The sequence below is a fragment of the Dipodomys spectabilis genome, unplaced genomic scaffold (genome assembly GCF_019054845.1).
Source record: "Dipodomys spectabilis isolate Male_0828 unplaced genomic scaffold, ASM1905484v1 ptg000053l, whole genome shotgun sequence".
Lineage (NCBI taxonomy): Eukaryota > Metazoa > Chordata > Mammalia > Rodentia > Heteromyidae > Dipodomys > Dipodomys spectabilis.
In genome coordinates, this window is record NW_024870730.1 from 13,123,187 (window position 1) to 13,194,585 (window position 71,399).

General features: G+C 43.3%; 3 protein-coding genes across 3 annotated transcripts; 2 read left to right on the top strand and 1 right to left on the bottom strand.

Moving 5' to 3' along the window:
* The first annotated feature begins 2,823 nt into the window (after positions 1-2,823).
* Srsf12 (serine and arginine rich splicing factor 12) lies at positions 2,824-24,560 on the top strand. The gene is made up of 5 exons (XM_042679566.1): positions 2,824-2,935; positions 9,860-9,981; positions 11,209-11,316; positions 11,465-11,606; positions 23,118-24,560. The coding sequence occupies exons 1-5, from the start codon at positions 2,871-2,873 to the stop codon at positions 23,485-23,487; spliced, it is 807 nt and encodes a 268-aa protein (XP_042535500.1). The 5' UTR covers positions 2,824-2,870; the 3' UTR covers positions 23,488-24,560.
* A 5,493-nt stretch (positions 24,561-30,053) lies between these two features.
* On the top strand, positions 30,054-30,611 carry LOC122107776 (peptidyl-tRNA hydrolase 2, mitochondrial-like). The gene is given in 2 exon segments (XM_042679599.1): positions 30,054-30,490; positions 30,493-30,611. Coding segments are annotated over 2 exon segments (537 nt in total). The 5' UTR covers positions 30,054-30,072.
* Positions 30,612-34,845: 4,234 nt separating this feature from the next.
* Positions 34,846-38,114, bottom strand: Pnrc1 (proline rich nuclear receptor coactivator 1). Its single transcript, XM_042679569.1, has 2 exons — positions 37,252-38,114; positions 34,846-35,944 (listed from the first exon to the last, which is right to left on the bottom strand). Exons 1-2 carry the CDS (start codon positions 37,780-37,782, stop codon positions 35,501-35,503), a joined length of 975 nt encoding a protein of 324 aa, XP_042535503.1. The 5' UTR covers positions 37,783-38,114; the 3' UTR covers positions 34,846-35,500.
* Positions 38,115-71,399: the final 33,285 nt, after the last annotated feature.

Sequence of the window (71,399 nt, forward strand, 5' to 3'; positions counted from 1 at the left end):
GGATTACAGGTGTGAGTCACCTGTGTCCCTGCTCTGAGAACACTTTTAACTAGGTAGGTTTATGGTTTCACATTAGTTCCCATGAAGGCCAGTCACTGAGAGTTCCTTTAGCTAACAATGCCTAGGCTGGGAATGTGGCTTAGTGGTAGAGTGCTTGCCTAGCATGCATGATGCCCAGGGTTTGATTCTTCAGTACCACATAAACAGAAAAAGCCAGGAATGGCTCAAGGGGTAGAGTGCTAACTCTGAGCAAAAGAAGCTCAGGGACAGTGTCCAGGCCTTGAGTTCAAACACTAGGACTGGAAAAAAGAAAAACAAAAGACAAACAAAAAATAATGTATAGGCTGACCGTCCAGCAAGTCAGTATCATTTCTTCATATAGTGAGTGTACTAGGTTGAATGGAGGCCTCCAAAAAAGATAAGTTGTAACACCTTGTCTGTATCCTTATCTAGAATAAGGATCTTGAATAAGGAAGGATCTTGTGGCTATAATATTTCAATATGAAGTCATATTAACCCAGTAACACCCAAATCCAATAACAAATGTATATAGAGATTAGAGTTGTGTCCAAGGAATTTTGGGGGCCACTGAGACAGAGAAGCAACAATTCTCCTCTGTTGTCTTCAGAGGGAATAAGGCCACACCTTGATTTCAGACATCTGATCTCTGAAACAGTAAGAATTTCTGTTGTTTAAAACCACTAACATTGTGACAAAGTGTTACAGTAACTTCAGTAAGTCAACACAAAGTGGTCCAAATGTTCCTATTATAAACCTAGGCTCTTCCGCAGTCTCATTTTCTAGTTCTTCTCCAGCTGCCTCTTTTTGTAGCCTTCGCACATACTGTTCCCCTACACCAACTGCTCTCTTCCATTCAGGTATTCACCACTGTTTGCCGTGGAAGAAGCAATCTCTTCAGAGAAGAGTTAAGTACCTTTCTGTCCCGGCTTATCCCCATGTTTCTCTCTCAACAATATAGTTTTCCCCCCTCTTTGGCAGGGTCTTGAACTCATAGCTTTGCTCTTGGTAGGCTAATGTTCTACCATCTAAGCCACTGCCCCAGCCTTTAGTCTCTTTTGCTTAGAGTCTCCCTCCAAGATCCTCCTACCAATTAACTCCTATCTTGTCCTAGTGCTATAGTTCTTCTCACAGTGTGTATCTTTAAAGGTATAATTATTAGATTCTATCTCTCTAAGGGCTAGAGTTATAGCTCAGTGGTAGAAAAATAGCAAAAATGAGGATCTGAGTTTAATTTCCCCAGAGTAGGGGTGAACATGGAGAAGATTCTATTTCCCTACCAAACAGTAAATTTGGGGTGGGGCACCAAAAAACAAAAACCCTGCCTCTCCTCACCATTGTATTTCTAGTCTCATACTGTACACCCCCAACCTCCCCCTGCTCTTCCCCCAGCAAATAGCAATCTCTTTTGAATGACGAGCCATTTTCCCCAGCATTACAGATCTAGGAAATTTCTCACATCACTTACACTCCAAAGCAGACCACTTCTCTCAGAGAATGACCTGACCACAGTGCTAATCATAAGTAAAAGGCTGGGCCCAATACAGGAGCAAACAGCAAGGCAAGAGGAAAAACTTGGGTTTCAGCATTTCAGAGGCAAGGGTTTAACTATTCAAGACTGCTTTTAACTCAGCACTGACTCCTAACTTGAGCCTATAATTTAAAGACTGGATAAAATCTTGGCATCCCAACCTCAGTTTTGTATCTATATATCCTTTGTCCCAGGCCATCCTCTCCTTCCTTTAATTTGTAGCTACACTGAAATCTAGAAAGGTCCAGAACACCTGGAAGTCAAAATGGCTCTTACTGTAACAGGCCCCATGTATCAATCCAGAGGGAATGAGTTACCAGACCACTTGTGGTAGCTACCTATAACCACAGAACACACCGATGACTGGAACTGATAAATAATTAGATACATCTTCCTTTGCCCCTAGTTCTTCTTTCTCCTGAAACCTAAAGCAAATGTCAGGGTAAGATGGGTTGACAGGCTACCTTTCTTCTTCCTAAGCCCCTCACTAAGTCTCTTCTTGGGATTTGTTTGGCCTGTTGAGACAGTGGCTAGACTTGAGCCATGCACAGAACTCAGGTTTGGGCCTAAAATCTTCCGTAACCTGCAGAGATGCTTTCAACTTGCTTTCTTGCACATCATGTTAATCCTTGGCTCATCCCTTTGCTGTCTGTCCTGTCCGAGGGACCTGCACTGCCTGTTCTTTGCCAAATCCCACACCTACAGCAGCGTCCTAGTGGGCGCTCCATCAACGCCCACCGTGCACCCACGATCAACGCCCACCGTGCACCCCCAGCTCACTACCACGATCAAGGCCCACCGTGCACCCCCAGCTCACTACCACGACAAGAAGAATCAGAGTGCGGGGGCCGGTGAGGGGTGGAGAGGAGCACGCCCCCCTCACCGGTAGAAAAGCTCAATTAGGCAAGAGGGGTCGGGATGGCGGGGTCACGGGCTTGAGGACCCAAAGCAGGCCCCAGGGGCCCGGGCCGAGACGCGCTTTCGGGCGGGCCCGCCTTCATCCTCGCCACGCTCGTTCGGGATCCTGTCTCCGGGCCTACCGCCGGCCGCATCGCTAGAGGCCCTCCGACTTGAGCCCCCCGCCCGCCGCCGCCGCCGCCGCCGCCGCGGAGATGCCCGCAGCCCCCCGCCCCGCGCGGTCGGTCGGTCCGAGCGCCCGGGCTCTGCGGCTGCGCGGGGCCGAGGCCGAGGGGAGGGGGTCGCGCCGGGGGCCGTCGGAGCTGCTGTGGCGGCGCGGCGGCGGCGGCGGCGGCGGCGGCGGCGGGAGAGCGAGCCAGCCCAGCGTCCGCGGGCAGACTCCAAGCGGGCGTAGGAAGCGGTCATGTCTCGCTACACGAGGCCTCCCAACACCTCCCTGTTCGTCCGAAACGTGGCCGACGCCACCAGGTGAGCGGCGGGCAAAGCAGGTAGGGGGGATGCGGGCGCGGGGCGGGGTAACGGCCGCCGCAGACCCGGATGAGGCCCAGGCAGCGTCGCCCGCGGAGCCGCGGAGCCCGGGCCTCCGGGGCCTGGTGGGACTCGCGACCCCGCGCTCTCGGGCCCGGCCCCGCGGCGGGCGGGACGCAAGGGGGTGGGGAACCCGACTCCCGCGGCCCGGCCCCTCCCCGCCTGTGGCCGGCGGTGCCCGCGTTGGGCTCCTTTGTGGCCGTGCGGCGACGACCCTCCTGGACGGCTGGGCTAGGGTGGCGAGGGCCGGCCCTAACGCCCCGCGCACCTGGGCCCGGCGCCCCGACCCCCGCGCTCCGGGGACGCTGCGCACCCCCCGCCGCGGGCCGCGGCCGATCCGTGGGTTCTAGGAGCGGGTGTTGCACGGGTTCCTTTGGAGTTCTGACGGCTGGGATGGGCTCGGCTGGCTAATCATCCCCATCCCCTCCTGCTGGCCTGGTGTCCAAACGTACGGCGGAAGCGATCACAAAGTGCCCGTGCCACGTAGCACTTTCTCTGTCAGGGCAATCCGGAGGGAAGGGGGGTGGGGACCGCGTTCAGTACGTGCCCCTCCCGGCCCCCCATTCCGGGTTTGCATGGTTATTGTGCCCCAGGGACTGCTGAGTTGTAATAACCTGATGAGGAGACGGACAGAGACAAATACATGGATGTCTTGACGTCTTCCCCATAATTTACCTTTGTGGGTTTGTTTTTCTGTAATTTGGCTTTTACACACTGGAGACTTGAGTTAATAGATCTTCGTGAACAAGTAAAAATATGCTCTGTTCTATCACCACATAGTAAAGCAAAATTTGTTATTTGGGTGAAGTTTAAAAAAAAAAAAGACCCAGTTAGAGAGCACTTGAAAACTTAGTAAGCATCAGGTATCTTTTTTTTTTTTTGTCTTGTCTTGTCGGTCCTAGGGCTTGAACTCAGGACCTAGATGCTGTCCTTGATCTGTTTTTGCTCAAGGCTACTTACCACTTTAAGCCACAGCTCCACTTTCGGCTTTTAAGTGGTTAATTGGAGATTAGAGTCTCTGGGACCCAATCCTCAGATCTCAGCTTCCTGAGTGAGCCTCTGGCCCTTGGCTGCATCAAGTATCTTTTTTTTTTTTTGTCAGTCAAGGGGCTTGAACTCTGGGCCTGGGCGCTGACCCTCAGCTCTTCAGCTCAAGGCTAGCGCTCAACGCTCAACCACTTGAACCACAGCGCCACTTCTGGCTTTCTAGTGGTTTATTGGAGATGAAGAGTCTCACTGACTTTCCTGTCCCGGCCGGCTTTGAGCCATGATGCTCAGATCTCAGCCTCCTGAGTAGCTAGGATTACAGGCATGAGCCACCGGTGCCCGGCTTACATCAAGTATCTTTAAACATGTTTATAGGAGAAACCCCAATTTTCTTTCTCTCTCTCTCTCTCTCATTCTTCCTCTCTCTCCCCTGTCTTCCCCTTCTTCTCTCCCCTCTCCCCCTCTTTCTTTCTCTCTCCTCCTCTTCTCCCTCTCCCCCTCTTCCTCTCCCTGTCCTCTATCTACCCTTCTCTCTTTCTCCCTCTCCTTCTCTCTCTCCTCCCCCTCTTTCCCCTCTCCCTCTCTTCCTCCTCTTTCCTGTCTGCCTGGCTCTCCCCTCTTTTGTGTAAACTCTCTCTCACTTGGCTTTCCTGCTCTAGACTTGTGCTCTACCACTTGAGCCACACCTCCATTTCTGGCTTTTTGCTAGAGGTGAGATTTGTCTGTTTGGGCTGGCTTTGAACCACAATCCTAAAATCTCAGCCTTAATAGGTAGGATTACAGGCTTGAGTCATTGGTGGTGCATGTTTTCCAATTCTAATTGCTGCAGGAGCCAGCATAAATGAGCTAAATTGTCAGATTGTAAGGGCTGTGGGCAATAACAAATAACAAAGGACAAGGGCCATCTTAAGGGAAGAGCAATGACTACTGAGCTCTCTTTTGACTAATTGCTGCCCTGCGGACCTTTGGATTCCTTGTTGCTATATCAAGAAATCTGTGTACTTTGTGGCAGGCTTACAATATTTTAGCACTTATTAAGTTGAATAGTATGAAATAACCATGTTTGTGGTTTAGGAGCTATAAATGTTGGCCATTTCTTATTTTTACACAGTTTAAAACACGTCTGGGTTGGGGATGTAGCTCAGTCGTCAAGTCCTTGCCTATCATGTATGTAGCTCAAGGGTTCAATCTTAGTGCCACACACAAAAAAAGACATCCTAAATAATAACATATCTGCATGTTACAACTAGCCTGAGATCTACGTAGTCCACTACTAAGTATTGAGGCTGATAATGGAGATTTTCTGTTTTCACCACTTTTTAGCACTGCCACTGCAGAGGGTATATTTTGGAGATCACATTGTATTAATGGAATAATCATTGTTAACATTTGTTAAATATCTACTAGGTGACAAGAGCTGTACTCAGAATTTTACATATATTATTAGTTTTCACATTAGCCTGTATGTTTTCATTGACTCTGTATACAGACAAAAATCTTGAGGCTTAAAAGAGAGAGATTCACATATTTTATCTACACATGTGTTAGCTGGTAAGTGGTTTTGACAGTGATTTTAAGAATGATGACTATTATCATATAAAACTAGCATTGTGACATCTTGACACATTTTAAGCTAGCTTGAAACTACTTGGTATACCTATAAAGAAAATAATTGGGATAAAAATATTAAACAAAAACCCTTAAGATTATATATGCAGTTTGATTTCAGTTATGTGAGAAAGAGGAAAAGATGAACCATATATAGAAAATGAAGCTGGAAAAAAATCCAGTGGATGGTAGAACTTAGCTGATTTTTTTTTCCTGTTTTCACCGTTTTGTTTTTTTTTCTTGGTTGGTCATAGGGCTTGAATTCAGAGACTGGGCACTGCCCTTGAACTCTTTCACTCAGGGCTAGTGCTCCACTACCTTGAACCACAGCTCTACTTCCCATTTTCCAGTGGTTAATTGAAGATAGGAGTCTCAGGGACTTTGTTGCCTGGGCTAGCTTTGAACAGCAGAACCATAAGCCTCAGATCTCAACCTTTTTGAGTAGCTAGGAGTAGAGGCATGAGCCACTAGTGCCCCACCAGCAGCATCCTTTGATTACAGTATACAAGCGACTGTATTTTAAGAAATAAAATTTAGCAACTTTTCCCAGCAAACTAGGACTAGAATGGAATTTTTTCAGCCTGATGAAAGGTGGTTATGAAAAATGTAAAGCTAACCTTATAACTTAAGATAAGGTTGCCTACTCTGACAAGCTCCATTCAGCATTTTGTTGTAGGTCCTGACCAGTGCAACAGATAATAAACGACATAAAAATTGGAAAAATAGATCTAAAACTAGTTGTCAACTCTTAGATGACATGATGTTTTGCTGTTATTGTTTTAACACAGAAAACATCACAGAATTAACAACAAAACTTATAAGAGCTTAATAAGTTATATGACTAAAAGATAAAATTATAAAACTTTTATTTCTAGGTATTAACAAAAATAAGTGAACATAGGGCTGGAATGTGGTAGAGTCCTTGCCTAGCATGCATGAAGCATGCTAGGCATTTACCACATAGACAGAAAAAGCCGGAAGCGGTGCTGTGGCTCAAGTGGTAGAGTGCTAGCCTTGAGCAAAAGAAGCTCAGGAACAGTGCCCAGGCCCTGAGTGCTCCAGGACTGGCAAATAAACAAATAACTTAAATAAAAGCTGAAAATCCTTTGCAATATCTAGGCTTATGCATGTAGTCTAGGCAGACAAATCTGTGGGACTCTTACCTCAAATTAACCAGAAAAAAACTGGAATAGGAGGTTTACCCAAGGGGTAGAGTGCCAGCCTTGAGCCAGACAAAAGCCTGAGTTCAAACCCTAACACTGACATGCTCAAAAAAATAATTTGCCTTGAAAATTATGACATACTGCAAAAAGAAATTTTAACGTCTCTTGATAAATTGGTAGGTATATTCATATATTGGAAAATTATTAGTTCTCTTCCAGTTGACTTATGATCAAGGAAATACTGATTAAAGTTTTTTTTAATGGAAATTGACAAATTGATAGTGATATGCCAAGAATTTGTAAGAGCCAAAATAATTTGGAAAAGAGGACACTGAAGCTGGAGGACTTAAATTACCTGACTTCTAGCCTTTAAAAGATTCAGTAACCATGACAATGTCATATTATTGGCCTACAGGTAGAAAAATAGGTCAGGAGAACAGAACAATAGTCTGTAAGTAACCTACACTTAGCAGAGCTAATTGATTTTTGGCAAGGGCAGCAAAACAATCCAGTGAAAAAGGACAAATAGCTCTGGAACTACTGAACGGGAAAAAACAAACTGCAACTGCATTGTTACCTTCGTTACAATTCATCCTGGATCACTGATCAAAATGTCCTTCGTTACAATTCATCCTGGATCACTGATCAAAATGTAAAACATAAAACTAGAAAGCATACAAAATTATCTTTATGATCTGGGCATAGGCAAATATTTCTTATAGGTCAAACATGTAACATAAATGAAAAAATATACTGATACATTAGACTTTACCAGAATTAGAATATCAAACCACAAATTGAGATAAAAGTCACAAAATATTTGTATCCTGACCAAGGATTTGCTTCCAGAACATATAAGCTTTAACAACTTAACAATAAAAAGACAAATGTTATTAAAAATGGACAAAGCTGGGTGTGGTGGTGCATACTTGTAAATTGTAGCCCTGGGGAGACTGAAGAAGGTAGATTGTGAACTCCAGGCCAGTAGGGCTATGTAGCCAGCATCTGTCTCAAAAAACAGTGCCTGTGCTGTAAGGGATGATTCAACTATTCAAGAATGCTTGAGAATCTTTACCCAACCTCTATAGGAACAAGAACTGTGCTTTTGTTTTTGTTGTTATTCTACTAGAGCCTGGCACCTATTTGTTGGATGACTTTAGTGAAAGAAAAAAAACATGGTTGCTGACCTCTAAAGCTAAGTATCTAGGAAGTAGACAAACATGTTATAGTAAGTCAATAAAGAATGTTGTAGTAATGTTGAGTACACTGACTATCATCTTGTGGATATTTGGAGTTAGTTGAATTTTTATGTAATAGCTGCTAAATCCTCATCTCTAGCTTTAAGGGGCAATTTGTCTCCTAGTCTTGAGAAAAAAGTTAGTATTTGCATTATCAGTTTCAGTTGTTTACAAGCTCCCCCTCCCTCCCCCCCGCCAGTCCTGGGGCTTAAACTCAGGGCCTGAGCACTGTCCCTGAGCTTCTTTTGCTAGTGTTCTACCACTTGAGCAACAGTGCCACTTCTGGCTTTCTCTGTTTATGTGGTACTGAGGAATGGAACCCAGAGCTTTGTGCATGCTAGGCAAGCTCTCTCTACCACTGAGCCATATTCCCAGCCCTGCTTACAGAACTTTTATGAATATTCTGCCATCACTTTACATTTGGCATTTCTAAATCTGAAAGCTGCTTTTTTGCCGTTTTTCTCTCTCTTCAACCTAGTTCTTCCTTCTCATCTACCTAATTTTTGTCACTGACATATTTTTTTCCATTTTCCCAAGCTAGAAGCTTTGCAGTCAAATCTGACTTTGAATCTTTTTTCTGTACAAATGTTTAAACTACTCATTTCTTCTGAGCTTTGTGCCCAAAGCTTGATGCTGAATCCCAGTGATCTCCTGAAGCAGTGTGTTTTAGTGACTAATTACATGGACTAGTGTGAGAATGTAGATGTTTTGTTTCAGATCTGTGACTTACTAGCTCAGAGAAAGATTAGAGATTAGAAAAGATTAATCTGTCACCTCACCAGTAAATAACTATAGGATTGTTTTGAGAATTAAAGTCTTAAGGTAAACAATGACTAGTACATAAATGTCTATAACTGTTAGCTATTATTGCTAAATATTTTGTCTCTTCAACTGCATTGTGGCCCCACAATACAAATAGCTCTATTTCCTTAGTGTATTCTCTTACATACTTGTAACAGTAGAAAGCTAATGGGAGGCTGGAAGTTCTTGTCAAATTTGAGAATATAGTAGTTACTTTGCCTTATAGTAAAAATAAAAATCTAAGATTATTAGAATCACAATTCTTTTTTCTTTTTCTCTTCTTATTTTTTATTATTATTATTTTTTTGTCGGTTATGGGGCTTGAGCTCTGGGCTTGGGCGCTATCCCTGCGCTCCTCAGCTCAAGGTGAGCACTCTTACCACTTGAGCCACAGTACCACTTCCGGTTTTCTAGTGGTTTATTGGAGATAAGAGTTTCACGGAATTTCCTGCCCGGGCTGGCTTTGAACCATGATCCTCCTGAGTAACTAGGATTACAGATGTGAGCCACCAGCACCTGACTCTAGAGTCTTAATTCTCGTTCTCTGTTTGGAGGATCAAAATTAATATAAACACAAAATTATAGGGAGGTAAATTAATGTGCCCTTAATAAACTTGTAATAAGTCTTGTAATGGGAGTAAGTTTCAAAGGTGGATGTCTTAGGTTTGTTTGGTTTGGTTTGGTGATACTAGTATTTGAACCCAGGACCTTGAACTTGCTTGGCAAATATTCTACAAGTTGAGCTATGCCCCAGCCCTGCCAGTGTTTATTGAAATTGACTAAGTTTAACAAGCACCTAGAATGTTTGTAAAAATACTAATTCCAAGTCCCTAATCCAGACTTTCTGAATTACGGGCTCTTCAGAGAGTGGATTGAAGATCTGTTGTTGGTGTTTCCTTCTTTTTATCTTCCTCTCAAAATATTGAGTAATTGTTACAAGAAACAGTTTCAAATAATTCTGGTCTAGACAATGCACTTTCTTTTGAAAGTTTCAACTGGATTTCTGTAGGCAAAATATTTTAATACAGCTATTCATATTTCTTTGCCTTATTTCTAAAACACTTCAGGCCTGAGGACTTGCGCCGTGAGTTTGGTCGCTATGGCCCTATAGTAGACGTTTACATTCCACTTGACTTCTACACTCGCCGCCCAAGAGGATTTGCTTATGTTCAATATCCTTTATTTTATTGTGTGAATGTGAATATACTATATATTATGTGTGTGTTTAAACATATGCATATTTAGGAGCATATGAGATTAACATTGCCTAATTAAATGTGTTTATTTCTTTATCTCAGAAAATCTAAAGCAGTCCACAGTAGCTGGCAAGCGCCCCCAGTTTGAACCAACCTGTTAGCTAGAATCCAAGCATAAACCAAGCAGGCAAGACAAAAGGCACCTAAAGTTCAAGCATCAAGGAGTAAAAAGGGAGGGTGGACACAGATATAAAGACCTGGAAGAGGGGAAGTCTTTATCAAGCAAAAGACAAAGCCAACTTTGAGACTTCGGCTTTCCTACATTTACTCAGAGTTCCAGAATCAAAGCCAAGTCTGATTTTTTTGGTTCTTCATCTCTAATAAAGTCCATCTTGCAAGTCTTAAAGAGTAAAGGTCAAGGTTCAAGATCAAGTGACATTGAGGTAATTGCCAGTCTCATTTTATATTGCATTTCTTGAGCTTTTCTTATTTGCTATTTAGAAAAAAAATCTAGTAAACAACCTCCTGAAATACATCTATTTAATAATTTTATATAGCTAATATCTAATTAGGTTTAATATTATATAATTTATATACTGAGGGAGTTCAGCTGTATATTTCCAACCAGTATATGTAATTCCAAATGTTTGAAAATTGTTTTATGTTTTTTCTATACTTCTGTCCCAAGTACTAAACACAAGGAGTTGTTTAAAATGGTAGGTGCAAAAGTAGATAAAGTATTTAAAGTACCAAATCAGTTTTTGTGTTAGCTAACTTATATTTGTACAATTTTGTTTCTAAGTGTTATAAATGCCATACTCAGAAAGTCCTTTAATGAAAGTAATTTTAATTTCAGAATAAAGGCTTGTTCTGCATGCTGATAATTTCAATGAAAACCCTAGTGGATCCTTTATCTGAAAGAAGTGAATGAGTCCTCAACAGTTTTTATAATGGTAGCCAATTTTGGATGATTTTTTTCTCGTATTTTATGTTATATATACATATTAGTTTTACCATGTATATATTAAAAATCCAATTTTGTGTTACATCTTTTATTTCATAATAGGACATTTCTTTTTGAAGTAAAAGTTAACAATTTTATTATGTTAGCTTAATAACAAGAACTTGTTTTATTCTATTAATTGCATTTTACATGTAACTAATACCTTAAAAATACTTTGTTATCTGATATTCATATTCAAAGTGTCCTTAACAGCTAGTCATATTTGAAGATGTTCGAGATGCTGAAGATGCTCTATATAATCTCAATAGGAAGTGGGTATGTGGCCGTCAAATTGAAATACAGTTTGCACAAGGTGATCGCAAAAGTAAGTGTGACTAAACATTAGATCTTCTTTATTCACCAGAATGATAGAGCAATGACAGTCTTTTTTTAACTGGGCATATTATAAAGTTAAATGGTTGTAATTATGGTTTTCAGATAATGAATTATGGTATGTTTTTTTCATATTCTAGCACCAGGCCAAATGAAATCAAAAGAACGTCATCCTTGTTCTCCAACCGATCATAGGAGATCAAGAAGCCCCAGCCAAAGGAGAACTAGAAGTAGAAGTTCTTCATGGGGAAGAAACAGGAGGCGGTCGGATAGCCTTAAAGAGTAAGTACCTAATACAGAAGATTGAAACTTCATTTCCTACTGTTCCTGGAAAACATTTCAGAGTTGCTAAACAGGTGAATCATTTTGTTGAGTAGACTTAAATAATAAATTTTTACAATATATGCTTCTTTATCATACATTGTTTTGTGCTGGTCCTTTCTGTTGGTCATGGGGCTTGAACTCTGGGCCTGGGCATTGTCCCTGAGCTCTTCAGCTCAAGGCTAGCACTTTACCACTTGAGCCACAGCATCACTTCAGTTTTCTGGTGGTTAATTGGAGATAAGAATCTCACAGACTTGCCTGCCCAGGCTGGCTTTGAACTGTGATCCTCAGATGTCAACCTCCTTAGTAGCTAGGATTATAGGCATGAGCCACTGGCGCCTGGCTTTATCATTTTTATTCTAGATGTCTTTCATTCCCCTTCTTCAGTGTTTTATTTTCATTCTAGAGGTCTTTCACTCCCCCCACACACCCCCACATACCCCCTCCCCCCAACTCCTGGCTTTGGTTTATGCATGGCTTTTTTGAGGCTGTTGTCAATGAGATCGTTTTCCTAGCTTTTTTTCCACCAAGTCCATTGTTGGTGTGCCAAAAGCTACTGATTTCTGGATGTTGGTTTTGTATCCTGATACTTTAATGAAACTGTTCATTAGAATTTCCTGATGGCGTCTGTGGTCATTTATGCACAAGACCATGTCTTCTGCAAATAGGGTTAATTTAACTTCTTCCTTTCCTATTTGTATCCCTTTTTCCTATTTGTATCATCTTTTTCTTACCTATTACTCTAACTAAGAATCCAAGCACTATATTAAGAGTGGGAAGAGTGAATAATCTATTTTAGAGGAAATGCTTTCACTTTTTTTTACTCAGTTGTATACAGACTCATTCCATATAGTCTTTCTTTTCTTCTTTTTTTTTGTTGGTTATGGAAGCTGAACTCTGGGCCTGGGTGCTGTCCCTCAGCTCTTCAGATCAAGGTAGCACCCTACCACTTGAGCCACAGTGCCACTTCCAGCTTTTTTCTGCTTATGTGGTGCTTAGGAATCGAACCCAAGGCCTCATGAATGCGAGGCAAGCACTGTACCACTGAGCCACCTTCCCAGCCCCCATATAGTCTTTCTATGCTGAGGTATGTTCCTTCTGTTCTTAGTTTCTTTAGGGCTTTTGTCATGAGGGATATTGAGTTTTGTCCAGTCTTTTGATTTTAGTTGATTTTGTTTTTAATTAAGTTATACCGGGTGACAGTGGTTCACACCTGTAATCCTAGCTACTCAGGAGGCTGAGATCACAGGATCATAGTTCAAAGCCAGCCCGGGCAGGAAAGTCTGTGAGAATCTTTTTTTTTTTGTCGGTAGTGGGGCTTGAACTCTGGGCCTGGGCGCTGTCCCTCAGCTCTTCAGCTCAAGGCGAGCGCTCTACCACTTGAGCTACAGCGCCACTTCCGGTTTTCTGGTGGTTTATTGGAGATAGGAGTCTCACGGTCTTTCTTGCCCGGGCTGGCTTTGAACCGCGATCCTCAGATCTCAGCCTCCTGAGTAGCTAGGATTACAGGCGTGAGCCACCAGCGCCCCGCTGTCTGTGAGAATCTTATCTCCAGTTAACCACCACAGAACCAGAAGTGGTGCTGTGGTTCAAGTGGCAGAGTGCTCAGCTTGAGCCTGAAGAGTTCAGGGACAGCTCCTAGGCTCAGAGTCTAAGCCTCATGACTGACCAAAAAAAAAAAAAAAGTTATTTAAGACTGAGAAGTGGCTAGATTGTGCTACATTTTCTTATTAGTAGATTGAATGGGTGTGGTTCAATAGCCAATATTCAATTTCAGTGCTTAATATGCTTTGTGAAGACCTATTCTACACTCATGGTAAGGAAGCTTGGCTATCAAAGCTATTGTAATCAATAAAACACAACCTTGTGGGGTTTTTGTTGTTCTTGTTTCTTTTTGTCAGTCTTGGAGTTTGAACTCAGGGTCTGAATGCTCCTTGAGCTTTTGCACTCAAAACTAGTGCTTTACCACTTTGAGCCGCATCGTCACTTCCAGTTTTCTGGTTGTTAATTGGAGATAAGAGTCTCATGGACATTCCTGCCTGGGTTGGCATTGAACAGTGATTGTCAGATCTCAGCCTCCTGAGTAGCTAGGATTACAAGCATTAGCCACTGGCGCCCAGCTACCCTTGTGTTTTGACATTCTCTAATGACTACTAGTCCTTATTCTTGCTCTACTATCTTTAGTTGAATGTGGAAGCAAAGATGTATCTTCATGATCTTTGTTAACCTTTGTTAACCATGCTTATATTAGCAAGGAGATGGAAGGATAGCACTAATGAATAATACAAAGGATGTGGTTATATAGGGAAGAAAAGGGTGGCAGCAGCTAAACTTAATAGAAGCAATTAATGTAACACGGAAGTGAGATAGGTAGAAAAGATCAAGTTAAAGTTGTTTTGAGAGAGAGATTGCTACACAGTTAGTTGAGATCTACAGACAGATTCAAAGCCAGCTTGGGCAGAAAAGTTCATGAGACTTATCTTCCATTAACCAGTAAAATCCTGGACTGGAAGCACTACTCAGTTGACTGAGTGAAAACATTAAGTTCAAGCCTCAGTACTAACACACACACACACACACACACACACACGCACGCACGCACGCACAAAAGTAAGCAAAGAAGACAAAGTGAACTTATATAAAGTAAGCCGGGCATGGTGGCTCACACCTGGAATCCTAGCTGCTCAAGAAGCTGAGATCTGAGGATCATTATTCAATCTCTAATTAATCACCAGAAAACTGGAAGTGGTGCTGTGGCTCAAGTGGTAGAGTGCTCACCTTGGGCTGAAGAGCTGAGGGACAGTGCCCAGGCCCAGAGTTTAAGCCTTATGACCAACAAAACAAAAAACACCAGTGTTAGTTTTCTGTTACTCGTGTGTGTGTGTGTGTGTGTGTGTGTGTGTGTGTGTGTGTGTGTGTGTGTGTGTGTGTGCTTCCTCTCTGTGGGTACAAGCAGCAGTTATGTGTATCAAATAATTTAGAGTGACTAGGTACAAGGCTCTGATCCACCCAACAGTCAACATATAGAGCTAGGGGACAGACTTTTGAAACTAATCTTATTTGTGTTCCTTGGAGATAATGTCTCTGGACTTGTCTGCCCAGGCTAACTTCAAACTTGATCCTCAGATTTCACCCTCCTAAGTAAGCAGCATTACTGGCGTGAGTCCCCAGAACTGAACAATCTAATCCTACTTGCCCCTCCTTTGGTCATACTACTGAAAGCAACCTAGAGATTTAATGCAGTGCCCACAAAATCTCAATGTTATTCTTTGTAGCAATAGAAAAGTCAACCCTAAAGTTCATATGAAAGCATGAAAAACTCAAAATAGCAGAAGTAATCCTAAGCAAAAATTGGAGGTATCATAATACCAGACTACAAATTATATACAGAACCATAGTGACAAAAACAGACATAAAGATCAATGGAACAGAAGATCCAGAAATAAAGCCACACAACTACGCCGTCTGATTTTTTGACAAAATAGCCAAAAAACATACTGGAAGAAGACAGCCTCTTCAACAAATGGGGCTAGGATAACTGGTATCCCTGTGAAAAAGACAAGGCTCCTATTCCTCACCCTGTATAAAAATCAATTCCAAGTGGTCAAAGAAAAAGTAAAACCTTAAATAAAATCTTAAAACTACTACAGGAAAACATAGGGAAAATTCTAAGAGACATAGACATAGGTAATTATTTTCTAAATAAGACTACAATAGGGCTAGGAAGGTGGCTCAGTGATAGAGCGCTTGCCTTGCATGCCTGAGGCCCTGGGTTCGATTCCTCAGCACCACATAAGCAAAAAGAAAAAAGCCAGAAGTGGTGCTGTGGCTCAAGTGGTAGAGCCTTGAGCTGAAGAGCTGAGGGACAGTGCCCAGGCCCAGAGTTCAGGCCCCACGACCGGACCCAAAAAAAAAAAGACTACAATAGCATAGCAGATAAGAGCAAAAATTGGCAAATGTGATGGCATCAAATTTAAAGTTTCTGAGCATCAAAGAAAACAATTACTAGAATCAAGACACAACCCATGGAATGAAAGAAGATCTTTAGCAACAAGCTATAAAGGTTTAATATCTAGAATATATAAAGAACAAATGGGCAAACAAGTTGAACACTTCTTAGAGGAAATACAAATGGCTAATAAACACATGAAAAATGTTCACATCCTTAGCCATCAAGGAAATGCAAATCAAAATGATACTAAGATTCTGTCTTACCCCAGTCATCGTGGCAGTATTCAAGAAAACAAAACAAATACTGACCAGGTACCCATGGCTCAAGCCTGAAATCCAAGCTAGTCAGGAGGCTGAGATCTGAGGATTGCAGTTTGCCCAGGCAGAAAAGTTCTCATGAAACTCTTACTCCAATTAATCACTCAAAAACTGGAAGTAGCACTGTGACTCAAGTGGCAGAACATTACCCTTGAGCACAAAAAGGCTCAAGGACAGTGCCCAGATGCTGAGTTCAGAAAAGCAGCAAGAACAAATACTGATGGGGGGAGTATGAAGGGGGTAGCTCATATACTGTTATTGGTAGGGATGTAAAGTATATAAACTAGTGCAACACTATGGAAATCAGTAAAATACTGCAACCACTATGGAAATCAGTATGGAAGTTCCTCAAAAGAGCAAAAACAGATCTGTGTTAAACATTCTATTCTTGGTCATATATCCTAAGGCAGTACAATTAATATACAAGAAAGACAGTTACATACCCAGGTATATTGCAGCTCTGTTCACAATGGCCAAACTCTAGGATCAGTCAAGGTGCCCAAAACAACCAACAAGTCAACAAAGAAAATGTGTATGTTGTGTATATATGTGCGTATTAGAACAGTCAAATGAAGGGTTTTTAGATATACACATACATGAATATTTGCCAGAGGAAAAAAAGGAAATGTCTGCTGGACACTGATGGTTCACCTCTTTAATCCTAGCTACTCTGGAGGCTGAGATCTGAGGATCAAGGTTCAAAGCCAGCTCAGGCAGGAAAGTCCTCTCCAGTTAACCACCAGAAAACCAGAAGTGGAACTGTTGCTCAGAGTGGTAGAGCACTAGCCTTTAGCAAAAGAGTTCAGGAACAGCACCCAGGCCCTGAGTTCAAGCCCCATGACCAACAACAACAACAAAAAAGGCATTTTCAGGAAAATGAATGGATCTGGAGATCAACATGTAGAGTGAGATTAGCTAAGCCCCCCCAAAACAATCATATATTTTCACTTATTTGTTGGAGTATAGACTTAAAGTGATAGTAGTAATAGTAATGAGACATAAATGTAAGGAATATTGTCTAGAATTGGGAACTGGTGGCTCATGCCTATCATCCTAGCTATTTAAGAAGCTGAGATCTGAGGATGACGGTTCAAAGCCAACCTCGGCAGGAAAGTCCAGGTAGCTTTTTTTTTTTTGGTCGGTTGTGGGGGCTGAACCCTGAGACTGAACCCTCAGCTCTCCAGCTCAAGGCTAGCGCCTTACCACTTGAGCCACAGTGCCACTTCCAGCTTTTTTTCTGCTTATTTGGTGCTGAGGCAAGCACTCTACCTCTGAGCCAATTTCCCAGCTCCATGCAACTCTTATCTCCAATTAACCACCAGAAAACTGGAAGTGGCTTAAAGTGGTAGAGCACTAGCCTTGAGTGAAAAAGCTCAGGAACAGCACCCAGGCCCTGAGTTCAAGCTTCATGATAAAAAAAAAAAAAAAAAAAGCTAGGCACTGGTGGCTCACGCCTGTAATCCAAGATACTCAGGAGGCTGAGATCTAAGGATCATGGTTCAAAGCCAGCCTGGGCAGGAAAGTCCATGAGACTCTTATTTCCAATGAACCACCAGAAAACCAGAAGTGGTGTTGTAGTTCAAGTGGTAGAGCACCAGCCTTGAACTAAAGAGCTGAGGGACAGCACCCAGGCCTGCAACTGACACACACAAAAAAAAATACCGTCTAGGAGGGCTCAGTGGGAGTGTGGAATGTGAAAGCGGGGGATGCTGAAGGACAAAGAGGAGTGAAAGAATATATATGCATATATGCCTATGTGCATAATTACGTATGTGTATATATATATACATACACACATATATGAATTCAGCATAATGAAACCTACCAAATCTGTTTGAAAAAGGGAAGAGGGAGAGTGGGAAAGGAAATACAGTAGAGATGGTGGTATGGGTGAATTTGTTCAGAGCACCCCATGTGCTTGTATAGAAGTATATGATGAAAGTTCCCATTACAAATATATGTTAACTCCAAAAAAAAAAAATTAGAAGAGGTGCTGGATGGTCTTTGGCTCATACCTGTAATCCTAGCTATTTAAGAAGATGCCAGGTACTGGTAGCTCATACCTGTAATCTTAGCTACTCAGGAGGCTGAGATCTGAGGATCAAGGTTCAAAGCCAGCCTGAGCAGGAAAGTCACCACTAGAAAACAAAGTAGTACTGTAGCTCAAAGTGATAGAGCACTAGCCTTGAGCAAATAGCTCAGGGACAGGCACAGGCCCAGAGTTCAAGCCCCATGACCAATAACAACAAAAAATAAACTGGAGGACTAGGGTTTGCAGCTATCCCCAGCAGAAAAGTCGTGCCATCTCCAATTAACCAGCAAAAAAGCCAGATTAGAGGCATGACTCAAGTAGTACGGCACCAATTGTGATCAAGAAAGCTAAGAGCTCACATCCCTGAGTTCAAACCTCAGTAGAGTCAAGAAAATAGAAAAGGGGATATTAAGTACTGAGAATGTAAGTAATAAGGAGGAGACATAGAAACGAAAAATAAAATTAGCTACATGTGGTGATACATACCTGTAATCCCAGCACTTTAGGAGGCTCAAGTAGGAGGATCATAACTTTTTGGCAACCTGGGCTACATGGTGAATTTGAAGTTGGCCTGGGATACATAAAAAGATCCTATTTAAAAAATATATAAAGAAGAAGAAAGGAGAGAGAAAAAGAGAACGGAAACAAAGTTCTCTCTTCTCTCCTTTAAGGGGCACTGGCAGAATCCATTATGCCAGTAGCTTCAGGGTCAAAAGTCCTGTATCATCAACCTCTGAGAATATCCAGGCAGTTATTTGTTTGCTGAGGGCTGTTCAGGAAAGGTTATTTAACTATAGAGAAAAGTTGAGTCAATGTAGAGAGGGCTGGAATGTGGCTTAGGGGTAGAATGCTTGCCTAACATGCATGAAGCCCTGGGTTCGATTCCTCAGTATCACATATACAGAAAAAATCCAAAGTAACATTGTGGCTCAAGTGGTAGAGTGCTAGCCTTGAGCAAAAGAACAGTGCCAGGACCTGAGTTCAAGCCCCAGGACTGGCTAAAACAAAACAAAAGAGATTTAGAGAGCTCCACTTGGTGGGAAACTAAATGGAGTCAAAAAGAAAGTAGGTGTCACTTCCTAGCTGGACGAAACTCTGAGGGTCAAAGAGCTGCAAGATGGTTCTGCTGCCATGGAGTATTCCCATTCCCATTCCCCTGGTTGCTAGATGAACATTGAGGAAAACACAAAAAGCTGAAAAAGCAGATAGACTTGTCTTCATCAGATAAAGAAAACACACTGATACTGATCCAGATCCAGAATATGCACTGCAGGCAAGAGATCTTGCTTACAATACTGCAGTCATCCCTGGAGTACTGTAACCTGTCCAATTTTTTTTTCTTATATTTCATATTTTCCTCTCCTTTTTCTTTGATCATTTTTCTTGAGACTTTTAAAATCAGTGATCAAGTTAAATATTCATATTTAAATGTTATTTTTATTTAAAAATAATTTCATTTTTCTCTTCGTTTTCATACTCGTCTTCTTCATTTACTATGTAGTTTCTCTAACTTACTTTGTGCTGCTTTGTTTTTTGTTTATTCATTGTGTTTTATTCTGTTGTTTTTGTTTTTTTGGGTTTTATTTCCAGTCATGGGGCTTGAACTCTGGGCCTGGGTGCTGTCCTAGAGCTCTTTTGCTCAAGACTAGTGCTCTACCACTTTGAGCTATAGCACCACTTCTGGTTTTCTGGTGGCTAAATGAAGCTAAGAATCTCATGAACGTTTCTGCTTGGGCTGACTTTGAACTGTGGTCCTCACATCCTGAGATGCTAGGATTACAGGGGCAAATCACCTGTATGTGGCTTTTGTTCTTTTTGATGGCCTGTCCCCATAGAGCCCAGGCTGTCCTAGGCCTTCTGCTTTCTCTACCTCACCTTCCTAAATGCTGAGATTACAGACACAAGTTGCTACCACACTCAACTTTCGATGTGTTTTGGTTTTGGTTTTGGGTCCGGTTGAGGGCCTGAACTCTGGGCCTGGACACTGTCCCTCAGCTCTTCAGCTCAAGGCAAACGCTCTACCACTTGAGCCACAGTGCCTCTTCTGGCTTTTTCTGTTTATGTGGTGCTGAGGAATCGAACCCAAGGCCTCATGCATGCAAGGCAAGTGCTCTACCACTGAGCCACCTTCCCAGCCTGCGATGTGTTATGTTTAAATATTTAATTTTTAGTATTCTTTCCTCCTTCCTTCTCTCCTCTCCTTTCTTCCTCCCTCTATTTTCTTTTTCTTTTTTTGTCAGTCATTGGCCTGAACTCTGGGCCTGAGCGCTATCCCTCAGCTCTTCAACTCAAGGCTAGTGCTCTACCACTTGAGCCACAGCGCCACTTCTGGCTTTTTCTGCTTATGTGGTGCTGAGGAATTGAACCCAGGGCCTCATGCATGCAAGGCAAGCGCTCTACCACTGAGCCAACTTCCCAGCCCCTCTATTTTCATTTTCTTTTTGTCTTCAGTTGGATTTTTTTCTCATACTTTTTTCTTTCTCTAGTCTACTTTCTGCTGGTATTTCCTGTAGTACAAATCTGCTGTTAATGATTCTCTCTGGGTTTATCTATATGAAAAATCTTTATTTTTCACAACAATTTGAAGGATATGTTTTGCTGAAGATAGAATTCTAGGCTGGCAAAATCATTATCTTTCTCCCCTGTCCCCTGCCATAATGTCATTCCATTGTTTTTCTTGTAACCATAATCAGCTGTCAGTCTTCTTGTTGCTCCTTTGAGCAGCAGGTAATCTGACTTATTATCTTACTTCTTATTTTCAATTTTGCAGTTTCACTCTGATGTGCCTAGTCTAGTTTTATTTATTCTACCTGGGGTTTATTGAAGGTTTTTGTTGTTTTTGATATAGGCTAGGCTGGCCTGAAACTTGTTATATGCTAGGCTAGTGCCAAACTCATGTTTCTATCTTGGCCTTCTGAGAGTTGTGATTAAAAGCATAAGCCAGAAGCCAGATACTGATGACTCATATCTGTAATCCTAGCAACTTATGAGGCTGAAATCTAAGGATCATGTTTTGAAACCAATTAATCACCAAAAAGCCAGAAGTAGAGCTATGGCTCAAAGTGGTAGAGTATTATCCTTGAGCAAAAAATTTCAGGGATAGTGAGCTGGGAAGGTGGCTCAGTGGTGACAGACTGTTTGCCTTGCATGCATGAGGCCCTGGGTTTGATTGTTCAGCACCACATAAACAGAAAAAGCCAGAAGAGGCACTGTGGTGCATACACACACACACACACACACACACACACACACACACACACACACACACACACACACACACACACACACACACACACACACACACACACACACACACACACACACACACACACACCATAAGAACCACACACAAACACATTCACAGAATATAAGCCAGGCAAGCCAGAAGAGGCACTGTGGTGCATATACACACACACACACACACACACACACACACACACACCATAAGAACCACACACAAACACATTCACAGAATATAAGCCAGGCATGGTGGCATGTGCCTATAATCCCACCACTGAGAAGGTTGAGACAGGAGGATCATGAATTTGAGGCCAGCCTCGGCTACATAGCAAGACATTGTCTTAAAAAAACAAGCTAGAGCCAGGTGTCAGAGGCTTATGCCTGTAATCCTAGCTGCTCAGAAGGCTGAGATCTGAGGATTGTCCTCAGAGCCAGCCTAAGCAGGAAAATCCATGGTATTCTTATCTCCAGTTAACTACCAAAAAAGCAAAAGTGGAGCTCTGGCTCAAGTGGCAGAGTACTAGCCTTAAGCATAACTGCCCAGGGACAACATGTAGGCCCTTAGTTCTAGCCCCACGACTGGCACAAAATAAAAATAAAGGGGAAAAAAATGGGAGAGTGCAAGGGAAGGGGTGACACTGTCCAAAAAGAATTGTACTCCTGGAGCCGGGCACCAGTGGCTCACACCTGTAATCCTAGCTACTTGGGAGGCTGAGATCTGAGGATAACAGTTCAAAGCCAGCCCAGGCAGGAAAGTCCATGAGCCTCTTACCTCCAATTAATCACCAGAAAACTGGAAGTGGCACTGTGGCTCAAGTGGTAGATCACTTGCCTTGAGCTGAAGAGTTCAGGGACAGCGCTCAAGCCCAGAGTTCAAGTCCCATGACCAAAAAAAAAAAAAAGAATTTACTCTTTACCTGATTTATATAACTGTAACCCCTCTGTATACCACCTTTATAATAACAACAAAACCAAAATAAAATAAAGAACAAATTGCGTGTGGTGGCACATGCCTGTAATCCAAGCACTTGGAAGGCTGAGGCAGAAGGAGCTCAAGCTCAATATTAGTCTGAACTACACAGTGAGACCTTTCTCACAAGAAAGAAGGCAGGCAGGGTGGATAAGAAAGAGTAACAAGGTGACTTTGATCAAAGTATATCATATGAATGCATGGAAATACCAGAAGGAAACCTCTTTGCACAATTAATATACACTAACAAAGAGAAAAAGGGAAGGAGTAACAACAACACAAAATGTTATAAATTTTACTTAGGTTGGAACCATGCATAATACCATTGTTTCTTTTAGAACTGGGATGTAACTTAGTGGTAGAGCACTTGTGTAGTAGTAAGCTATTAGTTTCATTCCATGTGCTGGAAATTAAACCAACAACTAAATACAATTGTTTCTTGTGGTTTAGTTGGTCAGATATTTCATTGCTGTGGCAAATAGGTGAAATAAACAGATTAGGGGAGGAAGGATTTATTTTGACACACAGTTTCAGAGGTCTTCATGTATGCCTGGCTGGGTGCATTGTTTTAGGTCTGAAGTAGGGCATGGGGGAGTGCAGTATGGGAAGCATGTGGCAGAGGCTGCTCACTTCATAGTAGACAGAAAGCAGAGAAGAGAAAGAATAGGGAAAAATGTATCTTTCCAGTACACACTCCTCTAAATCTCCACCTCCATTATGACTCCATCAAGGGATTCATCCATTGATTAGGTTAGAACACTCAGGATCCAGCAGGCAACCAGGTCCCTAATATCATGAGTCTATGAGAACAGTTCATATTTAGCATAAAATTTTATTGAGAGAATTTTGCCTGAAAGTCATTTCTTTTTTTTTTCCTGAAGTTTACATATTGAAAGTGCTGTTTCTTAACTTGCTGTTTCATATGAAATATGTGCTCTAACTTTGTCGGTATTTGCAGGTCTCGACACAGGAGATTTTCTTACAGCCATTCTAAATCTCGTTCCAAATCTCTACCAAGGCGGTCTACCTCAGCAAGGCAGTCAAGAACTCCAAGAAGGAATTCTGGTTTTAGAGGACGGTCAAGGTCCAAGTCCTTACTAAAAAGGTCCAAGTCAATAGGAAAATCACAATCAAGTTCACCTCAAAAGCAGACTAGCTCAGGAACAAAATCAAGATCGCATGGAAGACATTCTGACTCCATAGCAAGATCCCCATGTAAATCTCCCAAAGGGTATACCAATTCTGAAACTAAAGCACAAACAGCAAAACATTCACATTTTCGGTCACATTCCAGATCTCAGAGTTATCGTCATAAAAACAGTTGGTGAACAGCAACTGGAGTCTTTAAGTTATGAAACTTCTCATTATGTTAAATAAAAATTCTTCAAGGCTTATAAAAAAATGTGAGTTGATACTACTTGGGCATGTGAAAAAATATCTGTAGTTTTGGATTAATAAATATTTCGTATCAATTTAAGGGCTCACACCACAAATTATGATGTCTAATGTCACCATTCTATGGACTTCTTCAAGTTAGAGCAGGAGGGTATTTTCAAAATAAATGGGTAAAATGGAGTCAATTTAGAAAATTTCACTAAGACAGTAAATATTGATAATACCTTTTAACCAAAAATATTTTTGACTACAGCACTTTTCATTTAAAAAGTAATATGCATATATAGCAGACTTAAACTGTTTGACACATTGCTAGCTGTGTTGTTTAAGCTTAGGCCAATTCCTAGTTGGTAGTTGAAATTTATAACACTCCAAAATTCCAAAAAATAGAATTTATGTAAGGAATAAGTATTCAAAAGAAATTATCTTTGAGCTCAAAGATGATTTCATTTTTATTGGATAGAACAGTATAGATCAGTTGACATGAAGTGATATATCATGTTCACTTAAAAGATGAAAACACTTTAGAGATGCTGGATTTTGCATGGTTTGGGACTGCTTCTCTAAAAATTATGGTATTCAAAACTCACAAATCCAAAAATGTTCATATTAAGCCTTCTACATTCAAAGATTACATTTTATATAAAATAGTATTTTATACTATTATTTCTACATACCTGTTTTCATTTGCTTAATTTTTCTTTTTAGAGCTCTAGCTCAGTACTCTAAATTATATAGAATGTCTTTTTTTAGACTAGTACCTTGTATTAATAAACTCAAAACTGCATCTTCAAAAGACAGCTTTTCAGTATTTGAACTTTTTTGCAGTCTTTTAGTTTTTACACTGCTCATTTTTTAAACCAAACAACTTTGTTGGCATTCATTGCTTTTGTAGTGGTAACTGTGAATTTCTTTTAAAATGTGTTTGTAGTTTACATTTTTCAGAGTTTTGTTAGATTTGTGGTAAAATGGTTTTGCATATTATTAAAGGAGATATATTTATAGAGCTCTACTTGTATACTTGTTGAATTATATTATTGAAACTTAAAAGTTAGTCCATACAGTCAATATTTATAGCTAAAATGCTTAAAGAAAAAAACCTGTCTTATATTTTTAGTATATGGAGTCAATGTTGCTTCTATTTGTTTTGAATATGCATTTCCATTGTTCTTTGCATTTTAGATCTTTATATGTAAGAAATGTTACAAAATTTGTATGCTGGCAATATCTGGACAAATAACAAATTCATGTATATTGTGTTTTCTGAATACATTTTCTGTAGTCATAATGATTTTATTTCAAAACTACAGCTCTGAAGTGTTTAGCTGTAATGAAAGTTATAAAATTATGTGATACTTGAAAATTTGGAGGAGACCCTGAAGTATATATATTAATATATTAACATATCATAATTTTATTTCCTAAATAATGGGTGTACACATCTAGTCATTTAAAATAGTAATTAATGGAAATGTAGCTCAGTGATAGAGCACTTGACGAAATGACTGAGGCTTTGGGTTTGATTCCCAGCACCATAAAAATTTAAATAATTGTGTTTTTACTGTACATTTACAAATTAATGAACTCTTATTAAAAAGTCAGTAAGGTCATGTTCCAGCACATCATTTTTTCATTTGCCTTAGACTTCATTTTACATTATAATTGCTAGGTTGTTAAGCAAGATATAGTTTGGTTTGATTGGAAAAGGTGGAATAATAATGGCCCAGAGTGTTTTGAGCATTTACTGTGTGCTTGACACTGTCCCATAAGTTTTAATCATCATGACTATTATAAGGCAAGGTAAATACCATTCCAGATAGAGAACCTGGCATACAGAATCATTGAGTTGCAGAGCACGCATTGTAACTGAGGAGCTGGGGAATGGCTGGGGCTCAGTCTTCTCCCTGACAGCTATATCATGTCTTTTAGGAAGAGCGAGTCTCTTTGACAGACATTTTGCTATAACAATGTTTAGAGTGAAAAGAGAGAATGGAATTTAGAATTGTCTGTAGGCTTTAATGAAAATGGCCCTTGATACTGGGTGGAAACAGATTAGCTGAATATCTTGGAAAATTGTCTTCTAGAAGTATCTTTATTGTAAGGTTCACTTTGCCAGATATGTTGGTGTACTCTTGTAATCTTAACACTTGGAAGCCAAGGCAAGAAGATCTTGAGTTTGAAGCCAGCCTGGGCTATATAATGAGAGAACCTGTTTCAAAAGAAAAGGAGCCAGGCACTGGTAATTCTTTTCTGTAAATCCTAGCTACTTAGGAGGCTAAGATCTAAGGACCAAGGCTCAAAGACAGCCCAGGCAGCAAACTCTGTGAGTCTCTTATCTCCAATTAACCATTAAAAAGCCAGAAGTGCAGCTGTGGCTTAAGTGATAGAGTACCAGCTTTGAGCAAAAAAACCCAAAACAAACAAACAAAAAACCCTCAAGAACAATGTCCTAAGCACATTTCGTGCTTAGGAACACAAAAACTTAAATTTTTTTAAGGGAAAAGTTTCTTAGGCCATTGTATATAGCATAAGACCATCTATGAATAAGGCAGATATTTTTATCTTAGACATTGGTGATGGATTCCTTTTAACTAAATATAAGTAGTTCCCTCCTTCTTTAGAGATATTACCTACCAACATTTGTACTGGAAAACAAATTCAACTCAAGAATGTCCTGCTGGGTGCCAATGGCTCACCCCTATAATCCTAGCTACTCAGAAGGCTAGGATCTGAAGACTGTAGTTTGAAGCCAACCTGGACAGAAAAGTCTTTGAGACTCATCTCCAATGAAACTACTCAGAAAAAGCTGGAAGTAATGCTGTGGCTCAAATGGTAGAGCGCTAGCCTTGAACACAAAGAAGCTCAGAGAGGTGCCCAGGCCCTGAGTTCAAGCCCCAGGACTGGAAAAAAAGGATGGCCAGAGGAGCTTGTTTTTTGTTTTCCTGTGAACATGCCCAAATCTTATACAGCTGTTATCTTGTAGCTGCTAACAGATAATGGGTCAAATTGTTGAAATTTGTACCCAGGTTTTAGTTTTATACTATTGGTCTAATTTATATTTCATTGCAAAGTAGTTTTGGGACTTTGTTTATATGTAATGTTTACTTGAAGTGTAACTGTCCTAAGATAAACAAACGTTACGAGTAAAAATTTCTGGACATGGTATGCAGCTCAGTGGTAGAGCATTTGCTTAGCATGTGCAAGGCCCTGATGCTGAAGATTGAATTTGGAGACTATTGCTGAGTAAGTAGTCTACTGCTAAGCTACACCTCCAGCCTTTAATTTTTTTTTTTTATTCTGGTCATGGAGTTTGTACTCCTGGCCTGGACTCTGTCCCTGAGCTCTTTCGCTCAAGGCTAGTGCTCTACCACTTTGAGCCATAGAGCCACTTCCGGTTTTCTGGTGGTTAATTGGAGAAAAGAGGACTTTACTTCCTGGGCTGGCTTTGAACCTCGATCTGCAGATCTTAGCCTCCTGAGTAGCTAGGATTACAGGCATAAGCCACCAGTGCTGGCAAAGCCCTAAAATTTTTTTGGATCCCGTCGTGGGCATGAACTCTGGGCCTGGGCGCTGTCCCTCAGCTCTTTACCTCAAGGCTAGCGCTCTACCACTTGAGCCACAGAGCCACTTCGGCTTTTTTTTTTTCTGATTATGTGGTGCTGAGGAATCGAACCCAGGGCCTCATGCATGCAAGGCAAGCGCTCTACCACTGAGCTACCTTCCCAGCCCCAGAGCACCAAAGCCCTAAAATTTTAAAACATGAGTTTCATTTCCTTCCTCAAAAACTTGATAACTATCATTCTTACAAGAATAAAGTTGGATGAGGCTAGAAAGGTGGCTCAGTGGTAGAGTGCTTGCCTTGCATGCATGAGGCCCTGGGTTTGATTCCTCATCACCACATAAGCAGAAAAGGCTGGAAGTGGTGCTGTGGCTCAAGTGGTAGAGCACTAGCCTTGAGCTGAAGAGCTGAGGGACAGCTCCCAGGCCCAGAATTCAAGCCCTACACCGAGACACACACACACACAAAGTTGGAGGCTGGGAATGTGGCTTAATGGTAAAGTGCTTGCCTATCATGCATTAAGTCCTGGGTTCAATTCCTCAGTATCACATAAGCAGAAAAACCTAGAAGTGGCCCTGTGGCTCAAGTGGTAGAGTGCTAGCCTTGAGCAAAAGAAGTTCAGAGGGGGCTGGGAGGGTGGCTCAGTGGTAGAGCGCTTGCCTTGAGCTGAAGCGCTGAGGGACAGCGCCCAGGCCCAGAGTTCAGGCCCCATGACCGGACCCAAAAACAAAAACAAAAAAAAGAAGTTCAGAGACAGTGAACAGGCCCTGAGTTCAAGCCCCAGAATAAAGTTGGATGTTCATCAGCATCAAGTTCAAGGTTCAAATATACCTAGCAAATAAACCAACTTTCCTTACACTTCTCCTAAACTACTGGTGGTCATCTATATCTTCCTACAATAATGTTTGCTTCATCTCCTACTTGTGCTCTCCCCTTTTGTATCAAATACTATCTTTTTTTTTTTTTTTGTCGGTCATGTGGCCTGAACTCTGGGCTTCGGTGCTGTCCCTACGCTCTTCAGCTCAAGGCTAGAGCTCTTCCACCTGAGCCACAGCGCCACTTCCAATTTTCTAGTGGTTTATTGGAGATAAGAGTCTCACAGCCTAGGCTCACAGTGAACTATGATCCTCAGATCTCAGCCTCCTGAGTAGCTAGGATTACAGGCATGAGCCACTGGCACCTGGCATTCAAATACTATTTTTTGAGGCCCAACTCTAAACAATGTTTACTTTTTTATTGGTGGTGGTGCTGATAGTCTCTCTTGAACTTGGCCTGGGCTCTGTCCCTAAGCTCTTTCTCTCAAGGCTAGCACTCGTTTTCTGGTGGTTAATTAGGTATCTCCAATTAACTGGTCTGGCTTTGAACCACAATCCTCAGATCTCAGCCTCCTGAGTAGCTAGGATTACAAATGTGAACTACCAGCACCTTTTTTTCCTATTTACTAATTATATAATTAAATTAATATAATTAATTATTAACGAATAAACTATGGATTCCATTAGCTCAATGCAATTTCTTTTTTTGGGGGGGGGGTCTCGGTCGTGGGACCTAAACTCTGGGCCTGGGCACTGTCCCTCAGCTCTTCAGCTCAAGGCTAGCACTCTACCACTTGAGCCATAGCGCCACTTCTGGCTTTTTTCTTTTTGCTTATGTGGTGCTGGAGAATCGAACCCAGGGCCTTAGGCATGCAAGGCAAGAGCTCTATCACTAGGCCACCTTCCCAGCCCCCTCAATGCAATTTCTAAAGGGCCAACTTCCCAGAGGAAATTTCTAGTAATCAAAATTAACCACCTTTTTCTGGAAGAGGTGATTTTACCTTTTTTCAAAGCTCTTCAGGTATCTTAGAGAATGCAGCTTATATTGTAATCACATTTATCTTTTCTTGCCCATACCATCTACAGTTAATTTCCAGCTATGCTACTTATCCTTTAATTTCTGAACATATCTTACACATCATAGATAGACATGTTGCTCAAAAACCATATAGGAGGCCTTGCTCCAGTGATTCCACTGCTGTAATCCTAGCTACTCAGGCTGAGATCTGAGGATCATGGTTCAAAGCCAGCTCAGGCAGGAAAGTCTCTGAGACTTGATCTCCAATTAACCACCAGAAAACCAGAAGTGGCACTATGGCTCAAAGTGCTAAACTGCTAGCCTTGAGATGAAAAAGCTCAGGGACAGGGCCCAGGCCCTGAATTCAAGCCCCATAACTGACCAAAAACAACAACAAAAATGGAATAGGAATGTGGCTTAGTGCTTGCCTAGCATGCATGAAGCCCTGGGTTCAATTGCTCAGTACCACATAAACAGAAAAAAACAGAAGTAGTGCGGTGGCTCAAGTGGTATGAGTGCTACCCTTGAGCAAAAGAAGCTCAGGGCCAGGGCCAGGCCCTGGGTGCAAGTCCTAGGACTGGAAAAAAGAAAAAATACAGGAGTTGAGAAATATCAAGAAAGCAGGAAGGCACAATTCAGCCAGCTTATTGCTATAAATGCTGGGACAAATGTCAGAATTTTAGTAATCATATGTAATAATCTTAGGTGTTTGATTAAAACCATGAATAAGTCAAATTTTCTACGATCAAATATTTGGGAGATCGGCTTAAAGTCAGTACTAATTACTACAAAAAAATAAAATTGATGCCTGGAAAATTTGTGGAATTTTCTGACCTTAAAATGAGTTTCCATCTGTTCATAAGAAATATACCTGAGGGCTGGGAAGGTGGCTCAGTGGTAGAGCGCTTGCCTTGCAGGCATGAGGCCCTGGGTTCGATTCCTCAGCACCACATAAGCAAAAAGAAAAAAAGCCGGAAGTGGCACTGTGGCTCAAGTGGTAGAGTGCTAGCTTTGAGCTGAATTGCTGAGGGACAGTGCCCAGGCCCCAGAGTTCAGGGCCCATGACTGGACCAAAAAAAAGAAAAAGAAATATACCTGAACCGCGCGAGTGAAGGGACCTGTTTAGATGCTCTCCAAGTCCTTGGCTATGGAGTATTTGGCTCATCCTGGTGCACTCAGCTTGGCTGCTGGAGTTGCTTGTGGCATATGCCTGGGATGGGGCCTCAGGATGCACTTTGGGATGCCACCCACACGCCTGACAAGTGAGCCTGATGCAGAGACCAGAACTGAAGCAAGCATCATGGGAGAGAGTGGGGAGTACAAAATGATTCTTGTGGTTCGAAATGACTTAAAGATAGGGAAAGGAAAAGTTGCTGCCCAGTGCTCTCATGCTGCTGTTTCTGCCTACAAGCAAGTCCAAAGGAAAAACCCTCAAGTGCTCAAACAGTGGGAATACTGTGGCCAGGCCAAAGTGGTAGTCAAAGCCCCTGATGAAGAAACCCTGATCAAATTGCTGACCCATGCAAAAATGCTGGGGCTGACTGTAAGTTAATCCAAGATGCTGGACGTACTCAGATTGAACCAGGCTCTCATACTGTCCTAGGAATTGGGCCAGGACCAGCAGACGTAATTGACAAAGTTACTGGTCACCTAAAACTTTACTAGATGGGTTTTTGAGTGAGGGTAATCCTGTCACAGTGTTTGAAACCTGTCAAATTATAATAAAACTGGATTTCTTCCCCAACTTAAATATCCTCATGATGAAAAAAAAAAAAAAAAAGAAATATACCTGAATCTGCCAGAAGGAATGTCAGCCCTCACAACCCTTTGCAAGCTCATTTCCTTTCTTTTCAGGATTGATGCTTAAAATCTCTATTCAAAATCTGCCCTAAAATGAGTGTTGTGCTAGATGCCTGTAATTCCAGCACTCAAGAGATAATCAGTTTACCAACAGTAGATTGTTAGGAAATCTGAATGTCATATAGTCCTCGCTTCATCCTTATTTTCACTACTTGCTATGGGGCAATCACTACCATGAATTTAGTGAGTAATCTAGCATTCTTCATTTTTATGTGTTTTAGATGTTTTTAAAAATGAGTAGTACAGAGCTGGGAAGGTGGCTCAGTGGTAGAGCACTTGCCTTGCATGCATGAGGCCCTGGGTTCGATTCCTCAGTACCACATAAGCAAAAAGAAAAAAGTTGGAAGTGGCGCTGTGGCTCAAGTGGTAGTGCTGAAGAGCTGAGGGACAGTACCCAGGCCCAGAGTTCAGGCCCCACGACTGGACCAAAAAAAAAAAAAGATTAATACAATTTGTTTTTCTTCTCGTTATAGTTGGATTAGATACAAATCTAGTACATTATACTAGTCTCACTATTTTATACTATATAAATGTATTATCCATTTCCTTATAAATTGACATTATATCCATTTTTTCTCATGCAATAAATATCCTTTTTGTATCTCCACATGCACATCCTAGTTTCTCTAGGATACTGCTCTCTTCTAAGATGAATTATTTACTCAAAGGCCTATTTCACATTCCAGAACCTTTCTACTTTAAGACTGTCTGGCTATATATTTTATCCTTATGTTCATTCAGCAGGATTCCACAGGATTTCTGGTATTTCCTCAGCATTCACTATGATTTATAATAAAAACTCAAAAACTTGCTGTCAATTTTTTAACCAACACCTTCATTACTACAAGATATCTCAGTACAGGTAGGTCTGTAATGTGGTAACAGGAATCCTTGTCTACAGGAGGGAAGTGGTGCATTCTTGAATTAAAGCAAATGTACCTTTGTGCTAATTCACTTTTGCCTCAAGCTCCACTAATATGTGTAATACTGTTGGTGTATCATCCAGCAAGGTTAAATAATTAAAATTCACCTACCTGGGAAATGTAATGAAGTAGAAAAACTAATTTCTTGAGACAATGCCAGACACTTAAACACATTTAAAACACTATGCTTCAGGTTTCTGAGCCTGAGAAATTGGAAGGCAACAACCAGAATTCTTTTAAATATTGAAAAGATGCAAGGTGCAAGGAATTCAATTATTATTCTCCACTGATCCATTTGATTACTCCCATACGCAGTACCTCAAACCATGGAAATTTAGTTCTTAGCATTCTTAGTTACCACTAAGGTATAGTCTCTATGAAGAGACTAATTTGCATGTAGATGAGGCTTTTATAGATGTAGAAACTTCAAGGGAGAGTCTTATTTTGCTTTTTTAAAAAAAAATGTTACTGATTTTCCTATGAATATCCTTGTACTTGTTTCCTGATAAGCTTGGGTATCAGGAGGGTCAATACTTATAAATGAGGGATGAGCTTGTTAAAAAAAAAAGAGGGGAGATGGGAAGGTGGCTCAGTGGTAGAGTGCTTACATTGCATGCATGTGGCCCTGGGTTCGATTCCTCAGCACCACATAAGCAGAAAAGCTGGAAGTGGCACTGTGGCTCAAGTGGTAGAGTGCTAGCCTTGAGCTGAAGAGCTGAGGGACAGTGCCCAGGCCCAGAGTTCAGGCACCATGACTGGCAAAAAAAAAAAAAAAAGTTTAAATATCCAACCTGGGCAAGAACCTATCCAAAAACCACAACAAAAACTTGCTGTTTCTGCCCTTAGTCAAAACTGGGCTCCCTCTTTTCTGTAATCTCAAATCATTTAATTATGCTTTTTCCTTAGCACTACTTGTGGGACAATCAGCAATAGAAACAAGACAGCTTTGAGCTTAGGACAGCCCAAACCTTTCATCATGCTTTTGGTTTTTTTTTTTAAACTTAAAAACATGAAAAAAAAAAAAAACATGGCTGAGAATTAAGGGTCCAGATACTCAAAGAACCTAGTCAATCACCACAGCCAACATACTTCACTACAGTTCTCTACCTTCACCGGATGATTCTAGCTGTACCCTCCCTTCCTTTTCCAGGTTCATTCTGGGCCCTAGTGCTTAAGGGAATTAACATTGCCTGATCTTGCATTAGTTCTTTTTCATTATTACCACGCATTTCAACAAAATACTGATTAAAAAACTAAAACAAGTATTGTGGTGGGCTTGATAGTCTTTGCCTGTAATCCCATTACTATAATCCTAGGCATTAGTGAATCCAAGGTCAGACTGGGTTATGTAGCCACATCCTGTCTCAAAATGAGAAGGCACAGGCTAGGAAGGTGGCTCAGTGGTAGAGCGCTTGCCTTGCATGCCTGAGGCCTTGGGTTTGATTCCTCAGTACCACATAAGCAAAAAAGAAAAAAAGCCGGAAGTGGCGCTGTGGCTCAGGTGGTAGAGTGCTAGCCTTGAGCTGAAGAGCTGAGTGATAGTGCCCAGGCCCAGAGTTCAGGCCCCACGACCGGACCCCCCAAAAAAACGAGAAGGCACTATTGCTTTTAAGATTAATTTGAAGTCATTTGAATTCAGTAGGCAAAAGTATTACTAACTTTTCTCAAGCCTAACGTGAAGGGATTCTTCGGTTGAAGTTCCAAATAAATCCAGTATTCCAATTTTATTTGGGATGGAAAGAGAAAGGTAGAGGAAATGAAAAGGGAAGGTAAATTTAAGACTCAGGTATGGTTTTTCTCATCTAAATCACCTTACAGAATCATGTACTCAATTCTTTCTTTTCCTGTATGGAAATACTACCCAATTATTCAGAAAAGTTTATGAGCCAAACTTTAGCTTTGTATATGAAAACTGCCTGTTAAATTTTTTAGAATTTTCTTGGAAAGGGCTGGGAAGGTGGCTCAGTGGTAGAGTGCTTGCCTTGCATGCCTGAGGCCCTGGATTCCTCAGCAACATATAAGCAAAAAGAAAAAAGCTGGAAGTAGCACTGTGGCTCAATTGGTAGAGTGCTGCCTTGAGCTGAGGGACAGCGCCCAGGCCCAGAGTTCAGGCCCCACGACTGGACCCCAAAAAAAGAATTTTCTTGGAAATACAAATGTGCGCGCGCGCACACACACACACAACCACACACACACACTATTGAGAAGCCTTTTCTCCCCAAGTTCATTTACTCCCAAACAAGCTTTAGAGTCACGTCCCAACATCTGGGTATATAGCTACCGAGATCTGAGGATTAATGTTCAAAACCAGCTGGGAGACAGAAAAGTTTGTAATACCAGATCTTCAATTAACTAGTAAAATGCCAATTTGTAGTTACGGCTTAAGTGGTAGAGCAAGATAGCTAAGGCAGAGTGTTAAGTGCTGAGTGCAAGCCCTTGGTACTGCCCTCCTCAAAACTAAATCCTCAAATATTACCTTTTTCAATTATATGTTCCTTGGTTCAAGAGGTTAATGTCAATATAAGAAACCCAAGTATTTCAGTCACTGAAGGGTATGGCATGGTTGTCAAATGGTACTTAATAGGTCACATATAAAACTCCAGTTATACATTAACCAGGTTTACTTTTATCTATACCCAATTCCAGTTATAAGATGGGGAATTCTTGTTCTCAGAGGTAGAATTATTACTGAACTTCCTAATTTTTTTTTTGTCCTCATGGGGCCTGAACACTATCCCTCAGCTCTTCAGCTCAAGGCTAGTGCTCTACCACTTGAGCCACAGCACCACTTCCAGCTTTTTCTGCTTAGTGGTGCTGAGGAATTGAATCCAGGGCCTCATGCATGCAAGGCAAACACTCTATCACTGAGTCACTTTCCCAGCCCTCAATTTTCTAAATTTTGTAGGAAGAGAATACTAAAATCAGGTATAAAGTCAATGCAATGGAATGTTAAAAATCAGTCACACAAGAGCCAGTATAGTAATACAACCTTGTGATCTAAGCACCTGGGATGTTGAGACACATATGAGTTCTGAGGCCAGCCAGAACTACCCAATCACTCCAATCTCACAAAATCTCCAGATCAGACATTCACACATGAAAAACAGTCATACACAAAGAGTCAAGACGACTATTTTTTTTGGGGGGGAGGCCAAATTATTATTTTATAATTTGATTACAACCAATTTTGTTGGCATTAAAATTAGAGACATTTTAAGTTTGTGAAACAATGGCTATATACCCAAACCAGAAATTACGTTTGGTAAAAATGGGAATAGTTTTCCAATAATTACAGATTAGATGGCAGAAATCAATTTAAAGAAACACAAACCTCATGTTCACAATGATTGTGCCACAAATTTCAACTTCAGTAGTGCATTAGTAAACTTCACATTTAGATTTTCACTTTTGAGATTTGACAGTTGTTTCTTGAAAAAGAAAAACAGTACCATGTGCAAATAAATCGGTCTTCCATGTGCCTTAGCACATAAAATTTCTCCACTGTATATATACAAAACACCTACCAGGTTGGCAGGGCAAAATACACTTTCATAACAAAACTATAATGTACCTCTCAAGTATGAACAATATACACATAATACATGGTATACAGTATTTACAAAATATAAAATATAATACAAGCTGTTTGTATGTAACTTTTTTTAAGCTCATCTTTTGCACTTGTGTGTTGCAACAAGGCAAATTTCCATTTCTGTACCCATTTTCCTTTAGAGTCCAGAAATCTGGGGAATACTGTTTTACATTACAAATCTAAGTTTGAACTTTCAGGAGCGTTTTTAAGTGCACTGCCATCAGCTCCCTATTGGGGTTGGCATTTTCAGCAGTGGTTCCCATCCAGTGACTAGGAGGCTTTGGAAGAACACTAGGAGAAGGTGGATCACTGAACCTTGCCCCAGCGTAGTTTTCCTTTTGGCTTCCTTCCGTTAGAAATGATGATTTCTTCAAATTAGTACTTTTAATGTTCTCAGTATTTTTAAAAGGCTTTTTTTCCTGCTTCTGAATTCTATCAGGCATATCAGAATCCTGTCTGAAGTTATTTTCATTCCTTTTTGCAGAGGTCATCTTGGTTAGTGGCAAATTATGTCTGCTTTTCTGTCTGTTTATCTTTGGTTGTTCACACAAGTGTATACCATACACAAGCTGGCCGTGGGGAAGGGCAATTTTCTCCGATTTTCCCATCTTTGATTTAAAAACCTACAAAGATAAGGAACACAAACGTAAATACAGCTTCAAGATAAAAATCAGTTACAAACCTCACACATTTTGTTTCCTGTAGACTTATATTCACTGTTGTATTCATCACTGACTATCCTACTATGTAAGCCTCTTGTTTGGGGCTAAATCCGTTATCAGAAATAAACGTCGAACAATCTAAATCTTCCTCCAACTATAAATAGTAAAGGGTAAATACGTACTCGCTCCTGAATTTGTTTCACTTACCTTGATGACCTTTTTCAAAGGAGTGGATCTGAGATCATGGGAAAAATAAGATCTCATTTCTGTCTGGAGAAACGAACTTTATTGACTAGGACCCCAATCAGATTTCATCAAGTCATAAAACTTTAAAGCTTGAAGACTAAGACGGCTGTTTAGGGAAATAAATACAGCAAATCTGTTTTCCCCTAGGGTACAGCTCCACTAGGGGTCTCAACCCACTCTTCACAAATAGCTGTCCGTCAAGTTTCACCGCAGCATCCGTGAAAAATGATTGGAACCAAGTCACAAAGATATTTGGTAAGTCTCATTTTAAGCCTTTAATCCGGTCTGCATTTTGGTCCTTTGCCTCCCAATCCCTTCACTGCCGACGGCGGGCCAAACACCAGGAACTTCCGAAAAAGAACCTAGGCAGCGGTAGTAACAGCACACGCCTTCGGCCAAGCCCCGCCTGGCGGGGCCGGGCAGCGGGAGATCCCGGCGCCCGGAACCGGGCGGGCCGGGCAGCGCGGCGGGAAGGCGGAACTCGGCGTCCGAGGCGGCCAACTTTGGAACTTGGGAGTCGCCCAAATAGGTTAGGCTGTGGCAGGCTGAGCCGGACGCCCGACGCGGGGCACGCAGACGAAACCCGGGGGCCGCTGGCGGCTGCACCTTCATCCCCTCACCGGGGCCGTTAGAACCAATCCACAGGCTCTACGCCGAGGAAGCGAGGAGCGCCAGCGTCCGCGGCGAGCCAGCCGCGCCTCCTTCATGAGCGCCCGAGCTCTCGGCACGTAGCGCGCTGACGTCAGCCCTCCTGCGGGCCCCGCCCTCTGCCACCGCCGCGCGCGCCCCGAACGCCGAAACCCCCTGGAACGCCGCCAACCTTCTAAATCGGGGCTGTTGCTGGGGCCCAGGCGCCCACCCCATTGGCTGGCTCCCGGGAGCCAATCAACAGGGCCAGCGCAGGCCGCCCCCTTTCCCCACCCCCCCCACCCAGCGGGCGTCACGGAAACTTCCCTCCCGAGTAAACAGCCGCCCCCCGCCCCCACCCCCGCCCCGCGGCCCCGGGCCCTCGCGGCCCTCACCTCTCTCCGGAACGGGGGTTGACCGGGCTCCGCCGGCTGCAGTAGCCCGGGGACGGGGCTCGATCCCTCCGTTCGGGTGGCGGCCGCCGGGGCCGAGGCAGCGGCCCGGCCCGAGCCCTCCTGCGCTGCGCTTGGGCCGCTGGCCGGGCTCCGGCCGCCCTCCAGGCTCGGCCGGTGCTGCTGGTACTGGTGGAAGCGGCTGGGCAGCTGCCCCGCCGGGGCGGTCCGCACCTTCTTCTTCCGTCGCTTCTTCGGCGCTGCCCGCGGGGTGCCTCCCGCCGGGGTCAGGTTGCAGTTGGGCAGCGCTGCGGGAGCGCGAGGCTGCGGGGTGAGGCAGGGGCCGTCTCCCCCCAGGAAGTGCGGGAGGAAGAGGGTTGGGGGCAGCGCCCGGGGGTCCGGGATCCGGGGCACAGACGGAGCCGTGGTCACCATCGGGAGGGCCCCGAAGTAACCGCGGGCGGAGAAGCCGAGCGGCGCCAGACGACTGCCCAGGACGAGCGGCTCCCGCTGCGGGACGGAGACGACGGTCATGGCGCTAGGAGGCAGGTGGCTCTGCGGGACGGGGAGGAGGGCGAGGGTGTGAAGCCGGGGGTCCCAGGGTGGCGGCGGCGGCTGCTGCTGGGAGAGCTACAGGAGAGCGCGGACCGGAGCTCGGGCAAAGGCGGCGCAGCAACAAATAGCTCAACCCGGGTTCCGAGTGTTGTTATCAGAAGCGCCGCCCCGGGCCCGCCCGCCGCCCTGTGGGAGCCCAATCTGCACGCGGGCGGGCCCGGCCACGCCTCCGAAGCTCCGCCTCCAGCGCTCGGGGACCAGACTCCTCCACTAGCCACCCGCTGCAGCCCGGCACAAAGAGCGCGCACTGCGCAGGCGCCGCCAACGGGCCCTTTCGAGGAGAGTCAGCCCCGCGAACAATGAAGTTGGGCTTTGGTCGCAGCCTCCCGCCCCCGCGGCGCTCCCGCCCGCGCCCCTTCCCCCCCCCTCCCCCCAGCTCCGGGCTTGGGACCCGCAGCCGGGGCTGGCCGGGCGCCACGGGCGGCGGGGGGATTCGGAAGCCTGTAGGCCAGCTTGATGGTTCTCAACTACTGACCTTGGGGAAGTATCTTTTTTTTTTTTTTTTTAAACCCAGCAACAAAATTATGATTTTTTTTTTTTAAATAAAAAGATTTCAAAGATCACTAGAAGGATTTCTGTCCTAGGCATGGGGATCAGTCTACATTTAAGCCATATATTTAATGAACTGTGGTTCTTGGGTTTTGGTTTTGTTTTTTAATCATCGCTGCTTCTGAACCCTGGGGTTTAATAGAAACTAGCTTCCCAGGGTACAGAAAGTTCACGAATCTGTAATGTGGCTGTTAGAAAGGCCCCAGAAGGGTTAAAAGACTTTGGGATGGCCAAATTACCCGGTTCTGGAGGCAGCGGCAGCAGCAGCAGCAGCAGCAAAGGAACAGACACTCCAGGGAGAAGATGAAACAGCTTGCAACACGCAGTTGTATTTTGTTTTTTGTTTTTTTGTTTTGTTGTTGTTGTTTAATGGTGGGTTAATGAAAAGCCAGGCTCACAACCACACACAAACATTGTAGCTATCAGTTATACTCTAAGGAGTGTTTTGTTTTAACATAATATCATTTGAAAAAACAACCCTGATGAGTAAGTGTTGTATTTTATCCTCATATTACAGAAGAGCAAATCAAGCCTCACAGAGGCCACAAAGAACACTGGAATTTGAACTCCAGTCCAGAGCTTGCTAGACCAAAGTTTTATCCGCACTGATAATAGAGGCCTCTCTAAAAGCGAAGTTTTGTTGTTTTTGCCAGTCTTGAGGCTTCAGCTGTGATCCTGGATTCTGTCCTTGCGCTTCTTTTTGCTAAAGGCTATTCTACAACTTGAGTGACAACTAATACTTGGCTTTTTCTTTCTTTTTTGGGGGGAGGGGGGTTCAGTCGTGGGGCCTGAACTCTGGGCCTGGGCGCTGTCCCTCAGCTCTTCAGCTCAAGGCTAGCGCTCTACCTACCACTTGAGCCACAGCACCACTTCCTGCTTTTTTTTCTTTTTGCTTATGTGGTGCTGAGGAATCGAACCCAGGGCCTCATGCATGCAAGACAAGTGCTCTACTACTGAGCCACCTTTCCAGCCCCCTACTTGGCTTTTTCTAATTGGTTTATTGGAGATCAGAGTCTCAAGAATTTGTCTGGAATGAGGCTGGGTGGTAATGTGCTTGCCTAGCATGCATGAAATCCTGGGTTCAATTCCTTAGTACCACATATACAGAAAAGGCAGGAAGTGGCATTGTGGCTCAAGTGGTAGAGTGCTAGCCTTGACCAAAAGAAGCTCAGGGACAGTGCCCAGTCCCTGAGTTAAAATCCCAGAACAGTGCTCCAGCCCTCCCCCCCAAAAAAAGTCTCAACTTTCTGGCCAGGTATCTGTGGCTTGATCAAGCCTGTAATCCTAGTTACTTGGAGGCTGAGAGCTGAAGATCACAGTTCAAAACCCCTGGGCAGTAAAGTCCATTGAGACTCTTATCTCTAATAAACTACTCAGAAAAAGCCAGAAGTGTGGCATTGTGGCTCAAGTGGTAGAGTGCTAGGCTTGAGCACAAAGAGGCCTCTGTGACAGAGCTCAGGCCCTGGTTCAAGCCCCAGGACCAGAGGAAAAAAGAAACAACTTTTCTTCCTGTACTGGGTTCAAATGGTGATCCTCAGATCTCAGCCTTCTGAATAGCTAGGATTATGGGCATTAGTTGAAGGAGGATCCCACACACCATCCCAGGGGACCACGCAGAGGCAGGCAGGCACAGGAGAAAGATTATTAGAGGAGACAGGTTTATTAGAGGAGGCAGATTTCCCCCAAGAGGGAGAGCACATGGCCTCCATCCCCATCCAGGTAGCAGGAGGGTCTGAGGGATAGGAAGTGAGGTAGATGGGAGTTCAGGTGGGTCTGGGGAGAGAGAGGGAGGGGCCAGCTGTATGGAGGGGAACTCCTGGAATGGGAGGGGGCACCCGTCTGGGTGGAGCTGAGGACCAAAGGTGAGCTTAATAGAAACATTAGTCACCGGTGACTAGAAAGGCCACAATCTTACTCTCAGTAGCCTCACATCCCCCAACCCCAAGTTTTCAGCTGTGTAGTGGTAACCAGTAAATACTAAAACTTTTGTGCTTGATAGCAAAGTTGTACACATTGAATATTCACAATAACGCCTCTTAATGACTACATAAACTTTTTAATACATTGTATTACGATAATTATTGGATTTTATAGTTTTTGATAGATTTTACTCATTTTTAAGTTTGTGACTAAACATAGTACTCATGTTCATTGAATGAATGGGAATCATAGTTGCAGAGTGGAAAAAGAATCTTACAAAACCTTTCAAATAGGTAGGTCTGTAAATTGACATTAGACTTGGAACCTGTAAGGAGAATGTGGAATTTCTGAAGGAACAAAAGTTATTCTTCTGTTTTTGTAAGATTCTCTACTTCAAGCACTCTCCTATATGTGGGTTTCATTTTATTTTATTTTATGCTAGTCCTGGGGATTAAATTCAGGGCCTGGGCACCATCCCTGAGCTGCTTTTGCTCAAGGCTAGCACTCTACCACTTGAGCTACAGTGCCACTCCCAACTTTTTCTGTGTATGTGGTACTGAGGAATTGAACACAGGGCTTCATGCATACTAGACAAGCACTCTACCACTAAGCTATATTCCCAGCCCTATTTTTTTTTTTTTTAATTGTGGGTTCTAGAGCTTGAACAAAAGGCCTGGGCACTCTACCTGTGTTTTTTTTTTTTTTTGTCGGTCGTGGGGCTTGAACTCTGGGCTTGGGCGCTGTCCCTGAACTCTTCAGCTCAAGGCGAGTGCTCTACCGCTTGAGCCACAGCACCACTTCCAGTTTTTGAGGTTTATTGGAGATAAGAGTCTCCCGGATGTTCCTGCCTGGATTAGCATTGAACCGAGATCCTCAGATCTCAGATCTCAGTCTCCTGAGTAGCTAGGATTACAGGTGTGAGCCATCGGTGCCCGGCTAGTTCTATGTTTTTATCCAAGTTTTACTTGACCTATCTAATAGAAACTAGTTTCTTATCATTTTTTTGTTTGGATTGGTCGTGGGGCTTGAACTCTGGGCCTGGGCACTGTCCCTCAGCATTTCAGCTCAAGGTAAGTGCTCTGGGCTGGGAAGGTGGCTCAGTGGTAAAGCGCTTGCCTTGCATGCATGAGGCCCTGGGTTCGATTCCTCAGCACCACATAAGCAAAAAGAAAAAAGCCGGAAATGGCGCTGTGGCTCAAGTGGCAGAGTGCTAGACTTGAGCTGAAGAGCTGAGGGACAGACCCCCCCCCCCAAAAAAAAAAAAAAGAGTCTCATGGACTTCCTGCCTGGGTTGGCTTTGAACCACAATCCTCAGATCTTAGCCTCCTGAGTAGCTAGAATTACAGGCTTGAGCCACTAGCACCCGTCCTCATTGAAAGCTTTTCTATTATAGGGGTAAAGTATAAAAGGGATAAACTATAAGATAGGGATAGAGACTGGCAAGTTGGCTCAGTGGTAGAGTGCTTGCCTTGCATGCATGAGGCCCTGGGTTACATTCCTCAGCACCACAAAAGCAGAAAAAGCCAGAAGTGGCGCTGTGGCTCAAGTGGTAGAGCGCTAGCCTTGAGCTGAAGAAGGACAGCGCCCAGGCCCAGAGTTCAGGCCCCATGACCGACAAAAAAAAAAAGGAAAGAAAGAAAGAAAATAGGGATAGAGTTTACACAGTGAGCTATGTTTTTTGGTTGCATTTGGCAAATCATTATCTTAAACACACACCACTGAGTTCTGCTTCTACTTGGTCTCCAGTAGACACTCTACTTGAGTGTCTCCAGCTAATTAACCGTGAAATCTTCTTTCTACCTAGTGTTTATTAGTGACAAATGCTGTGGGACTTCCTCCCCCCCCCCCCCCCCGCCCCCTTGTCTCATAAGTATCCCAGGCTGGCCTAGAACTGAGATCCTCCTGCCTCAACCTCCAAAGTGCTACCATGTCTAGCTGTCTTTGTGTTCTTGATGGTTAATTTTTCCCTCAGCCTTTCCTGGCTAATTCTCAAGACTCTGTAGTAATCTCTCCTTACTTTTGTAATTACAGAAAAGGCATTTATGTGCTTTATAAACATATGCTTTAGATTTTAAAAGCCATACATATAACTGTTCAACTTAAAATTAATATCTATTTTGACACAATCCTATAATCAAACAACCTACTAATAGGGTTTTCTTTTGGAGAATCATTATGGACTTTAGGAAATTTGTAGTTTTAGGGGCTGGGAAGGTGGCTCAGTGGTAGAGTATTTGTCTAGCATGCATGAGGCTCTGTATTCCTCAGTACCACATACACAGAAAAAGCCAGAAGTGGAGCTTGGCTCAGGTGGTAAAGCGCTAGCCTTGAGCAAAAAGAAGCTCAGGACAGTCCCCAGGCCCTGAGTTCAAGCCCCAGGACTGGCAAATAAAAAGAAAAAAGAAAGAAATTCGTAGTTTTAATTATCTACACTCAATCTTTTTGTGCTCAAACCTCTAGAGCTGAGCCAGTGAAAATGCTTTTGGAGCCAGGCACAGGTGACTCACGCCTGTAATCCTAGCTACTCAGGAGGGTGAGATCTGAGGATCATGGTTTGAAGCCACTGGGCAGGAAAAACCCTAAGACTCTTAAGTCCAATTAAACACAGGAAAAGCTGAAAGTGGCACTGTGGCTCAAGTGGTACAATGCTAGCTTTGAGCTAAAGGAGCTCAGAGACAGCATCCAGGCCTACAGTTCAAGCCCCAGGACTGGCAACAAACAAACAAACAAAAAACCATTTAAAGATAGCTCCATTCTCTCTAGCACTCCTCTCAAATACTGTTGAAAACATTCTTGATTTCTATGATACCAAAAGACAAAATTGCAACATCATAAAGATCATAATTGGTTTTATTTTCAATGACAACATCAGTCTATTCTCTAAAATAGTTAAATATTCCCATGTACTGTGCAAAGGAGACTGGTTCTACAGGTAGAAAATAAAGAAGTTGGGCACCAGAGACTGTAATCCTAGTTACTCAGGAGGATGAGATCTGAGGATCTCTGATGCATGACATATCTGAGAGGTAAAAACAAAAACAAACCCCAGAAGTGGAAACGTGGCTCAAACGGTAGTATAACAGCCTTGAGCAAAATAGTTAAGGAGATAGTGAGCTAGTGGTAGAGTTCAAGCCCCTGTACACACACACACACACACACACACACACACACACAAACACACGTATTAAATCTCTAGCACCACAAAAAGAAGGGAGTTCAGAACCAGTCAGCCTAGGCTACATAAGAAAATTCAGGGCCTTCCAGGATTAGATAGGGAGACCTCGTTTCAAAGAATAAAAAGTCAAGAAAACAAAACAAAAAGTGAATCATTTCAAAGTTTCATTTTTTACAAGGTGATCACAGAGAGACCAATTGAGAACTAGTTAACTAGACTCCTTCCCCTATCTCCCATCTCTGCCCCAGCTTACCCCAAAGATAATAGCAGGAGGAACTTTGTCAGCATGTAGATTGAAACTGCCCCCATTTGGGTAATCGGCTATTATTTCTGCTGTTTTCCCAGATCAGATAACTCACTAAGTTATTAATGTGATTTTGATTTTTAAACTAGTTTGTTGGGGCCCAGAACAGGCACCCTAAGGGAAGGAAGGAATGAAGCAAGGAAAGCAGGAAGAAAAAAGGATAGAAGGATGTGGGCACTCATTACAATAATAAGGTGGTTTTATCTTAAATTTGAAGGGTTTTAAAATTGTCTGCAGAAGCAATGGGAGATAAAGACTATATTTCTTGTTATGCCACAGGTACAGATTAAAGGGTATTTTCACTGCTGGACCTTCTTTTCCTTTTTACAAAATTGGGAGACAGGGGCTGGGAAGGTGGCTCAGTGGTAGAGCACTTGCCTTGCATGCATGAGGCCCTGGGTTCCATTCCTCAGCACCACATAAGCAAAAAGAAAAAAGCCGGAAGTGGTGCGGTGGCTCAAGTGGTAGAGCGCTAGCCTTGAGCTGAAGAGCTGAGGGACAGCGCCCAGGCGGAGTTCAGGCCCCACAACCGGACCCCCCCAAAAAAATTGGGAGACATTTTTTAATACATTATTTACATTTCAATTGTACAATGAAGTCATTTAAAATATTTCTTCCTTTTTTTCCCTTTCTTTTGCCAATCCTGGGGCTTGAACTCTGGGCATAGGCACTATCCTTGAGCTTCTTTGGCTCAAGGCTAGCACTCCCTGAGCCACAGTGCCACTTCCTGCTTGTTCTGTGTTTGTGGTACTGAGGAATCAAACCCTAGGCTTCTTGCATTTGAGGCAAGCATTCTACCCTTAAGCCACATTTCCAGCCCTCCTTCCATTTTGAAAATGATTAGTTTTCAGTCAAATGTGATGTTACAAAGCTGTAATCCCAACACTGATGCTGAGGTAGGAGGACTGATATAGTTCAAGGCCAGCTTAGACTACACAGTGAAATCATGTCTCAATTAAAAAAAAAAAGGTATTTTTCCCAAAATAATTCAAAAAATATAAATCCCTTACCCATACTGTGCTTGTGCCTTTATATATGATCCTAAAGCATCTCATCAGTTATTTTAATCACTCCATGGAGCATGCATCTATTATCTATCAATCAATCTATCCATTTACCTACCTATCTACCTGAAGTCCTCGAGATCAAACCTAGTACCTAGCACATCTAGGTAAATGCTACATCCCACCCCAACTATGAGCTTTTCTTTGTCCTTCTACAGCTTTCTTTCTTTTTATTTTTTTATTTTTATTTTTTGCCAGTCCTGGGGCTTGAACTCAGGACCTGGGCACTGTCCCTGAGCTGCTTTTCCTCAAAGCTAGCACTCTACCACTTGAACCACAGTGCTACTTGTCTTTTTCTGCTTATATGATACTGAGGAATTGAACCCAGGGCTTCATGCATGCTAGGAAAGCACTCTACCACTAAATCACATTCCCAGCCCTTCCTTTTTATCTTTTCCTTCTGTCATTATTATCCTTAGTTCACTTCTCTTCCTTAAATATTCATAGTATGGAATGGAAGCGATTCTTGCTGTAGAGGGTTTTGTAATATAAGCTCCTTATAATGCTGAATGTGGCCAAGCCCATCGCTCTAGATCACGTCAGTAAACTAAGTGCTGTGCCTAGTTTTAAAGGGCTTCTGCAACATGTAGAAGCCTGTAGGTTCAATCCCTAGTACTGCAAAAACAAACAAATGCCAATTTGTGTGTGTGCTCTGTAAGATAATTGGCACATTTTTCTTAATAAGTGTTCAGTGTTTTCTTTTATACAGATTTTTCAAATAGAGAAGGTCAGAAGTCCAGAAGAGAATTACTTGGGATAAACAGTTTGTAATTTATAAAAAGTTGAGCAAAATTAGGTCAAGGAGAGAGGGAGAGAGAGAGAGAGAGAGAGAGAGAGAGAGAGAGAGAGCGCCAGCACCAGTTGTGTTAGTTCATGCCTCTGATCCCAACACTCCAAAGTGACTGAGGGAGGAGGATCACAATTTCAAGCCTAGTGTGGTCTGTGCCAGGCCATCTTGGGAATAATGAGATCATTAAAAAAAATCAACAGCAATACTAATAATGACAGAGAATATAATTGTTTACTTGGTTTAGGGTTTGTTTTGTTTTGCTTTTACCATCCCAGGGCTTGAACTCAGAGCCTGGGCACTGTCCCTGAGCTTATTTATTTATTTTTGTTTGTTTTTCTCAAGGCTTGAACTCTACCAATTGAGCCACAGCGCCACTTCTGGCTTTTTCTGTTTATGTGGTACTGGGGAATCAAACCCAGGGCTTCATGATTGCTAGGCAAGCACTCTACCACTAAGCCACATTCCAAGCTTTCTCTCTCTTTTTAATTGCAAGAATTCACTCTGCTGGGTATAGTATCTGTAGTCCCAGCTACGTGGGAGGCTAAGCCAGAGGAATCTCAAGTTAGAGGTCAGTCTGGACAACTTAGTGAGAATGTGTCTCAAAAAAATAATTTAAAAAAATGAAAAGAGGTGAGGATATAGATCTGTGTCAGGATATTTATCTACATATGCAGGGAACTGGGTTCTCAGACTACCTAAAATAGTGGGATATTTACTTTAAAGAGTAAGTGCATGGTCTGGGAAGGTGGCTCAGTGGTAGAATGCTTGCCTTACATGCATGAGGCCTTGGGTTCAATTCCTCAGTACCACATAAGCAGAAAAAGCTGGAAGTGGCACTATGGCTCAAGTGGTAGAGCGCTAGCCTTGAGCTGAAGAGCTGAGAGACAGAGCCCAAGCCCAGAGTTCAGGCCCCATGACCGACCCAAAAAAAAAAAAAAAGGCACATAGAGAGAAGATAGTCAACCTTTAGCAGACTTGTTCTTTTCCCATTGGTGGGAAAAACAAGAAAAGCAATGTTACATGTGACAGACCTGAATGAACTTTGGAAACTCAAAAGTTGTTCTGAGCACTTACTGGTGGCTCACGCCTGTAATCCCAGCTATTCTGGAGGCTGAGATCTGAGGATCTTGGTTTGAAGCCAGCCCAGGGAAAAAAAATCCTCAGGAGACTCCAATTAATCATTCAAAAACCAGAAGTGGAGCTGTGGCTTAAAGCGGTAGAACACTAGCCTTGAGTAGAAGTAGTCAGGGACAGCACCCAGGCCCTGAGTTCAAGCCCCATGACCACCACCACCAGCAGGAACAACAACAAAAATGTTCAGCCTACTTACTAGCTTATCATTTCTTAGTAGATATTTGTTGATCCTTTTGCTAATGCTCTGGCATTTCCAATATTTCATCATTCCTGTTTATTCTTTGTGTTTGCACTTCTACTGTCATTACTAACTAACTAATCCTTATTTAAAGTTCAAATTCCAGGGAGAAGTGAACTGACTTATTCCGTTTTCTAATTAACTGGTCATAGTCTTTCCGGTTCAACAGATGTTTATGTCAGCTATGGCTGGCTTCCAGCCAGAGGGTGTGCCAAGAAAGTGACACACCTTTTCAGGGATTGAAGACCTGATAAACATTGAGAAAATTGACCATCCGAATTGCTATGGTTTGAATGTTTTGTTTTGTTTTGGGTTTTCTGTTGTTTTGTCGGTTGTGGGGCCTGAACTCTGGGCCTGGGCGCTGTCCCTCAGCTCTTCGGCTCAAGGTTAGCGCTCTGCCACTTGAGTCACAGCGCCACTTCCAGCCTTTTCTGCTTATGTGGTGCTGAGGAATTGAACCCAGGGCCTCATGCATGCAAGGCAAGCGCTCTACCATTGAGCCACCTTCCCAGCCCTGGTTTGAATGTTTTTTGTTTTGTTTTGTTTTTGTTGGTCATGGGGCTTGAACTCTGGGCCTGGGCACTGTCCCTGAACTCTTCAGCTCAAGGCTAGTGCTCTACCTCTTGAGCCACAGTGCCACTTCCAGTTTTCTAGTGGTTTATTGGAGATCAGAGTCTCATGGACTTTTCTGCCTGGGCTGGCTTTGAACCGTGACCCTCAGATCTCAGCCTACTGAGTAGTTAGGATTACAGGCGTGAATCATGGATCCAGGTTTGAATGTTTTTAACTCCTCAATAGTCTTGTGCTGAAATCCTAATCCCCTAGGCAATGATGTTAGGAGATTCTGAAAGGTGATTAGTTCTTCAGAGAGCCCTTATGAACAAGCTAGTGCCCTTCACTAGAGAACCAAAGATGACCCTTCAGTCTTTCAACATGAGAAGATATAGTAAGGACTCAGTAGTAGACTGGGTGATGTATCTTAAATGGTAGAGCATTTGCTCCCAAGTAAGGGAGAGGTCCTGAGTTCAATTCTTAGTACTGCCTAGGGGGGTGAGGCAGGCATAGGAGCCAACAATTCTGAAAAGTGTCTTTACTGAAACCACCTATGCTAGCATCCTGATTTTGGACTTTTCAGCCTATAGAACTGTGAGAAACAAATTTCTGCTATTTAAAACCAACATGGGCTGGGAATGTGGCTTAGTGGTAGAGTGCTTGCCTAGCATGCATGAAGCCTTGGGTTTAATTCCTCAGTATCACATAAACAAAAAAGGCCAGAAGTGGTGCTCTGGCTCAAGTGGTAAGGTGCTAGCTTTGACAGTGCCTAGGCCCAGAGTTCAAGCCCCATAACCAACAAAAACAAAAAAACACCCCACTAGATCTAAAATACAACTGGACAAGATAACTTATACAGGGCTGTATACATTTACATACCTCCAAAAAAACTGGCTAAAGGAGGATACACTAGAGGATGAACCCAAAGGCGTAATTCCTCTGAACATCTAAAGTTCTATTTATCAAATGAATTGCAGGAAATGGAAACATGTCCTTTTTTGTTGTTGTTTTTGGGGAGGAGCAAAAGGGAGGACAAATGAATGGAGGGAGAAAGGGTGAATAAATGCTGTCATTGTATACAATATATACTTTGTAAAAAATGAACTGTGAGATTTATAGGTAGGAACAAGAGGGAGAAAATAGGGGAAAGTCAAAAGAAGGGGTGACATTGCCCAAGAAACATTGTACTCTCTATGTGACTTATAGAATCATAGCCCCTTTGTACAACTCCTTAATAATAATAAAAAATAAAACTAGGTAGGTGCTTATGGCTTACAACTGTAATCCTAACTACTCAGGAGACTAAGATCTGAGGACCACGGTTTAAAAACATCTCAGGCAGGAAATTCTATGAGGCTCTTATCTCCAATAAATTAAAGTAGAGCTGTGGCTCAAGTTGCAGAGTGCTAGCTTTGAGCAAAAGAAGCTCAGGGACTCACCTGAGCCCTGAGTTCAAGCCCTAGGACTGGCGCGTGTCCGCGAGCTCACACACACACACACACACACACACACATACACATACACACACAGAATTAATTTAAAAATAACAACAGGGCTGGGAACATGGCTTAGTGGTAGAGTGCTTGCTTACCATGCATGAAGCCCTGGGTTTAATTCCTCAGTACCACATAAACAGAAAAGGCTGGAAATGGCATTGGGCTCAAGTGGTAGAGTGCTAGCCTTGAGCAAAAGAAGCTCAGGGACAGTGCCCAGGACTTGAGTTCAAGCCCCAGGACTGGAAAAAAAATAACAACAATCAATAAAGCTGAATGCTCACTCTTGTAATCCTAGCTATGAAGGAGGCTTACAATCTAAGAAATGTAAGAAACTCTTATCTCCAGTTAACCAGGCATGGCTCTAGTAGGTAGAGTGACAGCCTTAAACAAAAAGCAACTTGAGATCCTGAGTTCAAGCCCCAGTGCCAGCATGCTCTCTCTCTTTCTCTCTCTCTTTCTCTCTCTGTCCCCCCCACAAACATATCAACATTGCAAGACACTGTAAACATGGAAATGTAACAATAAAATCCCCCTTTGTATAACAAATACAAGCTAATTAAATAAATAAATGAGTGAATAAATAAACCACAAACCACAACAAAAACCCAATCAACATAAGATCTTTTTTGTCACAGCTAAAAATGTAATGACACCATTACCTAGTAGAAGCTACCTAACACCACACACAATATCACAAGATGAGATGGAAGTATACTCATGTATAAATAGTCCACTCAGGAACCTTCCTTCCTGCCTGCCTTCCTTCCTTCATTCCTTCTTTTTTTGTTTTTTGCTAGTCCTGGGACTTGAACTCAGGGCCTGGTTACTGTCCTTGAGCTTCTTTTGCTTAAGGCCAGTGCTCTACCACTTGAGCCAGAGCACCCCTTCTGGCCTTTTCTGTGTATGTGGTACTGAGGAATCGAACACAGGGCTTCGTGCATGCTAGGCAAGCACTCTACCACTAAGTCACCTTCTGAGCCCTCTTTCTGTCTTATAAAGCCACCAGGATTCAATCATGGGGGCTCCACCCTAGTGAACTTATCCATTCCTATTCAGTAGGGCCCAAAGGCCCTACTTCTGAACATCAGAGTCAGATTAAGTATCCACACTCTTAATACTTCACAATGGGAATCAATTGCAACAGATGAAACCCTGAGGGACACAGTCAAACGGTAGAACTGGGGGAAGCAAGGATTTGCTGGAGGCTTCCCTTTTCAAAAAAGGCCTGTGCTAATCCAGCTCATTGAACACCTTTACTTACTTGTTTTTTTGCACATAAACTGGGAATGGCCTCCAAAAATAGATTGGAGGCAGTGAGGCAAATGAAAATTAGCTGTGAGGTGTAGAGTTAGGTCATTCAGAGGAAAGAGAAGTTAGACCTGGGGAGTAAGACCCTTAGATCTGCTAAATGGGTCAAGCTAGGAAGTCAGGCAAGGTCGTTACTATTTTGGTACTGCAAGTTGGTGAAAGAATTTACCAAGACAAAAGGCAAGAAGTGATCAGTACATGGCTAAGGGAAATATCAGACTGCTAGGGATCAGGGTGTATTACTTCACTTAGCATGAGCCTTGGAGCAGTTGCATTAACGCAAAGCAAAGTGAAAACAAAGCAAAAGCGCCCCCTCTGGTAGGGAAGTGTTTGGACTTAAAAAGGAGTGCCACACTGAAGGTCTCAAGACCTTTATTGGAGTTGTAGAGGTGGGGAGGGTCAGTCTTCTAACACTGGGTTATAGGTCATTAACTCTTAGAGACTGAGCTTCTACCAGTCAGGGATGTGGCCTCAGATGCTTACACTGGGGCTGTTATTTTCTGTAGGCTCCATGTGCTAGAGGTCAGCAAGACCCTGTTGTATGTCACAAGTCATTCCATTCATGTCTGCAGTCTAGGATATGATTGCCAACTTCCAAGCAATGGTTTTCAGCCATCATGTTTCCAAACTCTCCTCAGCTAGCACCTATGTCAAAGGTAAGAAATATGAAGGTCAGGAGATGTGAGAAGAAAAGAGAGAACAAAGATAACTCCTATACTTCCCAGTCTGCCTGACTTGGAGAGTCATAAATGATCCGGTCAATAGGGATATGAAAGGATTATCCTAGGAAGACATAGTTTGTAAAGTTTCCATGTTCTTCATCTTAAAGAGAAATGAACAGAAATTTTTGTTTTATCACTCAAAAGCAGAAGAATCCTCAAATGAACAGAAATTTTTGTATCACTCAAAAGCAGAAGAATCCTCAAACTAGCTTTCTATTTGCCTATGAACTATGATACATAAGGCATTTCTTGCTACTCTTGTTCAATGTAAATCTGTTTAATCATTCTAGTTATCTTTGATTATTTCACTTGACACCTCAGAAAGTAAAGGAAAAATTACTTCCAAGAAGTTTATACACACCCTGCCAGATCTCATTTATTTTTCAGGTCCTAGGATAGGCAATTCAATCTGTTCTTTTAGTCAGCTAAAAATTTAGAAAACAATATATTTCATTTTTACAAAATATTACAGTGCCTCAATTTACAGTCTTTGACTTTAAACTGGTATGAAAGAGTAGAATTTCAGACTCTATGTGGAGCACATGGGCAGCAAAGATGGCTCTGGGAGGGGGTTGAGTGGGCAGACCCCAATTGATCTGATCAGTGCCTAACCAGCCCGTGAAGGCTCAGGTGAATGATAGGGTGTGACCTTGACAGTGATTGGTTCCTCTTCCTCCCTTACTATGCCACCCACCCTTGTTGTCTTTAAAAGGGGCTGCTCTCTGTAAATAAACGAGTTTTTCTACCTGCTGGATTTGGCTCCCCGCTGTGTCTGATTGTCTCCTGGGCTGAGGGAGGCTGGGGAACGGGCGAGCGCCGCACTTACCTTTCCTGGGACCCCGTCCGTCTTTTGTGGGACGGACGAAGACCCAACATCTGGCGCCCAACATGGGGCACGAAAGGAAAAGATACCGGCCGAGGCTAAGCGGTCTCTCGGGGTAAGTGAAACCCTAAATATGGGTAATGCTATATCACAGAAGGAGGAGGAGGAGGCAACATTAGGCCTAGAAGGAGTACAGGAGGACTTGGGAAGTAAAAAGGAAAAGGAAAAGGTCAAATTCGACCGGGAACGCACTATCTGTGCATGCAGGGGCGGAGGCAGCTACTCAGGTGCCCCGGACGGTCCTAGGCCCCCTCCCTATTCCCCTGATTGGAAGGGAGGTAAGGCGCCCTACGAGACCTGCAAAACCCAGACCCCTACCACATGGAGGGGCCAAGGGCTGGGGAAGTAACCTACTCGGAGACCTCCTCTGGAAAGGAAGGGCCACCCAAGAGCCCTGGAAAGGAAGGGCCACCCAAGAGCCCAGACTCTCGGCCACAGGATTCGCTTCCCCAAGCGTATCCGGTCAATGTGGCATCAGGGGCTAACAGGCCCTTGGAATGGTATCCATGGGAAGCTAAGGATCTTAAAGAGCTCCGCAAGGCGGTGGCGGAGGATGGCCCAAACTCTCCCTGGGCCCAGACCACTAGTTCTCAGTTTATTAAATGGTGTGCTTTCTTTAAGGGGGAATGCAGAGTGCGAGCGGAGAGTAACCGGCAGGCTCAACCAGCAATACCTATTACTTATGCCATGCTAGCAGGGAAGGGGGAAGGGTACTCCACCGGCATCCAACAGGCCGCAATACCTGGCCCGTACTGTGACCAGGTGAGGCAGGCAGGACTTGCCGCGTGGTACAAACTAGATGATGGGCCAACTGAGTCCCCCATGGCAGAAGTGAGACAAAAACTGGGTAAGCCTCTACCTGATTTCATAGACCGAGTCCAACAGCGTTCACCGCAAGCAGCCGACAGGGAACCTCCGAGATCAGTTTGTAAAGCTGCTGGTCTGGGAAGGGATGAATGCAGACCACCGCATGGCCTGCACGGGATTGAGAGAGAGTTCCCTGAGCAGATGGGTGGTGGCCTCACAGGATGTGGGAACGCAACAGCATCAGTCCCAATCACTAGCTTTAGCTTTACAGGCTCAGGCATCTACAATGACTGAGGCCATTACTCAGGCGCTGGCAGCCCAGGGCCAAGGAACCCCAAGGCCATCGAGGAGAGGGACTTGTTTTAAATGGGGGCAGGAGGGGCACTTTAAGAGGGATTGTTTACAACAATCCCCTGCCAACTGGCCCGTGGGCAAACCGCCCCCTATACCCTGCCCCAGGGGCAGGGAGGGATACAAGTTTGATTTAGATGGGAAGTCTTTAAACTTGGGGAGGGGCATCCTCTAGCCCCTTTAACTCAAGGAGGAACTCCCTCGGCTGTGAGGCCCAGGCAGCCTTGTGGCAGGGTGACCCAGGCCCATTGGACCGTCCTGCTGGTGGACGGACTCCGCCCTAAAATGGGTATTCTCATAGGTGGAAAGAGGTTTCACTCTTAATTGACACCGGGGCAGACTGAACCATACTCAGGGAGGAGGAAGTGCCCTTGGACTGGAAGCTTACACCTGGGCCCCCGATATTGGGGGTAGGGGGCAACTCCCAGACCAAAGAAACGGTTGCCCTTATGACATGGACTAGCCCAGATGGAGAACAGGGAAGGATACGCCCTTTAGTGGCAAAGAACCTCACTGCCAATTTACTAGGGCAAGATATGCTAAGACAAATGGATGCCGTGGTCACTACAGACCATCGAGCATCATATGATGATATCCTGGATGGGGAAGAAAGCACAAAGGCTTAAACAGGATCTAGAGGGAGTTAAGGAAGGGGATTTTTTTTAACTTTCATAATTACAGAGAAGAACATAGGGGACCCGCTCAGGTGCACCCCCAATCCTAAAGGCCACTGCCCCCCTCAGTACCTCCCATTAGGTGGAAGCCAGGAAGCCCAATCTGGGTGGAGCAGTGGCCATTGACCAAACCTAAACTTGAAGCCCTCCACCTTCTGGTGGAGGAACAGATAAGCCTGGGGCATATCCGCCCTTCTATAAGTCCTTGGAACACACCTGTATTTGTTATTCAAAAAGCCTCTGGGGCTTGGCGGATGCTCCAAGACCTAAATGAAAGGATGGAGCTAGTAGGAACGCCCCTAAGAGGCATGCCCTGGACTCCTGCTATACCTTCAGAATATACTTTGGTTGTGATTGATATTAAAGATTGTTTTTTTCTATTCCTCTGCATCCAGATGACTGCGAGAAGTTTGCTTTCTCTATATCTTCTCTTAATTTTTCCCAGCCTGATCGGAGGTTTGAATGGACAGTGCTGCCATAGGGTATGGCCAATAGCCCGGCCTTCTGCCAACAATACTTGGCCACACTTTTAGGGCCTGTGCTGGGTTCAGATACCTCCCTTGCCTATGCCTACATGGATGATATAATTCTGGGGCACCGAGACCCAAGCTGCCTGGAGGGCCTTCTGGCCCAGGTTCTGGACATACTAAAAAAGGGGGGTTTTACCATAGCCCTTAATAAAATTCAAAAGGTAGCTCCTTTTAAGGTGCTCGGGACCCACCTTACCTTGACTCAGGCCAGCCCCCTTAAGCCTTTGCTGGATATTCCAGCCTCTCTAACCTTAACCCAACTTCAGAGTCTTTTAGGGGAAATCAATTGGCTGTTGCCATGGGTTTCTGTCCCTAAAGATAGTCTCGTGCCCTTATTTGCCCTGCTAAAAGACAGGACGCCACAAGAAGTTATTACAATTACAGACAGCCATAGGCAATATTTTTGCAGTTCCAAAAAGCCCTGGATAAAGTTTCTCTAAAGAGGTATTCTATTAGTGAGCCCATTTCCCTTTGGTTGTTTGCAGGTGTCACATTAATATCTGCAGTTTTAACTCAAAATGGGGACCCATTAGAGTGGGTTCACACTCCCCTGGGGGGCACACCTCGTGTGTACTCTCAAGCAGACCAACTTGCAGATGCTATTGTGAAGGGAAGGACGCAAGCCCAAAGGCATTATGGCCTCGACCCTCACTCCATTGTTTTTCCTTTTCGGATGGCAGACGTTGAGTGAGCCAGACGTTGAGTGGCTCACTCGAGTGGCTCGTCTTGCTCTCTCCTTGGAGGGGTTTCTAGGCCAAACTAACTGCCATTATGGGCCATCCAAATGGACTGTCATGGCGACTTCCCCTCAAAATACCATCTCTATTTTCTCCTACGCCTATTCCTGGCGCCCTCCATGTTTTTACTGACGGAGGTAAAGCGGGCTCTGCATATGCAGCCTTTGAGGAGCAACAAAAGACCCCGAGCCAACAAAGATTTCAACCTTGTCAAGGGTCAGCACAATATAAGGAAATGCTGGCCGTAATTATGGCTCTTCAGGACATTCAAAAACCCTTTAATTTGTATGCTGATAGCCTATATATGATTAACTTGCTCCCTCATATTCCCCAGGCACATATTAAGCTGGATGAAAACCCTATTTCCCCCCTTATGGTTACCCTTAAGGGCCTATAAGAAGGGCGGGGAGCCCCTATTCATATTCAACATTTGAGAGGGCATTCAAATCTTCCTGGGTTTTTCTCCCTAGGCAATAAGTGGGCAGACCAGTTAGCTACTGGCCCACAAGCATTAACATTACAAGAGGCTACCTGTTTGCATGATTTAACCCATATTAATTGGAGAGGTCTTCAGCATAGATTTCCTCAGATTCCTGTAAAGGACCTCAAAAGGATAGTACATACCTGTAAAACATGCCAGCCTTTCTTAAAAGTACCCCGTTACAACCCCCAGGGGTAAATCCCAGAGGCCTTAAACCCAACGTCCTCTGGCAAACGGATGTTACCCATTTCCCGGCCTTTGGTAAGTTTAAATATATCTTTGTCTCTATAGATACCTACTCAGAAGCATGCTGGGCCACAGCACATACTGGAAAAAGAACTAAACATTCACAAGCACATTTTCTTCAATGCTTTGCTACCTTGGGTCTACCAGCATAAGTTAAAACCGATAATGGACCCTGTTTTGTTAGCAAAGCAATGTTAGAGTTTTTTGACAAATGGCATATTAATCATACTACAGGAATTCCCTATAATCCCCAAGGCCAAGCAATTATAGAAAGAAATCATCAATGTCTTAAAGAGCAATTATTAAAACAAAAAAGGGGGAGTTAGCTCCCATATACAGTTACAGATAGCTTTGTTTTTAAATTTTTCAAAAGGGGCAACTGAATCCAGATTTCAGAAGCACTGGGGACAACTAAGCCCTAAGCCCCAAGTGAAAGTCAGGTGGAAGCACCCCCTGACACAACAATGGAGAGGACCTGACCCCCTAGTTACTATGGGCAGGGGATTTGGATGTGTTTTCCCCAAAGGGGAGTCCGCTCCCATTTGGATCCCTGCCAGGAACCTTAAGTTTTTACCCATTTCCTCTATACAGGAGGATGCCCAAGAATAAGCTAACCACCACCAACAACAACAACAAAAAAAAAGGGCCATGGCCGAGGCTTGTGTTTTAAAGACAAAAGCCAGAAAGACAATTATTAACCAGCCCTTGAGAAGCTCTTGTGTTCTCTAACAATTGCAGATGGTGATACTCCAGCTGTTGGCTGTCCTGACTCTCCGAATCCTGTGAACGGCCCTATGGAATCTGCATCAACCTCAACGAGTGACCTGGGCAGTGATCAACGCTGGCAATGCAGAAATCGTTAGGAGCACCACAAGAGAAGCTGTCCTTTCGACCTGGTGGCCTGACCTTCATTTTGATCACCACCCTATGGACTGTTTAATATTTTTGTAGGAGTTAATTATTTTAATGTTACCTGCTTTAATTGTTCTTTTACTAATTGCTTGTATAGCAGCATTGAATCCATACTTAATTGTTAAACAACCACCTTTTGTTATGCTTCCAGCTTAGATTTTGTCCAACCCCACAGGCAAATAGCTGGATTAGAACAATCCCCACCTCTGGACTCTGAAGTGGCAAAGACTGCTATCCCATCCTTCACTAAGGTTAAAGGACTAGTAGTGACATTTCCTGGCCTGGGAATGCTTTTGCTGATGGTTTTTCTATGCCTTCCTTGCATTATACGTGCACTGCAAAACTCTTATGAGCTTAGCCAGCCAGTTATCAAGCTCCAAATGAATGAATTCCCCCCGCCCCCCCCCCCCCCAGAGGAATCGCAGCCAGAGACGGGTAAGAGGGGGTGTCAGTCTGACCAACCTAAGACAGGGCCTTCAGCTTCGCTCTGAAGAAGTTCCCGATGACGGGTAAGGCAGACGAGGCGAGAGGCGATCCACCCAACCTAAAGACAGGCGGGTTCAGTTCTTTAAGCAAAGACGGGGGGGGGGGGGGGGGGGGGGGGGATGATGTTGGGAGCATTTGGGAGCTGACAGTAAAGCTCAAAGGTCATCTTGACTCCTGTGCTAGCTTAAAGGCTCCTGTGCTAGCTTAAAGGCACGTACAAGGAACTGGCTTACTTAAAAGACACCAGGTGCCCAGGAATTACTTGAACTGCTTCGGACATTTCTAACTGTGGTGGGACTGATGTTTATTACTGTGCTAGGTGGGTCTGCCATTAAAACAAAAAAAGGGAATCTGTGGAGCACATGGCCAGCCAAGATGGCTCTGGGAGGGGGTTGAGTGGGCAGATCCCAATTGATCTTCTGATCAGTGCCTAACCAGCCCGTGAGGGCTCAGGTGAATGATAGGGTGTGACCTTGACAGTGATTGGTTCCTCTTCCTCCCTTACCAGCCACCCACCCTTGTTGTCTTTAAAAGGGGCTGCTCTCTGTTAATAAACGAGTTTTTCTACCTGCTGGATTTGGCTCCCCGCTGTGTCTGATTGTCTCCTGGGCTGAGGGAGGCTGGGGAACGGGCGAGCGCCGCACTTACCTTTCCTCGGACCCCGTCTGTCTTTTGTGGGACGGAGGAAGACCCAACAACTCTAGAATTCTTTCAACTAAGAAGTTACCAAATGAAGCCAGGTGCTAATGGCTCACACCTATAATCTTGGCTACACTGGAGGCTGAGATCTGAGGACTGCAGGTCAAGGCCACCCTGGTCAGGAAAGGCACTAGGGCCCTTATTTCCAATTAACTATCAGAAAACTAAAACATAACATGGAGAACCAAAAGAGTGTTTGGAATATAGAGCTGAGGAACAAACACAGCCACCTTCAGAGAGAAGCTCAGAAGCACTTGTGATGTTGATATTTTGCCAAGGTTTTTTGAGATATTGATTATGACTTGAAGCCAAATATGACTCATTGCTATAAATGCTACATTTAAAATGAGGTCATTAGCTTCCTAAGTTTCAGGGGAAATAAGAGGATGATATTTTAGCTTAACTAGTAAGGTAACTTGCTAGTTAATTTTGACATATTTAAACACATATATTATGATTTGTTTTTAAATACTGACATCTATATTTCCCTTCCCTTCTCTCTCATTCCCTCCCCTCCCATTTCCTCTTGTTCTCTCCCTTCCCTTCCCCTCTCCTCTTCCCATTCTCTCTCTTTGTCTCTCCTTCCCTTCCCATCCTCTTTCCCGCTCTTCCTCCCTCACAACCCCCCTGTGTCAGCAGTAGGGCTTGAACTCAGGGTATTGCATTTATTCTTGGTTTATTTACTCTAGGCTGGTGGTCTACTACTTGAGCCATATCTCCACTTCCAGTTATTTGCTGGTTAATTGTCAGATAAATTTCATCTGCCTGCACTGGCTTTAAACCTATATCCTTAGATCTCAGCTTCCTGATTAGCTAGGATTATATGTGTGAACTATAGTGCAGGCCCCATCTTTCATTCTTTCTTGACAGACTTTTACTATGTAGTCTAGGTAGCACTGAACTTGGGAGTCTCTTCCCTATGGCATTTTGAGTGCCGGGATTATAGTGAGTGCTACCACACACACTGGATAACCATATATATTTGGTACTGGGGTTTGAACTCAGAGCTTTGTACTTGCTGGCTTGCTTGCTTGGCTGACACTCTTCTACTTGAACTCTTGACACTCTTCTACTCAAGATAACAGATTTTTGAAGATCAAATCAAATCAATGAAGAGAAATTAAAGGAACTTACAGGATGCAAAAAAGCAGAAGGAAAATTTGGAATCCTATGTTAGCCAGCTTTCTGTCACTTTGACAAAATACCAACTTCTACAAAATCACCGTAAAAGAAGGAAAAGTTTAGTTTGGCTTGTGGTTTCTTTCTTTTTTTGTCTGTGTGAGGCTTGAACTCTGGGCCTGGGCGCTGTCTCTCAGCTCCTCAGCTGAAGGCTAGTACTCCACCACTTGAGCCACAATGCCACTTCCAGCTTTTTCTGTTTATATGGCGCTGAGGAATCGAACCCAGAGCCTCATACATGTGAGGCAAGCCCTCTACTACTGAGCCACCTTCCCAGCCCCATGGCTTGTGGTTTCAAATGATGCAGTCCATGATCACTTGGCCCTGGTGCTTTGGGCTGGTGGTGGCAGAATATCACATGGAAAGCACCTGGTGGTAGAAGCTTATTCACTTTATGGCAACCAAGAAGCAGAGAGAAAAAGTGAGACACAACAGGGCCAGGGTTCCAATATCCTCTTCAAAAGCATAACTACCCCTGATTGTGCAGGGTATAAATTATTAGCTAATGGAAATTACTAAGGGATGGTCAATATTACTAGGCTTTTTTTTTTTTTTTGTCAGTTGTGGGGCTTGAACTCAGGGCCTGGGTGCTGTCCCTGAGCATCTTTGAGCTCAAGGCTAGCACTCTACCACTTGAATGACAGGGCTATTTCTGGCTTTTGAGTGGTTAATTGGAGATAAAAGTCCCACAGGGACTTTTCTGCCCCAGCACTCATATCTCAGCCTCCAGAGCAGCTAGGATTACAGGCGTGAGCCACTGCACTGGGCCTGGGCTGTATCTTAAAGAACATTAAATAAATAACATATGAAGAGTAACTCTGAAAAAAAAAAAAAAGAATGAAAAGGCTGCCTAGGAAGGGAGGAACTATATAGGAACAGTGGAAGTCATAGATTTCTGGAGTTACTTTAGGTCTTGTAGTACTTTACTTTTACTTTTTTTTTTTTTTTGCCAGCCATTGGGCTTGAACTCTGAGCCTGGGCGCTGTCCCTCAGCTCTTCAGCTCAAGGCTAGTGCTCTATGACTTGAGCCACAGCACCACTTCTGGCTTTTTCTGCTTATGTGGTGCTGAGGAATCAAATCCAAGGCCTCATGCATGCAAGGCCAGCACTCTACCACTGAGCCACCTTCCCAGCCCACTTTTACTTTGAAAAGGGCAAGGGAGGGAGTGTGTGTGACTCAGGTGGTAGAAAAAAATGCCTATCAAGCACAATGCTCTGAGTTCAAAGCCAAGTACCACCAAACAAAAACAAAACAAAAAACTATGAGATCACACTCCATATCTAAAAGGTTGGCTAGACTTAAAAAAGACAGAGTCACCAGGTGCTGGTGGTGGCTCATGCCTATAATCGTAACTATTCAGGAGGCCGAGATCTCAGGATCACAGTTCAAAGCCAGCTGGGTCAGGAAAGTCCATGAAACTCTTACCTCTAATTAACCACCAGAAAACTGGAGGTGGTGCTGTGGCTTAAGTGGTAGAGTGCTCGCCTTGAGCTGAAGAGCTCAGGGATAGGGCCCAGGCCCAGAGTTCAAGCCCTTCAACCGACCAAAAAAAAAAAAAATCACTTGGGAAGCTATACAGGAGGACTGGGAGTTTAAGGCCAGCCTGGGTTACATAATGAGAACCTGTGGAGGAAGAAGAGAAAAAGGAGGATGAGAAGAAGAAGGAGGAAGAGGAGGAGGAAGAGGAGGAGAGCAGATAATACCATGTACTGGTGAGTGTTAACCTTTCACAAAAGTGACAAAAAGAGACAGAAATGACTTGAAAAGAGGACATTTACTTTGGCTTATGGTTTCAGAGGTTTCAGTTTAAGGGTGGCTGGATCCATTGCTTTGAGACTGTGGTGAGGCAGAACATAGCGGTGAGGGGTGAGAAGCTACTAACCTTAGGGTTGCTAGCTAGCCAAAACAGGACGGGACCAGGGCCATTGCAGACCCTTCAAAGCATTCCCCAGCATCCTACTTCCTCCAAACTAGGCTGTCACCTTCTTCCAGCAGTCCATTCAGAATGTGAACCCATTAATGAATTAAACCATTTTCCTCCAAACTAGGCTGTCACCTTCTTCCAGCAGTCCATTCAGAATGTGAGCCCATTAATGAATTAAACCATTTGTTCAATGTCCTGATCTAATCTCTGGAAACACCTTGTTTGAAAGCACCTAAGCAGTCTCCCAATCCAGCCACGTGACAACCATCACTGTGAGAAAGTGGCAGAATGAGAACCCTCATATATGTGGTTATAAAATGATTTAGTTATTTTAGAACTTACTCAAAAATTTAAGTAGATTTGTTATGATGCCACAATTCCACAATTTAGTATAGACTCAAAGAGAACTGCAAACGTGCCTGTACAAATGCACAAATATTTTTTTTGGGGGGAGGGGGCTTCATAGCTGCTAGGGATCAAATGTTAGCTGTAGCTGCTGGGCCTTAACTACTGCTAGATCCTCGGCCCATTGTACACACATGTCTACAGCAGCATTATTTGTAATAGTAAATAAATGGAAAGAACCTAAATGTCCTCCAACTAATGAATGGATAAACAAGACATGCGATATAATGTAGTAGGATTTGTCAATAAAGTGGAATGAAATGCTGATGTATGCAACATCTTGATGACACTTGGAAAGACTGCACTTAGTAAAGGAAGCCAGAAATAAAACAAAATTTCACTTATAGGGAGGGTTCAGAAAGGGAAATCTAAAGACATGATGTAGAGCCATGAGTACTAAGGGACAGGAGTAAGAAATGAGGGAGTGGCTGTTAATGGGGAATGCAGTCTCTTTTGGAGTTGTAAAATAAAATGGATTTGATACACACACTATTGCATAAACATGACAAAAGACAAAATCTTTTTTTTTGGGGGGGGGAGGGGTGCTAGTCCTAGGGCTTGAACTCAGATACTGTTCCTGAGCTTCTTTTACTCTACCACTTGAGCCACAGCTCCACTTCTACTTTTTTTGGTGGTTTATTGGATAAGAGTCTCATGGACTTTCCTTCCCCAGGCTGGCTTTAAATGGTGATCCTCAAATTCAACCTCCTGAGTAGGTAGGATTTTAAGTGTGACCTCTACTGGCACCTGGCTAAAAAATCTTTTAAATTCCAATCATAAAAAGGGCAAGTTTCATGGTACATAAAATATCTCTTAAAATGGTCATTATTGGGCTGGGAAGGTGGCTCAGTGGTAGAGTGCTTGCCTTGCATGCATGAGGCCATGGGTTTGATTCCTCAACACCACATAAGCAGAAAAATCCGGAAGTGTGCTGTGGCCCAAGTGGTAGAGCGCTAGCCTTTAGCTGAAGAGTTGAGAGACAGTGCCCAGGCCCAGAGTTCAGGTCCCACAACCGACAACAAACAAACAAAAAACAGTCATTATTAAAAAATTGCAATGCTCATTGAATTAACACAGAACTATTTTCTTTCAAAGTGAGATATTCAGTGATGTGGTATCTCAAAGTGGTAGAGCACTAGCCTTGAGCAAAAGAGCTCAGGGTTAGTGCCTGGGCCCCAAGTTCAAGCCACATAACTGACAAAAGAATGAGAAGGAAGAGGTGATGGTGGTGCTGGAGGAAAAGGAGGAGAAGGAGGAGGAAGAGGAAGAAGAAATTGGGATGAAATCAGAGTGAGAAATTCTTTTCTTTGGCTTCTCTATCAATTCATCTGTTATATCAATGTTATTGAGCTGAAGAGTTTTCTTGAAATACCATATTTTCTTTCCCTAGACAAGGCTGTACTGACTAAGGTAAAAATCTCTGGAGCATTTTGAATTTTAAACAGATGAAAGTAGACCTTCTCGGGGCTGGGAAGGTGGCGCAGTGGTAGAGCGCTTGCCTTGCATGCATGAAGCCCTGGGTTCAATTCCTCAGCACCACATAAGCAAAAAGAAAAAAGCCAGAAGTGGCGCTGTGGCTGAAGTGGTAGAGCGCTAGCCTTGAGCTGAAGAGCTGAGGGACAGCGCCCAGGCCCAGAGTTCAGGCCCCACGACTGAACCCCCCAAAAAAATTTAAAAAAAAAAGTAGACCTTCTCTGGCTGTAAATGAGGAGGGATCTGGAATAGTAATCACAGCTTTTCTAAGTATGTAGTCCTACTTGGTTACAGAGAAGAAAACCATTTACCTGTTTCAGACAACAAATAACTGGCACCAGTGGCTTATGTCTATAATCCTAGCTACTCAGTGGCTGAGGTCTAGGATCATTGTTAAAAGCTAACATGGGCAAGAATCCATGAGACTCTAATCTCCAATTAACCATCAAAAAGCTGAAGTAGAACTATGGCTTAAGTAGTTGACAATGCACTAGCTTTGAGTGATAAAGCTAAGGGTCCTGAGCTCAAGCCCCAGTATCAACACACACACACACACACACACACACACACACACACACACACACACACACACACACGACTACAAACTAATAATTTTCTGTGCCCTAAAGCTATTAGTATAATTTTAAAGAAAAAATATAAGTAAGCCCTGCATTGTAGAAAAATGATAATTATAGCCTTTTGCACTATAGAAGTTGTATCTTTAAGAAGGATTTGAGGATCAGTATCCTTGGTGAATATAATGTTGTAAGTAGTAAAACAAAACAAAATGGTCCCACAGATATATATCTTGCTTTCAAAGAAATTATGGCTTTTGGGGGCTTTAAGCTCATATGAGCATGATAACATGTGAAGCTCATGTGCCTGGGCATATATATAAACATATATAACATATATATAACATATATAACATATAAAAAGTAAAAGCTTTTGATGTATTTTAAATAAGATGACTAGAATCCACTTACTCAATGTTCATTTACTAAACTCTTCAAGGGCCTTCCATGTACCAAAAACTATATTAGACTTGGAGGTTTGTTGTGTTAAACAAGACAGTCATGGTCCCAGGATCTTAAAATGGCAACATAGGGCAATAATACAAAAGATGCCACAAGCCAGTAAAGGACTAAGTATAACAGACATAGTAAATTTATTCCTTACCATTTTAGAGAAAGCCTTAGAAAGTTCCAAGTGCAAAGGTTGGATGTGTTACATGTTTACTAATGTATTCCAGTTTTTCCTGATCTAAGAACCAGTTCCTTCCACACACACCCAGCTGGTTGATTTTCATTGTTTCCTTTGTTCAGCCCAGGCACTAAGACAGACTTGCTCATAAATTTACCCTAATGTCTTATGGGGTGGTGGTGGTGGCTGAGGCTGAAATCCTGGGCCTCAATGAATCCTAGGCACACTCTCTATTACTGTTAAACTCTCAGCTCCATACCTGCTCTTCTTAGCCTGTTGTATCTCCTTACTGAGAATTCATGGTGTGATTTCTTTCCCTCCTGTTTCTAGGATGTCTAGGCTCCTCACTTTTATCCCAGACCAACATACTTACTTCTGCAATCTTCCTGCTGAAGGTTGCAAGGTATAATGTAAATATAGATATACATGACAGAATGTACATATATACATAGATATGTAGATATAATGCATAGAACACTACGCATTACTGAATGCTTGTGCTAGTTAAAGAGGCTAGAGGTCGAGGGGGAGAACTTGGATTCTAACCAAATATTAGAGTCCTGGGAACCTGCAGGGCTCTCGAGCAGAGAGCAATGTTATTGTACCAACAACAATGGTTCTAGGATGTCCATTTTCAGAATATAGTCAGAGATCCCCCAAGGCCCATGCCATTGTCCCTTTCCCAACTGCCTTTATGAAGTTAGATTTCAACCCAAACACCTCACAGCGGATTGAATACTAAAGCAGATACAAAATTCAGCTGTCTTCCATGTAGCCTGAGAGAAGAGATTTGCAAGAAGAAGTAAATGCTATTCTTCTCAGTAATTGCTTTGGAGACTATAGCTAAGACTTAAATAAACATACATTTATGCAACCATGTACCATATATATCTATATGTGTTTTAACATTTAACATATTACTAAATATTACTATATAATATTATTATTTGTTTTAATCTAAATACAATAAAGTGTTATAATCCATGGTAAAGACAATACTTTGGAGCCCTCAACAATTTTTAAAAGTGTGAGGGGGTTCTGAGATTTGAAGGTTTGAAAACTATTGCCTAGGGGTTGGGAAAGTGGCTCAGTGGTAGAGTGCTTGCCTTTCATGAATGAGGCTCTGCATTTGATTCCTCAGCCCCACATAAACAGAAAAAGCCGAAGTGGTGCTGTGGCTCAAGTGGTAGAGCGCTAGCCTTGAGCTGAAGAGCTGAGGGACAGCGCCCAGGCCCAGAGTTCAGGCCCCATGACAAACAAAACAAAACAAAACACCAACAACAAAAACTACTGCCTAAGGGATACTCTTGGTCCTCATCTGTTCTACTTTTCCTTCCTGAGAGACTTCACCAAGGCCAGTGGCTTCCGCTACCACCTCCGAACTGGTGCTTGCTGTAGACAGCAACATGGACGGCTGTGTGCTGCTCTGAAAGGACCTGGGGACTTGGGAAACAGATTTCTTCTTAAGAGTTGAATTGGATAAATCCATACACAGCAAGTATGAATACCTGGAAGAGCCCATCTTTATGATGTATTTGGGATAATTGAAAATTCTGGGTTCCTTTCACGTCAAGGTAACATCAGGAAAGCAAGTAATATGATTACAAAAACAACAATAAAAACCCTGTGTATGTGTAGCTGCATGGGTGCTTTGTGTATACATGTATTTTATTCTTTTTTTTTTTCTCTACTCAACTAGAATCCTCAATAGCCATTTTGCTAGTAGGCCTTTGAGAAGTGTTTATAAATCTTGTCTTGGGAAAGAGGAAGATAGGATGTAAAGGAAGATGCTGGGAGCACACCTATATTCCTAGCTCTTGGGAGGCTGAGGTAGGAGGATCACCAACTCAAGGCCAGTTGGGGCTATATGGTGAGACCTTGTCAAGAAGAAGAAGGAACATTCTTTTCAGCTCTGGGAGTAGGATCAGCAGGAAAGCAGACCTCAGGATGGGCAGCTCAGGGACAAGATGACTAACACTTGCTGGCAAGCTTCCAGAGAAGAATGTGGTCTGTGACCCATCATAAACTCACCCAACCGCCACCTCCCAAACACCATCTTAAAGAAAAGAAAAGGCAAAGAAACAACTTTCCCAAGGAGTTGTTAGCTGGAGTGAAGCTGTCTTAAGTTAGAAGAATGAGATTCTTTAATCCGTAATACTAAATCCCATTCTTCACCATTTTCTTTACCATTCTGAGAAGTCCTGTGATCCATTTCAGTCTAGTTGCTTTGGCAGTTTATCACTGCTGAGTTTATGTCTGAAACAGAGACAGAAAACCTTTCTCAAGTCAAAACCCAAAATGTCACTAGCAATTGGTCACTTGGGGGAAGCGGAGACTGAAGAGAAGAGATGGCAGGAGGTAGAGCAGGATGGACAGGTCTTTTCCCCTTGCTGTTTACCAGTAGGCTACCTGGATGGGAAAAGCACAGGAGAGCCAGCTGACTGCGTCCTCCTGGCAGCATGCATTCAAGAGGAGCGAGGTCTAGAGGAAAACAACAGATAGGCTTTGCCCCTGCAGGAGAGTTGTAGCCTGCTGACAAGATAAAGGAGGAAGAAAGGGAGCTGTGCTCTCGGGCTAGATCAGCGTACCTGCATGACTCAGCAGATTGCCACCTCAGCTTTCCTGGGGTGGGGATGAACATAAGGACCCAAGGAGCAGCCTGGAGAAACAACCCAGTCCTCACGCTCAAACTCCTGGCATCCCTGCGAATTGGGCATTTTAAAAGGGGGAAACTGAGGCTCAGGGTAAGAAAAGAAATGGAAGTGATATGCTACAAAAGGAGTGGAGATGATCTTTGAATCCGGATGGGAAGAAAAGTGCAAGTAGTTTTGTTTCTAAATTCTTTCTCCTCCTCTTCCTCCTTCCTTCTTCTTCTTCCTCCTCTTCCTCCTCTTCCTTCTTCTTCTATTTTGGTCAGTCATGGGGCTTGAATTCTGGGCCTTGGTGCTGTCCCTCAGCTCTTCGACTGAAGGCAAGCACTCTACCACTTGAGCCACAGCACCACTTCCCATTTTCTACTTGTTCATTGGAGATAAGAGTCTCATGGACTTTCTTGCCTGGGCTGGCTTTGAACTGTGATACTCAGATCTCAGCCTCCTGAGTAGCTAGGATTACAACATAAGCTACCGTGCCCAGCTCTTGAAGCTGCTTCTTCAAGACTTTAATCCCTTTTCATCCAAACCTGACTCAAGACCCGTGTGGTGTACATGTCTATGATCCTAGCACTGGGCAGGAGGATTGTAAGTTCAAAGCCCACCTGGGCTACAAAGTGAGACTCCAGGAAGTGGCGCTGTGGCTCAAGCGATAGAGAGCTCACCTTGAGCTGAAGAGCTCAGGGACAGCGCCCAGGCCCAGAGTTCAAGCCCCACGACCGACGAGAAAAAAAAAAAAAACACTCAACAAAGTGAGACTCCAACTCAAAAAAAGAAAACAAACCAAGCCAACCCGGACTTGGTTAGTGCAATTAATCCTTATTACATCTCTCAGAGTTTTATGCCCTTTCCTATGATTAGATATTAGCTGACATTGCTTGTGGAGAAGGCCAGACTTAAAGCAATGATTCCTTTCTTCATGAAATATTTGACTATAAGGCTTGGCCTCCAGCCAGGTGCCTGTGGCTCATGCCTGTAATCCTAGCTACTCAGGAGGCTGAGATCTGAGGACAAACAATCCTTCACTGACCTAAGCAAGTATGAGGTCCTAAGTTCAATCTTTAATAATGCCCTCCTCCTTTATGTAAAAAAAAAAAAAAAAGCTTCTCTTCCATTTTGAGTCCTGTAATCACTCCCATGATTGGTCCAGTTTCCTGAAATGTGTTATACCACATAGATTCTTGGTAGCCTTAAACCAAAGAGACCACCACTGAGGAAAAACCACGCATGTTCGGTAAGGAACTTCAGATGCTTGATTTCGTTTTTCCCATAATGCCTCCTGAACTATGAAAGATGTTTGCCTTCCAATGAAGTGTATACTTTATCACTTCAGTTAAGCATGTTATGTGCCTTTGGAGCTGTAAGGTCCGCTCCTGGATGGCCAGCAGACTCCACCCTCCTCGCAGCAAAGTCTCCACCCAGTACCTGCGTTACCTAGGCAACGGGACACCTGGAAGAGGTCACATCTGCATCTGCTGAGGTCACATCTGAATTTGATGTGGCCACACCTTCTCCACCTATACCCTAGATAAGGCCTAGCCCAGGCCCAGAGGCCCTCGCTGGCTGCTCTTTTCTAGCTCTCTCTGCTCTTTTCTAGCTCTTTCCTCTCTTTCCCAGCTCTCTCTCATTCCCAGGCCTTTCCCAGCCACGTGGAGTGCCAACCTTGCCTTGTCCCAGCAGGTCTACTGAATAAACCTACCCCTTACCTGAATACCACGTGCGTGCTACTGTTCTTACTTGGCTACCTCTTTTAAAAAACCTAACAGGAGCTGGGGAGGATTATACTTTTTACTTTGCCTTTGGGGAGCAGTGAAATAGCAGGTCATATAACAATTGAGACACAACTAATGGGGACAAGAAAGTGAGAACTTCTCTGTACCAACTGAGATTCAAATATGCATGCAGGAATGAAGATGTTCCTTTTTGTTTGCTATTACTAAAATTGGTTTTTTGGCCCTTCTTGGTCACAATCATGGGTAATAAATCAGAGAATGAGATAGACTTTCTGTATAGCTAAGTGATCCAGCCCCAGGAGAGAAAGATTGAGAAATCTGCAGAAAGACAACCTTCTCATGCCCTGAGTGGCCGAGGTTCTCAGCCAGTGGCTTGTTTGAAGACAAACAGCATTGTGTGCTTACACTGTTATAGGGGAATTCTATGGGAAGACAGAGAAACCACATTTTGAAAGGTTGAATTAAGGAGTCTTTTTAAAAAGCCAGCAACTGTGAGCAGTCACACATCCCCCCCAAAACTTGCAGCCTCAAATACACTTAATTCTGTTAGAAAACTGTGTCACAAGGATAATAAAGAAAGATCAGAAAAACAATCTCAATAAACCTGATCAGTTCTAATGAGAGCTAAAGGAGGATGCCATGGTGACCTGACGAGTCAGGAGACAGGAGGCATGGTGCAAAATGGCAGTTGAGGTGGTTGGGGCCTAAACAGGGTCATGGCCAGGGGGCAGGGTCACAGGGAGCTGGAGAGTTCGAAGAATCCCCTGAGTTCATGGTATAGGTCTGGCAGGTCCAGTAATCTATTTATTATTGTGTAAGCCCCCACCTCTGCTTCTAGGAATTCAGGCATACTTACCACCTGGGGGTGAGACTCCACCTTCAAGAGCTTTTGGAAATAATAGGGAATTCCCTATCATCCACCATCTTGCCAAGATGGTACCAGTTAGACCCAGTATCCTTATTTCAACACAAAAGGAAATGGTAGCAATAACTCTTCCTTTGTGGGTTTGTGTATGTGTGTGTGTGTGTGTGTGTGTGTGCGCGCGCGTGCGCACGCGCACACGCGTATACACACACCCACAAGCACTCTCTCCCAGTTTTCTGTGCTGATGGAATTTTGTCCCATGAATAGATTATGCCTTTTAAAAATTCCTTTTAAGAAGCCAACTGGCTATTCCTCATGTCCCTAGTCTTTTTCTAAGCAATCTTCCAAATCTCTTTGAGGCAAACAAAGTGTTTCAGATCTCAGTACAGACAAATGTTTGTTATATAATTACCCTGGCACAGTGTTGTTGATTCACTCTGGTGAAATCTAAATCACAAAGGTGTCACATTTTCAAACTACTTTCCTCCAGCCTTCCATTAAGGTGGGCTCAGGGAATGTGAACCTCATAAAATGACATTCACATGATGAATCTGTTCTTTAAATATGCAGTGTTTTCCATACCAAGTTTACTTGATTTTTTAGATCTTTTAGGAGGCAGTAAGTAGAACATAATGACAAAAAGCAGGGACTCTGACTTTATCGAGTTATTTGACCTTCCTTTGAACCCTTGCCTTCCCTTCTCTTCTTCTCTCTTTATTTTATTTTATTTTGACAGATTTATCTGTGAATCCCAGACTGGAATCCAAGTCAGGGTCCTCCTGCCTCCAATTACCAAGTGCTGGGATTACAAAAGTGTACTACTACATCCATCTGAGATATAACTACTTTAAAAACAACTCTAAAGAATTCTGCTTATTACATTGTCTAAGAAATGTCTGAAATTTTGATCATTTGGTTTTATGGGAAGAAAATTCCCATTGGTACCAGAGTTCTATTTCTCTTCCCCATTGTGTCTTAGGAGGAATTTTGTAGATGAATAGATGAAAATTTTACCACCACAAATATAATCTTCTCCAAGAGCAATCCAACAATGAACTATCTGTGGTGTCCACTCTTTTTTCCTCTAACACAGGCTCAGAAGAGGCCACATCATTACATCTTCCCATCTCAGTGCCTTAGTGTCCTCATTTAAGGAACAGGGACAGGGAGAACTTGATACCACCTCTGTCTATGTTATGCACACAAGTCCAGGAGGAATCTGAACCTCACATCCCCCCCACCCATGAGTTCCTAGTGGAACCAGTATTAAAAGCCACTTGATCCATCCTGGCTAGTCAACTTCCCATTATGACTTGCAGGTCTGCAAGACTGCTAAAGAATTCTACCTTTGAAGTCTGGCTTCCCATCAGAAAAGGGCACCAAGGAAGAAGTGAGGCCACATAATGAGAGGCCTCTGAGCAAGATCTTAGAGGAGCGATACAAGCAAGTTCAGTCTTGGTTTTCCAAGTTGTTCATTCTGCACAATATTGTGCTTTGGTTGCCTAAAACATGCAGACATAAGATTGTGATTCTAAGCTCTGTCTAGAGGGGGGGAGTCCCCCCTGACTTCCCACCCTGGGGGTAGCTTCCCTCCCAGGTTGCCTCTGAGCTCTGAGGGAGGACAAGGGTTATTTGGAAGGCAGCTGCTTCAGGCTGGCAAGCCCTCTCTTTGAGGAAAGCAAGGCAGGGGCAGAAGGTCCTGTTCCTCCAAGCAGGCTATTTTCAAGGACTTTCATTGGAAACAGTGTTACAAAATCAGAGATAAAAAAACATTGGAATAGGACATAAATAGGTTGCTCACAGATTGCTAAAGTCCTTGAAAGAAACTCCCAGTTCTCCTCCCCATTTCCTCCCTTCCTCTCAGAGAGAAAACCTCCTCAGGTCATGTTATCTAAAAATGTTACTGAAGGTTCACTTTCATCAGGAGTAGCAGATGAAGCCAGAGTCTGGATTAGTCAGATACAAGGCTTTTCAGAGAAGACTTTGAAAATTCATGATTTCCTTTGCCTATTTTTTAACTGGTTGTTTTAATAACAAAGATGAA

What these genes read in the sequence shown, in the direction of transcription:
- Srsf12 (XM_042679566.1), top strand. Translation starts at nt 2,871, where the DNA reads ATGTCTCGCTACACGAGGCCTCCCAACACCTCCCTGTTCGTCCGAAAC. An exon ending in AACGTGGCCGACGCCACCAG is followed by an intron (nt 2,936 to 9,859) that starts GTGAGCGGCGGG and finishes AAAACACTTCAG; the next exon opens with GCCTGAGGACTTGCGCCGTG. An exon ending in TGCACAAGGTGATCGCAAAA is followed by an intron (nt 11,317 to 11,464) that starts GTAAGTGTGACT and finishes TTCATATTCTAG; the next exon opens with CACCAGGCCAAATGAAATCA.
- Pnrc1 (XM_042679569.1), bottom strand. Translation starts at nt 37,782, where the DNA reads ATGACCGTCGTCTCCGTCCCGCAGCGGGAGCCGCTCGTCCTGGGCAGT. An exon ending in AACCCCCGTTCCGGAGAGAG is followed by an intron (nt 35,945 to 37,251) that starts GTGAGGGCCGCG and finishes TTATCTTTGTAG; the next exon opens with GTTTTTAAATCAAAGATGGG.